Source organism: Toxorhynchites rutilus, chromosome 1 (genome assembly GCF_029784135.1).
Source record: "Toxorhynchites rutilus septentrionalis strain SRP chromosome 1, ASM2978413v1, whole genome shotgun sequence".
NCBI classification, from domain to species: domain Eukaryota; kingdom Metazoa; phylum Arthropoda; class Insecta; order Diptera; family Culicidae; genus Toxorhynchites; species Toxorhynchites rutilus.
The window spans coordinates 101,485,668-101,557,756 of NC_073744.1; the positions used below are offsets into that span (position 1 = coordinate 101,485,668).

The window sequence follows — 72,089 nt, forward strand, 5'->3', positions numbered from 1 at the left end:
CAAAACCAAATGTATTTGGTCACAGTGTTACATGGATAGAAAACATTCAATTAAACTCTTTCACATGAATATATTTTGAAAATTCCCAGAGGAACTGGCAGATTATTTTCAGTAACGATTAGTTATTTCCACATTTTCCTCGATACTGGAAGCCCACCAGTGGTTAATGCCAACTCGATAACCACCTGTTAATAGCACTTGATTGAAACATATTTGGTCACAGTGTTACATGGATAGAAAACATTCAATTAAACTCTTTCACATGAATATATTTTGAAAATTCCCAAAGGAACTGGCAGATTATTTTCAGTAATGATTAGTTATTTCCACATTTTCCTCGATACTGGAAGCCCACCAGTGGTTAATGCCAACTCGATAACCACCTGTTAATAGCACTTGATTGAAACATATTTGGTCACAGTGTTACATGGATAGAAAACATTCAATTAAACTCTTTCACATGAATATATTTTGAAAATTCCCAAAGGAACTGGCAGATTATTTTCCAGCAATGATTAGATCTTTCCGGAACTTTCTCGATGCTGAATGGCATCCTAACGAAAAAAGTTCTGCGCGTGTATGTGTCGATCCTTCGCCGTCCACCTCCTCCAGCACGTTAGGCAACGATGTTGTCTTGTCGATGTCCTCACGAAAAATGAATGTGTCTCACCACCAGAATATCGCTTAAGTATGCTTTTTGTGTGTGATTGAATCGAGAGAAGGTGTGGTTTACGATGGCAATTTGGAAGGCAAACTAGAGGGGAATGAACTCTCTGAGCTCGGAACTTTCGGCGACTGAGCAATAATCGATTGCGGGCGCATACAATATTGGATACGGAAATATCCTACTGATGGGGAAGAATAATCTTCTGAAGCTATCCTGTTAATTGCGATTGATTGAAAAACCCACAAAACCAAATGTATTTGGTCACAGTGTTACATGGATAGAAAACATTCAATTAAACTCTTTCACATGAATATATTTTGAAAATTCCCAGAGGAACTGGCAGATTATTTTCAGTAACGATTAGTTATTTCCACATTTTCCTCGATACTGGAAGCCCACCAGTGGTTAATGCCAACTCGATAACCACCTGTTAATAGCACTTGATTGAAACATATTTGGTCACAGTGTTACATGGATAGAAAACATTCAATTAAACTCTTTCACATGAATATATTTTGAAAATTCCCAAAGGAACTGGCAGATTATTTTCCAGCATTGATTAGATCTTTCCGGAACTTTCTCGATGCTGAATGGCATCCTAACGGAAAGAGTTCTGCGCGTGTATGTGTCGATCCTTCGCCGTCCACCTCCTCCAGCACGTTAGGCAACGATGTTGTCTTGTCGATGTCCTCACGAAAAATGAATGTGTCTCACCACCAGAATATCGCTTAAGTATGCTTTTTGTGTGTGATTGAATCGAGAGAAGGTGTGGTTTACGATGGCAATTTGGAAGGCAAACTAGAGGGGAATGAACTCTCTGAGCTCGGAACTTTCGGCGACTGAGCAATAATCGATTGCGGGCGCATACAATATTGGATACGGAAATATCCTACTGATGGGGAAGAATAATCTTCTGAAGCTATCCTGTTAATTGCGATTGATTGAAAAACCACAAAACCAAATGTATTTGGTCACAGTGTTACATGGATAGAAAACATTCAATTAAACTCTTTCACATGAATATATTTTGAAAATTCCCAGAGGAACTGGCAGATTATTTTCAGTAACGATTAGTTATTTCCACATTTTCCTCGATACTGGAAGCCCACCAGTGGTTAATGCCAACTCGATAACCACCTGTTAATAGCACTTGATTGAAACATATTTGGTCACAGTGTTACATGGATAGAAAACATTCAATTAAACTCTTTCACATGAATATATTTTGAAAATTCCCAAAGGAACTGGCAGATTATTTTCCAGCATTGATTAGATCTTTCCGGAACTTTCTCGATGCTGAATGGCATCCTAACGGAAAGAGTTCTGCGCGTGTATGTGTCGATCCTTCGCCGTCCACCTCCTCCAGCACGTTAGGCAACGATGTTGTCTTGTCGATGTCCTCACGAAAAATGAATGTGTCTCACCACCAGAATATCGCTTAAGTATGCTTTTTGTGTGTGATTGAATCGAGAGAAGGTGTGGTTTACGATGGCAATTTGGAAGGCAAACTAGAGGGGAATGAACTCTCTGAGCTCGGAACTTTCGGCGACTGAGTAATAATCGATTGCGGGCGCATACAATATTGGATACGGAAATATCCTACTGATGGGGAAGAATAATCTTCTGAAGCTATCCTGTTAATTGCGATTGATTGAAAAACCACAAAACCAAATGTATTTGGTCACAGTGTTACATGGATAGAAAACATTCAATTAAACTCTTTCACATGAATATATTTTGAAAATTCCCAGAGGAACTGGCAGATTATTTTCAGTAACAATTAGATATTTCCACATTTTCCTCGATACTGGAAGCCCACCAGTGGTTAATGCCAACTCGATAACCACCTGTTAATAGCCGCGCGTGTATGTGTGTGTAGCGATGTCTTCCCAGGGAACCGTTTGTGGCATCACTCTCCTCCTGATAGATTCCCTTCTGGCCTAGGGTGCACAAACAGGCTCTTGGTGACACCGTTCATCCGCGCTTTCATGATAAATAAAGAGCTTCACCGCAACAGCGACAACATGCTCCAATCGCTGTTCAATTAGAACTGAGTGGATTTCCGAGCGCCGCTCGCTTATATACCGATTGGTGATTTCAATAGCCTGTTTTGAAAGCAATTTTAAGACTATTGAAACAAGTTTTTGGATCAAAAAGTAACAAGTATATAACGCGTAGACATTTTATCTTTCGAATGAAGTGTTTATCATACCATTTCGTTCAGTTGTTTAGGAGCTATTAACGCTCAAAATCTCGGTCTCCGGCGTAACGCTTTCGTTTTCGAAACTTTGATTTTACACCCCGGTATAGAAATGAAAGACGTAGTCCTACGTCAAAATCCCCGCTCCGCTGCCGTAACGATCATTCTTTGTGTGGACACCGACTGGACAACATCGTTGCTGGACGAGCTGGACGGCGAGGGATCGAGTGCCTTTCTCAAGGCAAGAGGGCGGAGGTGGTAGCGCTGAAGTAGAGTAGAGTTTTCAAAGGGCCTTTCTCAAGGCTAGAGACGAATGAACTGCAAAAGTTTAAAGTCTCTATAATACAATACCTTCCTTCCTTCCTTCCGTAACGATAATTCTCATTCAAACCGTACACCACATCGTTTCGCATCACATCACATCATCAAACTAACACAAGCAGCCATGTCTGGACATGGCAAAGAAGGAAAAGTGAAAGGAAAGGCAAAATCCCGCTCGAACCGTGTTGGACTGCAGTTTCCCGTAGGTGTATTCGCCAATTGCTCCGCAAGGGTAGCTAGGCCGAGCGCGTTAGTATCAGTGCACCAGTTCACCTAGCAGCCGTTATAGAGTTTCGGCTGCCGAAGTGATCGAGTTGGCTGGCAAAACTGCTCGCGCTTTGGTTCGGTGGACATCAAGACCTCAACAGGCAGACGCAGAAGAAAAAAAGTTTGTTGTTTATACAAACTGCTTTGGTGGCAAATCCAGAACAAGGCGGCATCGAGGGTGTTCGAAATGGCTTTTTTTTTCAAAACCACGAGTACTAAGTTTTCTAAATTGGAACCATTCCATAAAACACGGCGCTTATCAGGGCCATTAAACCTTTCAAAAAAGAGTTTACGAAATACAGTTCAATGCTTTCTAAAACAATATCCACAATAATAATAAAACACAAATTGATTTTTTCATAATCCTGTTTTTCAGGATATGATGAGTATGAGAATTTGGCAGTTGTTCTGAGCTTATTGATGGTTGGGGACTTTTCCGATTATTCAATTTTCACCAATTCTTGAATTGTTTCCAGATTGAAAACTTATTCGACATTTAGCTAATTGGACGGTCATGTAATGCGACATATTTAGTTGGACATTTTTGTAAACATAGAGTGCAGGGTCCAAATTATGACCCCACATTGAAAGTCGACACTGTACCACTGTCATCGCAAATGCAAAATTCAATTACAGGTTAAAATCGCCTCCAATGCGACACTGAGCGGTGCTTCGGCACGTCGCATTAAATGTAATTTACTGTACAACATGTCACAAGCTGGATGGGAAGAAATTTTCCAACTGTGAAATATGTGGCGAGTGGTAAACGCAATCGCAAACAGGAAGGTTTAGTCGAACAAGATGGGGATATCGAATAATAACAGAACAATAAACTCTTTAGATTAAAGTACAAAACGCGCGGATCCGCTGAAAAATATATCATTCTTTTTCAAAACGTAAATCAGTGTGGTTGTATGGCATCGTTTCACATCACAATATACCTAATAGCGGTTATAGAATTTCGGCCGCCGGAGTGCTCGAGTTGGGTTGCAAACTTTTGGCGATGAAGCTCCATCAAAAACCACTGTGTATCGCTGGTATAGTGAATTCAATCGTGGTCGTAGTTCGCTGTCCGACGAGTTTCGTGAAGGTCGTCCAAAATCGACTGTACTGCCAGAAAACATCGATGCTGTGCACGAAATGATTAAGCAAGATCGTCATGTAACCTATTGTGAGATTGAGGCATCCCTAAGCATTAGTTCCACCAGCATATATGCGATTTTACATGAACACTTAGTTGTGCGAAAATTATGTTCACGTTGGATCCCACATAATTTGACAATCGCTAAAAAAAAACAGGAAGTGGGTTATATCTATGGTATAACCGCAAGGGTGACGTAGGACTATCGTTGATTTAGAGATCATTTGTTTGAAGTTGAATCTAAATCCATCCTGAATGAATGAATAAATAAATATTTGGGTGACTTCAAAAACGAAAGTGTTACTTTGAAGACTCAAGGTTTTATGCATCCAATATTGGATACAAAAAACCTTGTTCTGAAGAATAATCTTCAGAAGCTTTCCTGTTAACTGCACTTGATTGACAAATCACAAAACCAAATGTATGTGGTCGCAGTATTATATGGATAGAAAACATTAAAATAAACTCGCTTGAATGTAATTTTCAATTCCAAGGGGAACTGACAGATTATTTTTCAGCAACGATCATTTCTTTCCAGGTTTCCTCTCGATAACCAGCAAACGAAAAGAGTTGCGCGCGTGTATGTGTGTGTGTGTGACGGCTGCTTCTATGTCTTCCCGAGGAACCGTATTTCGATGCTGATACTCTCTTGGTCACCTTCTCTTCTCCTTCTGATCGATCGGCTTTTCTGCGCTCCCTCACAGTTAAAACAAACTGATTGCATTTCAGGTCAGGTCAAGCCAGGTAATGAATACCTCGATCCCTCGCCGTTCAGCTCGTTCAGTAACGATGTTGTCTTGTCGATGTCCTCAGGCGTCGTGCACAAATTACGTAACGCAAAAATCCGGATTTTCGTAACGCAATTTCCTATCTCTAATAAACAGAAAGTAACGCAACATCTAACCCCTCCCCCCTTATCGCGTTACGTAATTTGTGCACGACGCCTCACGAAAAATGAATGGGTTTCACCACCAGAATATCATTTCAGTATGCTTTTCGTGCGTGATTGAATCGAGAGAAGGTGTGGTTTACGATGGCAATTTGGAAGGCAAACTAGAGGAGAATGAACTCTCTGAGTATGAAAATTTCGGCGACTGAGCAATAATCGATTGAAAGTTATATAATTTTGGCGATACGAAACATTTTTCGTTTTTCATGTTATGCATCCATTATTGGATTCGAAAATATCCTACTGATGGGAAAGAATAATCTTCAGAAGCTTTCCAGCTAATTACACTTGATTGAAAAATTACGAAATCAAATGTATTTGGTCGCTGTGTTCGCCATATAATTAGAAAACATTAAAATAAACTCTTTCGCATGGATGTATTCTTCAATTCCCAGGGAACTGGCAGATTATTTTTCAGCAACGATTAGATCTTTCCGGAATTTTCTCGATGCTGTATGGCATCCAAACGAAAATTCTCATTTCAGTTTGGCCTGCAAAAAACTTTTCTGAACTCTAATCCATCAAATTTGGAGCCCTGAAAAGGGCCGTTGATTATATGCTAAGCTAATATAGCACCCTCTCCTTGGATTCGACGGGCCAGCTGAATGTCCTTGGGCATGATGTGACGCGTTTTACGTGGATAGCACACAAATTTGTATCTTCGAATAAGCCTCCTGCAGCGTCATAACCGCGGAACTTTGGAAGCGCAAGTCGGTTTTGAAGTCCTGAGCAATTCCACGAACCAAAAGCTGCAAAGGTAGCTTGCGGATCAGCAATTCGGCCGACTTCCGATAGCGATGAATTTCACGCAAAGTTCCCGGTCGATAGCGATGTGGCTTCTTCACCTATCCTGCTACTGGTGCGCTTATCCGAGCTGCTTTCGTGGTGCCTTACCACCGAATGACTAACGAGCTGTCTGCTTAGTCCCGATGAAACGAGTCCTCACGGTGCGAGAGTAGAGTAAGAAATGAACGAAAGCAAGGGAAGTGTCATTTTATAAAACATAAAAGAATCGAATGTAAACCCCATCCTCTTTATTGTATAAGCTTACTTTATACTCACGAATATAATAAGGGTGGGATTTAGATTCTATACTTTTATGGTTTATAAAATGACGCTTCCTTTGCTTTCGTTCATTTCTTACTCTACTCTCGCACCGTGAGGACTCGAGCTCGTTAGTCTTTCGCAGACAGCTCGTTAGTCATTCGGTGGTAAGGCACACGAAGTCAGCTCGAATAAGCGCACCAGTAGCAGGATAGGTGGAGAAGCCACATCGCTATCGACCGGGAACTTTGCGTGAAATTTATCGCTATCAGAAGTCGACCGAATTGCTGAACCGCAGCTACCTTTGCAGCATTTGGATCGTGGAATTGCTCAGGACTTCAAAACCGACTTGCGCTTCCAAAGTTCCGCGGCTATGACGCTGCAGGAGGCTTATTCGAAGATACCAATTTGTGTGCTATCCATGCAAAACGCGTCACATCATGCCCAAGGACATCCAGCTGGCCCGTCGAATCCAAGGAGAGGGTGCTATATTAGCTTAGCATATAATCAACGGCCCTTTTCAGGGCTCCAAATTTGATGGATTAGAGTTCAGAAAAGTTTTTTGCAGGCCAAACTGAAATGAGAATTTTCGTTTGGATGCCATACAGCATCGAGAAAATTCCGGAAAGATCTAATCGTTGCTGAAAAATAATCTGCCAGTTCCCTGGGAATTGAAGAATACATCCATGCGAAAGAGTTTATTTTAATGTTTTCTAATTATATGGCGAACACAGCGACCAAATACATTTGATTTCGTAATTTTTCAATCAAGTGTAATTAGCTGGAAAGCTTCTGAAGATTATTCTTTCCCATCAGTAGGATATTTTCGAATCCAATAATGGATGCATAACATGAAAAACGAAAAATGTTTCGTATCGCCAAAATTATATAACTTTCAATCGATTATTGCTCAGTCGCCGAAATTTTCATACTCAGAGAGTTCATTCTCCTCTAGTTTGCCTTCCAAATTGCCATCGTAAACCACACCTTCTCTCGATTCAATCACGCACATTAAAAACATTAAAATAAACTCTTTCGCATGAATGTATTTTTCAATTCCCAGGGGAACTGGCAGATTATTTTTCAGCAACGATGATAGCAACGAGAATTCTGCGCGTGTATGTGTGTGTGTGTGTGGCGGCTGCTCCGATGTTTCAAGCGGAACCGTGGCATCACTCTCCTCCTGATGGATTCCCTTTTGGCCTTAGGTGCACAAACAGGCTCTTGGTGACACCGTTCATCAGCGTTTTCATGATAAACGAAATTAGCTTCACAACAACAGCGACAACATGCTCCAATCGCTGTTCAATCATAACTGAGTGGGTTTAGGAGCGGCGCTCGCTTATATACCGATTGGTGATTTCAATAGCCTGTTTTGAAAGCAATTTTAAGACTATTGAAACAAGTTTTTGGATCAAAAAGTAACAAGTATATGACGCGTAGACATTTTATCTTTCAAATGAAGTGTTTATCATACCATTTCGTTCAGTTGTTTAAGAGCTATTAACGCTCAAAATCTCGGTCTCCAGCGTAACGCTTTCGTTCTCGAAACATTGGTTTTACACCCCGGTATAGAAATGAAAGACGTAGTCCTACGTCAAAAAAGGCTCGTGTCGATTGGAATAAATGCTTTGAAAATTGGTTTAATCTTAGAGGCGAATGAACTGCAAAGTTTAAAGCCTCTTAAAAACAAAGAAGATAAGATTGGTTTAAGCGCATGCAAAAGTGTATCGATCATCGTGGAGAGTACTTTGAAAAACAATAAAAATATATTCGCAGCTTAACTATTTGTTTTTGTTCCTATTCCCGAAATATAAATAGTGACCCTCGTATTTACTTTGTTTGCGGAGATTCAAATCTTACAATTCATTCGTCTACGAAACCACAGTTTAAGGTACGGTAATGTGCTGAATAGTGAAATATATGATAGTGAATGAGCTGATGACAACCTATGCATTCCCTATCACAGCCATCATTTTGATTGTACGATATGTGCATACGCCAAAAGAAGTCCGGCGTTGAACATTTAATAAGTACAAAGCCTTCAGAAAAAAATCAAGAATCAACTATGAGATAGTGAGAAAAAAATTGAGAAAGTTGGTAAAAAAAAGCAAAAACACAACACAAAAGGTTCTTTTCAGAACCGCCAACATGTTCATAAAGAGTAAACAGTAAACTAATCCATTTTTCAGGTAGATAGGTCGGTATTCACGTAGGAGAAGGAAATAAAACAATATATTTTAAATATATATTTAGCAAAAGCTGTCCCCTTTGTATCGCCATTCTTTGTGTGGACACCGACTGGACAACATCGTTGCTGGACGGGCTGGACGGCGAGGGATCGAGTGCCTTTCTCAAGGCAAGAGGGCGGAGGTGGTAGCGCTGGAGTAAAGTAGAGTAGAGTTTTCAAAGGGCCTTTCTCAAGGCTAGAGACGAATGAACTGCAAAAGTTTAAAGTCTCTATAATACAATACCTTCCTTCCCTTTGTATAGTCCTACGTCACTCCGGTTATGTCCCCGACATTACCCACCCGTCTTTTTTTTACAAAAAATCAAAATCTGTTTATTTTGTTATGAGTGTGTGTCTAAGTGTGTGTGTGGGTGTGTTTGGTTTGTGATATCTAACTACATATCTAACTAATTTTTTTTTTTGTTTTTTGTTTTTTTTATATATATATATATTAATTTTTTTTTATAAATAAAATGTGTGTGACCTAACATATGTAATACGTTGGTAACACATATATTAGCTCACAAGCATTAGGTGTTAGTATGAATGATGTGGTTAAGTCTGTAACATATAGTAAATAATTGTATAATGGTTAAATAAGCTCCAAAAGATCCGTCTCCTTCAGGAAATGCAGTAATTTGTCCTCCTCCAAGTTATCTCTTGCTAGGGCTGTCCTTGGGTTGTCAGCTATCTGAAACTTAGTTCTCATAAGGTTGTAACGTGGGCAGACAAGTAGAAAATGTTCTACGGTCAGCCTGACGTTACAGGTATTACAAATGGGTGGTTCGGTTTTTTCAACCAAGAACCTGTGCGTTAATTTGGTATGTCCAATACGAAGACGTGTTAGACATACTTGAAAAGATCTTTGGTTTCTATCCATCCAAGGATGGGTAGTGTTTTTAATTTTTCTCAAAAAAGTATCTCTGCAGATGTTTCATTCGTTCTCCCAGCACGTCATCAGAGATGAGTTAACCCATCTGATTATATCATCAGATGGGACGCTTGTGCTCCATAGTTTGGATGTTCTCCCTTCTTTGGCTAGGCGATCAGCCTCTTCGTTACCGCGGATTCCACAGTGACCTGGGATCCAGCAGAAGGTGATATCATTTTGGGCAGTTTTCTCTTCAATTGCGAGTACCCATGGATGTTTGCTACTTCCGCTCTCAAGAGCAAGAAGCGCGCTAGCAGAATCGGTGAAAATAACCGTCTTTCTGTTGTGTTCGCACTTTGATGTAGCGATAAGAAGTGCCGCTAATTCAGCTGAAAATACCGAACAGATACTTGGGAGTTGGAACTTATCTTGCAGGTTATTAGCAAAAATGCCGATACCTACTTGTAAACCATCAAAGGATCCATCTGTAAAGATCTTGTGGTGAAAAAGGTATTTACTGTGGATGTGGTTGTTGAAAATGGCCAAAACTATGCTGCTGTTTTCACCAGCTCGCACAGAATTTTTAATTGACCAATCAATCTGAGGTTCCCGTTTATACCATGGTCGAAGGTTAATAATGGGAATTGGTGCAATCATTGGAAGAGTGGTTCGGCATGTATCCTGCAACCAGTTATTCACTCTCACAAGAGAGGATTCAAATGTTGGATGTTTCTCGAGCGTTCGTATCGCGCGCGTGCTGTAGAATCTCGTGAGGAACAATTTGAAGGGTAAATTGCCTGACTCAGCGAGTAACGCTTTACTTGGGCTAGTTCTAAAGGCCCCTGATGCTAGTCTTATTATCTTTTGATAGCTAGGCCTCAGTTCTTCAAGCGTTTTCCAGGTGGCACGGCTGAAGAGTTCAATACCGTAAGTAAGTTTGGAATAGACTAAGCTTCTTCCAATATTGAAGATAGTTTTGCGGGATCCTGTTCGGCTTCGACCGCTTATAACGCTAACTAAGTTAAGGCGGTTTTTAATGTCCGATATTGTACTCTTTATATGTTTATTGAACGTGAGTTTTTTGTCCACCATTACACCGAGAATTCGTGCAGAATTGACTCGTTTAATGGAACTACCGTTCAGAAGATAAGAACGTAGTTTTTTCCTGTGACGCTTATTGTTGCAGCAATGAAGAACTTGAGATTTTTCAGCTGAGATCCTAAATCCCACGGAATTCGCCCAGTTATTAACAGACGAGATTCCTTCCTGAAGTCTTCTTCTTGCTAGTACTGGGAATGAGTTTTTTGAAATTAGCAGAATATCATCTGCGTATAGCAAAGCGTCAATATTTTGGGGTATGGCATCAAATAATGATTGCATCGCTATCAGGAAAAGAGCAACCGATAGCACAGAACCCTGTGGCACTCCATTTTCTTGCAGTTTACTGGTGGAGGTGACTCCTCCGAGAAGAACTTTGAAGCTACGATTTTGTAGAAAACTGCGAATTATCTCGAACAAATTACCTTCGATACCCCATTGATGGAGTTGGTCCAAGATATTATATCTCCAGGTTGTATCGTAGGCTTTGGATATGTCCAACAGAGCGAGTTCCCCGTGGAGGTGGTCTCGCGTGATCACGTGAAGGTGTTTTTTTTTTTTTTTTATCTTCGCTTATTTTTCGTCGGCCTATTTCCGCCACTTTAGTGCCAATCACCGACATCAGGGAGGCGACTCCACCTGTTCCTACCTATCAGACTCAACAACTCATGAGCCGGGCCAACTTCTTTTACTTCCGCTCCGAAGGAAGACGTAACCAGAGATTTTTCGCCTCAGAAAATCCCAACGACGCCAGCTGGGATTGAACCCAGGCCGATCGGATTGTGAGGCTGTTACGCTAACCATACAACCACTGGCGCCGTCCCACGTGAAGGTGTTGATCAAGTTGGCTGAAATACGTGTTGGTACCATTGCCTTGACGAAAAGCATGTTGTCGAGGATCCAGGAGATGACGTTCTTCAAGGTTCGTCATCAATCTCCGTTTGATCATTCTCTCGAAGACCTTACCTAGGCAATTGAGAAGGGTGATGGGACGAAAACTAGTGGCTAGTGGTTTTTTCTCCATCGGTTTAGGGATGGGGATGACTAGCCCTTCCTTCCATGAGTCGGGGAAACATTTGCTAGCCCAAAGGTTATTATAAATTTGGAGCAGCGACGTTTTGACGTGGAAAGGTAAATGTTTTAACATGCTGTATTCTATTTCGTCTGGTCCGGCTGATTTGCCTTTGGACTTACTAATGGACCACAACATTTCTTTCATAGAGAACCTGATATTGTAAATATGAGGTTCCCCTGAGTCCGAGGGAAACTCTGTAGTCTCCGCGGCAGTTTTACGAGCTTTGAAGTCGCTTTTGTAGTTGGAGGTGGCAGAAGTACTAGCAAAATGGTCAGCTAAATGTTCAGCAATGGTTCCGGGATCATCGGTAGTGGTACCATTGATCATAATGGAATAGCCTCGCGATCTTTTTTTGCCACTGATTGCATTAACCTTGCTCCACAGTTCACTAGAAGTTGTCTGAGGGCAAAAGCTATCAAGAAATTTAAGCCAGCTATTTTTTTTAGCTTCCGCTATAATTTTCCTTGCTCTAGCTCTAGCAGATTGAAAATCAGCTAGAGCAAGTACTTTTGTCTCACTACCGTCCAGTTGTCTTCTAAGCTTCCTTAGCGCTTTTCTTCTGGATTTAATGGCCTGTTTGACATCATTATTCCACCATGGGACTGCCTTCCGTCCGGAGATACCACTAGTGCGGGGTATATTAGCTTTCGCAGCTGCGAAAACGGCTTGGGAAAACTCCTCTACTGAATAGTTACCCTGTGCAGGTAACAAATGCGAAATGGTTGATTCGAAACCATCCCAGTCGGCAAATTGGTACAACCATCTCCTTCGCAGGAGGATTTTTGGATTACTGGTCAGTGTTCGGATGTGAATGGGAAAATGATCACTTCCTCTTAGATCATCATCGACACACCATCTGACTCTGGGCGCAAGGTCCCATGAGGTAATCGTTAAATCAATTGAAGAAGTAGAGCCAGAGTGTTCATCCATACGAGTATGTTGGAAGTCGTTCAGGATGATGAGGTTAAGTTGTTCAACGATTTTTAAAATAATTTTACCTCTTAAATTGCATCTTTGGCCACCCCATACAGTATGGTAGGCGTTAAAATCACCCATGATTATGAAAGGGTGTGGTAGTTGTTGAAAGGCATTGTTCATTTCTGCTTCCAAATTACTGTTACTATGCGTTGGGGAAATGTATATAGAAGCGAGGGTTAACCGTAACGGTCCCTTGAGTTGGATTGCGCATATCTGTAACTGTGATGAAATTTGGATGAGGGTATGTGGGAGATGGCTCAAAACAGCGAGGCATACTCCACCTTGTCGTGAGGTAAGTCCCTCATGGAAGTACCACTTGTATTTACCTTGTAGTGAAAGGTTAAAATCGGGTGTAATCTTAGTCACTCTGGCTTCTTGGAATGCAAGTGTTAGTGGGAGATGTTTCTCCTCAGCTAACATTAATTTAATTTCATCCATTGACCTACTAAGCCCACGCAAATTCTATTGAATGGCAAGTTTTCGGTTGGATGTTGAATTTTGGACAACAGGTGTACTGTTTTTGTGTGGAGTGTTGAATTTTAAGAAATGTTATGGAGGCTCTTGAAGGGTTTAATTAATTTGGAAGGAGGTATATCAGAAATTATTTTGACTGTTTGTTACCTTTGGAAGTCTTGGTCTTCAGTCTAGGGTCAAATTTTAAATAATTTGGTATTGTTCGATTCGTATTGGGTACTGTTTTGTATGAAGTGGATGGTTGAGGGTCGGCCTGTTGTGGGGCGGCCGGTTGAGAGATTTCTGGTTGTTGGTTTTTATATCTTTTCCTTGTTTTATCATTAACGCGGAAATTTTCATCTTCAGATGATTTCAAATCATCTGAAGTTGAAGTTTTTGAATTTTTGATTTTACGTTTATTTAATTTTGCTGATTCAGTTTCCATGGGAATTTCTGGATCAGTTTCTGGAATCGGAAGTGGAGATGGTATATTCAGTGTCTGGCTGGTTAACTATCGGTGTGGAAACCGTTTGGATGATTGGGGTAGGGTTGGGCTGCGTGCAGTTGCACTTACAGCGATTGCATCCCGTGCTTTTGATAAAGTTAAGTCTCTCTTGGACTTTGCTTGCGAACGAGGATCCATTTACTTTGGTCTGGTAGCTTTGTTTGGCTTCCTTGTACGATATTCCTTGGTCTACCCTCACTTTGGTAATATTGTTCTCTGCAACCCATGCGGGGCATTTTCTATTCGTAGAAGGGTGGTTGCCACTGCAATTTACACAGAAGGCAGGAGCGTTGCAAATGAAGTTCTTGGCTGTTTCTTCATTGCCTAGTTCTGGGTGTGGTTGTCCACAGTTTCGGCATAATTGGATCTTGGTTCTACATTTTTTTGAAGTATGTCCGAATTTGTAGCAGCCGAAGCACTGCATAGGATTCGGATAAAAATTTCGCGTGGGGGCGCGGATAAAGCCAAAGTTAATATATTCCGGGATTACAGTACCTCTGATGGTCAAAATCAGGGTTGGAGTTGGAATTAATTCCTTCTTAGTTGGGTCCATACGGGAAATTCTTTTGATCGCAATAACTCTTTGGTCAGCAAGCTCTTTTAAAAGTACAGCTTCTGCCATATCAATCACATCCCTACAGGATACCACGCATTTGCGCTGGTTCAAGGTAGGGTGATAAGTTATCTCCACAGGGGTTTTGTCAATTAATGACTTAATACCCAGGAGCGCATCTACATATTCCTTGTTACGAATATGGATCACGTATTGCAAATTATTGTTCTCATCGCGCTGTGGTCTCGCGTCCTTGAAATCGCGATCCGTAACAGCTTGGATGGTTTTGGAAACAACGAAAGGGTTTGATGGTAGAGTATTCTTGCCAGTTGCTTTGAGCAATAAAATTTGGAGCTCCCCACATAAGGGGTCGGCCCAGAGAGGAGAGGTGCGTGTGGTGGGCACGCCATTATAAAGGTTTGTTGACTTACCGGCACTGCTGGAAGCCATGGTAGAGGCTGGCTATACCCGGGAGGTACAGCCAGGGCGGTAGATTTTGAGATACACACTAAAAATGGCACTAATGCAGAATAAAAAAAAAGAAAAGGCTCAACAGTTTCGGAGCTTGTTTCAAAAAAGTTTTTAAATTTCACTAGAAACACTACTTTTAATACAATGAAACACTACTATAATGTCTATGAGGTTTAAAGAAAAACTGTTATAAATATCACTAACACTATGTACTGCTGCTGGGGGGGTGCGCCCCCGCACCGGAGAAACGGTAGTGTGGGTACACCACCACTCTGCAATCCAGGATCAAACACCAGCTGAAAATAAAAACCACCACCAGAGATAAGTAACCAGTAATAATAATGTGGGGTATATATAAGTGAGCTGCAAAAACGCGCCAAAAACAGGGACCGACGCTAGGGGCAGTGAAAACTGCCGGTATCGAAAGCCACCAACCGTCTAGGCTATTCGGTGGCCTCCTCCTTGTCCTCGTCTTGTACACCTGTGAGAAAAAACTTTATTTAGGACTGATTAGAGCCTCAAGGAATTTCCTTTAGCATAGAACCAGTTGTGTGAGGAGAAAACTTCTATTTTCGCTACTCTTTCCAAAGGGGCGCTACAAACATGACCGTTTCGGTTGAATGTCAGAAGCACCGTGATGAACGAAAGCAAGGGAAGTGTCATTTTATAAAACATAAAAGAATCGAATGTAAACCCCACCCTCTTTATTGTATAAGCTTACTGTATACTCACGAATATAATAAGGGTGGGATTCAGATTCTATACTTTTATGGTTTATAAAATGACGCTTCCTTTGCTTTCGTTCATTTCTTACTCTACTCTCGCACCGTGAGGACTCGAGCTCGTTAGTCTTTCGCAGACAGCTCGTTAGTCATTCGGTGGTAAGACACACGAAGTCAGCTCGGATAAGCGCACCAGTAGCAGGATAGGTGGAGAAGCCACATCGCTATCGACCGGGAACTTCGCATGAAATTCGTCGCTATCAGAAGTCGACCGAATTGCTGATCCGCAAGCTACCTTTGCAGCATTTGTTTCGTGGAATTGCTCAGGACTTCAAAACCGACTTGCGCTCCGCGGTTATGACGCTGCAGGAGGCTTATTCGAAGATACCAATTTGTGTGCTATCCATGCAAAACGCGTCACATCATGCCCAAGGACATCCAGCTGGCCCATCGTATCCGAGGAGAGCGTGCTATATTAGCTTAGCATATAATCAACGGCCCTTTTCAGGGCTCCAAATTTGATGGATTAGAGTACAGAAAAGTTTTTTACAGGCCGAACTGAAAGGAGCATTTAGCGAAAATCGTGGTTTCGATAATAATTCGTTACCGATAGGTGCCATGGATATGGATTTCCTAATGAAGAATATGAAATACATGACATGATGTAGTGAATATATCCGAAGAAATCACTTTGGTGAAACTGCATTATGAAATTATTTGTGTACGAATGCCGCAATCGATAGTCGACTCTAATTTGCGCTGGGTAATTTCCTCGGAGGACTCGATTCCTCCTTTGAGCATTAATAATCTCTTTCTGGCAAAACGATGTGGTATGAATCACATTATTTGAATGATAGAATGAAGAAGTTTTCTGCCAATTTCCTTCAACCTCCAAATATCTTTCTCCCGTTTGTCGTTTCCGCGTTCGCTAATCCTTTCTCACAACACCCATTTCTAGTTTGAGAAATTGTTGAGTAAACATTGTTTGCCAGTGCGCGTAGAGCGGGAATTCCTAAAGATTCATTGCACCTCTAATAAATTGCCGAAAGACGTGGTCTTACGTTGATCGCACTTGATTGAAAAAATCCAAAACGAAATGTATTTGGTCGAAGCATTATATGAGTAGAAAGCAAATAATCGCTCGAAAATGACTTGATTTTCGCGATGTGAAACATTTTCCGTTTTTCATGTTATGCATCCAATATTGGATACGAAAATTTCCACTGATGGGGAAAAAAATATTCAGAAGCTTTCCTGTTAATTGCGATTGATTGAAAAATAACAAAACCAAATGTATTTGGTTGCAGTGTTATATGGATAGAAAACATTAAAATAAACTATTTCGCATGAATGTATTTTTCAATTCCCAGGGGAACTGGCAGATTATTTTTCAGCAACGATGATAGCAACGAGAATTCCGCGCGTGTATGTGTGTGTGTGTGTGGCGGCTGCTCCGATGTTTCAAGCGGAACCGTGGCATCACTCTCCTCCTGATGGATTCCCTTTTGGCCTTAGGTGCACAAACAGGCTCTTGGTGACACCGTTCATCAGCGCTTTCATGATAAACGAAATTATTTAGCTTCACAACAACAGCGACAACATGCTCCAATCGCTGTTCAATCATAACTGAGTGGGTTTGGTGGTAATGGTAATGAATTAGAGAGACTTTAAACTCTGAGAGTTCATTCGTCTCTTGCCCTTGAGGGCGGGAAATTTAACTGAAGGAAAACTAAGAAAACTATTGCAAAAATCGTTATTCTCGCTCGACTCAGTCCTAGTAACCGCTATGGATGTATGTCGTATCGCCGCACCCTACACGGCTCTGGGGCCAAAAACACAACCAAACAAATGGAGCAGGGAAAAAGCCCCTTTTAGTGTGCTTGACGAGCTCGCTTCTAAATAGGGCGTAAAAAACCTGCTCATCTTTTGCTGAAATTAGAAGAGAAAACAAACGTAGTTTTATCAGTATAGGTAGATTTAGTAATTTGACATTAGATCTGATCGAATAAACCTGTATCCTTTAGGAACTCGATGGTCCTTTTTTGCTCGACGGCGTCGTCCGATAGTGCTGTCCTTATGGTGTCTGCAACCTGAAACTTTATTCTTGAAGCATTAAATTTAGAGCATGTGATTAATATGTGTTCCACCGTGAGTCTTCGCCATCAATCCCACTGAGTGAAATGGAGGACAACTCCCGGCCTTTAGAGAAAATATAATATTAGACTAGGAACCGCCGCTCACCCTACCATCTCCAAAATAAGGTGAGAGTCGGTTTCCGGTACTACGATTATGAAAGTTATTTAAAGAAATAATCCGATTAAATATAATATGAATAAGTGAAAGCCTGAAGACCGCCCTCCGTCCCATCCCTCCTTGAATTAGGCGGAAGGTGGCTCCAGGTCTTTCGATTTATGAATTATTTTATGAAAAGTATGGTAAATAGTATCAAGAGATCGAGGGCTGGAGCCGCCGTCCATCCTACCTCCCTCAAAAATAAGGTGGACGGCAACTCCGGGCCGTTCGGTTTAACTAAAATAATATTGATTGATATAAAAATGCTGCAGATCAAAGGTTAAAATTATGTAATAGAAGGAATAATTTATTTGTTTTTATTATTACCCTTTGGAGGGCTGGAAACTTTCCTGGTGTGTGTGTTATTTGTGTTAGTGTTATTTTTATTTGGAGTGGAGTGGTATAGAGTGTTAGCATGTGATTGTTGATTGTTGTTATGTGGGTGTTTATTGTTGGTGTGTGTGTGTTGTTTCTTTCATTCATTTGATTTGTTTGTTCGTTCCTTGTCCGTTTCCGTTGGACTTCTTTGGTTTGCTTGTTTTCCTCATCAGAAGACTTATGTTCTTCAGAAGATATTCCTTTGTTCGAGATTTTCCTTTTATTTTTATTCCTAATTTCAATGTATTCCATTGGATTATCTGATTCCTCTTCGGTTTGCATGTCCTGTCTATCCTCTTCAGATTCTATATTCTTTGGTTCCTCCATTTCTTCTTCTTCTGATTCTTCGGAATCTTCTTCAGATTCATCTATCGAGCTTTCCGTTTCATTGCCTGAGGTAATGGATTGGCTATTATCCTGATTGGGTCTAGCGGAATTACATTGGCATTTGCATTGAGTGCAGCCATCTACTGTTGTTTGAATGGTATTAAGTCTGTCCTGCAGCACACTGGAATAGGTTATTCCATTGTTCTGGAGGTCATACTTTTTCCTAGCTTCGTTGTGAGATATTCCCTCATCTACTCTTATTCTGGTTATGTTGTTTTCTCTTACACATATTGGGCACGTCCTGTTGGATGAGGTATGATCACCCTTACAGTTGACGCAAAATTCAGGGGATTTACAAATTTTGTTTCCGGAAATATTTATTTTGTGGTCTTTTCCACAGTTTTTGCAGAGTGGAGTATTTCGTCTGCACCGTTTTGTTGTGTGCCCAAAGCGGTAACACTTAAAACATTGCATGGGGTTTGGATAATAATTCCTAGTCCCTGCTCGAAGAAATCCAAAATTTATATATTCAGGAACAACAGTTCCACGAATGGTCAGAATTAATGTTGGTGTGGCTATAATTGAATCATTTTCTTTCCTGGTGATACGCTTTACCTCGATCACTTTTTGATCGGCTAGTTCTTTTAACAATTCGTCTTCCTTTAAATCTAGAACTTCACGACAGGTGACAACGCATTTGCGTTGATTTAGAGTCGGATGGTGAATAATTTCTATTGGGGTGTCATCAATTAGCTTGTTAATTGAAAGTAAATTATCGATAACATCCTTTTCTCTTACTGAGAGTACATATTGAATTCGGTTTTTATCGTCTCGTTGTGGTCTTGCACTTTCTAAGGATCCTGCCTTGGCAACTGTCTTGCTTACAAGAAAGGGGTTCGAGGGGAGGGTATCTTCCCCTGTGGCCCGTAATAGAAGAATTTCAAGATCACCACTCAGTGGGTCAGCCCAAAATGGAGTGGTCCGTTGGGTTGGTCTTCCACGGTAACGGTTTGTAGCCCGGCCTCCTGGAGGTCCGGAACTACTGGAAGCCATTTTTGTTGCCTAGCTACACCCCAGGTGTAGCCGGCGAAAAAGTCGTAAAATATTCACTAACCAAAGTAGACTATACGACGTGCGACGGGGGACGAAAACGGCGGAGGACAGTAACGGCGGGGGACAATGCCAACGCAGTTACAAGAACAAACACCGAAATCACTTGGCGGAAAAACACTGTTTTTAAAAACACTTGGAAAAAATCACTTTTAAATGTCTGTTAAATTAAAATAATTTGGGATATGTAGTAAAGAAAATTTTTTTAACCTATACCCTTTGGGCGTCCTATCTCTCACTAACTCCTGGTATCAAGAAAGGTTTGGTCACTCACCGATCGTGTTGAAGAACCACTCCTAATACACCACCAAATGGTAGTGGGGTAGCGGGGAAGGGACCGGATACCGCCGACGGCAGGGCAATCGCCGCAGCGGTTCGAAGCGACGAAGCGAAGAAAACCTCTTTTCACACCTCCTGAGTTGCTGGTGGTTGAAGTAGAAATTGCGCCAAAATCGCGCGTCACTGGCAGGAAAAACGTTGCTGATGAGACGGGCGCAAACAGCGGGACACGCAAGGGGCAGTGAAAACTGCCGGTCAAAGTGGCCAATCCGACCGAACCAACTTCCTGAATGGCCGTTGGGGGCTTCTCGGCTGCTTCCTCCTTTCCTGGTATCCGGACAACTGTTGCTGAAAAAAACGCTGTATTTAGGACCGAAATCAGCTTTGAAAAAAGCTATGCATTCGGTTGTAGGAGAAAACTTCTATAGTTATTATTCTCTTTTAGAATGGCGCTAAAAACATAACCGTTGCGGTCGAGTGTCAGTAGCACCATTGTGAGTGGGTTTACGAGCGGCGCTCGCTTATATACCGATTTTTGATTTCAATAGCCTGTTTTGAAAGCAATTTTAAGACTATTGAAACGAGTTTTTGGATGAAAAAGTAACAAGTATGTGACGCGTAGACATTTTATCTTTCAAATGAAGTGTTTATCATACCATTTCGTTCAGTTGTTTAAGAGCTATTAACGCTCAAAATCTCGGTCTCCAGCGTAACGCTTTCGTTCTCGAAACTTTGGTTTTACACCCCGGTATAGAAATGAAAGACGTAGTCCTACGTCAAAACAGGAAGTGGGTTATATCTATGGTATAACCGCAAGGGTGACGTAGGACTATCGTTGATTTAGAGATCATTTGTTTGAAGTTGAATCTAAATCCATTCTGAATGAATGAATAAATGAATATTTGGGAGACTTCGAAAACGAGAGCGTTACGTTGGAGGCACAAGGTTTTATGTATCCAATATAGGATACGAAAAACCTTGTTCTGAAGAATAATCTTCAGAAGCTAACCTGCTAACTGTACTTGATTGACAAATCACAAACCCAAATGTATTATATGGATATTTTATGGATAGAAAACATTAAAATAAACTCTTTCACATGAATGTAATTTTAAATTCCCAGGGGAACTGGCAGATTATTTTCAGTAACGATTAGATATTTCCACATTTTCCTCGATACTGGAAGCCCACCAGTGGTTAATACTAACTCGATAACCACCTGTTAATAGTACTTGATTGAAAAATATTTGGTCACAGTGTTACATGAATAGAAAACATTCAAATAAACTCTTTCACATGAATGTATTTTTAAATTCCCAGAGGAACTGGCTGATTATTTCCCAGCAATGATTAGATGTTTCCGGAACTTTCTCGATGCTGAATGGCATCCAAACGGAAAGAATTCTGTGCGTGTATGTGTCGATCCTTCGCCGTCCACCTCCTCCAGCACGTTAGGCAACGATGTTGTCTTGTCGATGTCCTCACGAAAAATTAATGTGTCTCACCACCAGAATATCGCTTAAGTATGCTTTTTGTGTGTGATTGAATCGAGAGAAGGTGTGGTTTATGATGGCAATTTGGAAGGCAAACTAGAGGGGAAAGAACTTTCTGAGCTCGGAACTTTCGGCGACTGAGCAATAATCGATTGCGGGCGCATACAATATTGGATACGAAAATATCCTACTGATGGGGAAGAATAATCTTCAGAAGCTATCCTGTTAATTGCGATTGATTGAAAAACCACAAAACCAAATGTATTTGGTCACAGTGTTACATGGATAGAAAACATTCAAATAAACTCTTTCACATGAATGTATTTTTAAATTCCCAGAGGAACTGGCAGATTATTTTCAGTAACGATTAGATATTTCCACATTTTCCTCGATACTGGAAGCCCACCTGTGGTTAATGCTAATTCGATAACCATCTGTTAATAGCACTTGCTTGAAACATATTTGGTCACAGTGTTACATGGATAGAAAACATTAAAATAAACTCTTTCACATGAATGTAATTTTTAATTCCCAGAGGAACTGGCAGATTATTTTCAGTAACGATTAGATATTTCCACATTTTCCTCGATACTGGAAGCCCACCTGTGGTTAATGCTAATTCGATAACCATCTGTTAATAGCACTTGCTTGAAACATATTTGGTCACAGTGTTACATGGATAGAAAACATTCAAATAAACTTTTTCACATGAATGTAGTTTTGAATTCCCAGAGGAACTGGCAGATTATTTTCAGTAACGATTAGATATTTCCACATTTTCCTCGATACTGGAAGCCCACCAGTGGTTAATGCTAACTCGATAAACATCTGTTAATAGCACTTGATTGAAACATATTTCGTCACAGTGTTACATGGATAGAAAACATTCAAATAAACTCTTTCACATGAATGTATTTTTAAATTCCCAGAGGAACTGGCTGATTTTTTCCCAGCAATGATTAGATCTTTCCGGAACTTTCTCGATGCTGAATGGCATCCAAACGGAAAGAATTCTGTGCGTGTATATGTCGATCCTTCGCCGTCCACCTCCTCCAGCACCTTAGGCAACGATGTTGTCTTGTCGATGTTCTCACGAAAAATGAATGTGTCTCACCACCAGAATATCGCTTAAGTATGCTTTTTGTGTGTGATTGAATCGAGAGAAGTGGTTTATGATGGCAATTTGGAAGGCAAACTAGAGGGGAAAGAACTTTCTGAGCTCGGAACTTTCGGCGACTGAGCAATAATCGATTGCGGGCGCATACAATATTGGATACGGAAATATCCTACTGATGGGGAAGAATAATCTTCAGAAGCTATCCTGTTAATTGCGATTGATTGAAAAACCACAAAACCAAATGTATTTGGTCACAGTGTTACATGGATAGAAAACATTCAAATAAACTCTTTCACATGAATGTATTTTTAAATTCCCAGAGGAACTGGCAGATTATTTTCAGTAACGATTAGATATTTCCACATTTTCCTCGATACTGGAAGCCCACCTGTGGTTAATGCTAATTCGATAACCATCTGTTAATAGCACTTGCTTGAAACATATTTGGTCACAGTGTTACATGGATAGAAAACATTCAAATAAACTTTTTCACATGAATGTATTTTTGAATTCCCAGAGGAACTGGCAGATTATTTTCAGTAACGATTAGATATTTCCACATTTTCCTCGATACTGGAAGCACACCAGTGGTTAATACTAACTCGATAACCACCTGTTAATAGTACTTGCTTGAAACATATTTGGCACAGTGTTACGTGGATAGAAAACATTCAAATAAACTTTTTCACATGAATGTATTTTTAAATTCCCAGAGGAACTGGCAGATTATTTTCCAGAAATGATTAGATCTTTCCGGAACTTTCTCGATGCTGAATGGCATCCAAACGGAAAGAATTCCGCGCGTGTATGTTTGTGTAGCGATGTCTTCCCGGGGAACCGTTTGTGGCATCACTCTCCTCCTGATGGATTCCCTTCTGGCCTAAGGTGCACAAACAGGCTCTTGGTGACACCGTTCATCCGCGCTTTCATGATAAATGAAGAGCTTCACCACAACAGCGACAACATGCTCCAATCGCTGTTCAATTAGAACTGAGTGGATTTCCGAGCGGCGCTCGCTTATATACCGATTGGTGATTTCAATAGTCTGTTTTGAAAGCAATTTTAGGACTATTGAAACAAGTTTTTGGATCAAAAAGTAACAAGTACAGAACGCGTAAACATTTTGTCTTTCGAATGAAGTGTTTATCATACCATTTCGTTCAGTTGTTTAGGAGCTATTAACGCTCAAAATCTCGGTCTCCGGCGTGACGCTTTCGTTTTCGAAACTTTGATTTTACACCCCGGTATAGAAATGAAAGACGTAGTCCTACGTCAAAACTGAGAAACTGGTACCAGATGACACTGTAAAGACTTTGATGGAGGGCATCAAGCGAAAATGCGTTCAATTTTACACTCAAGGCTCCATCGATCAACTTTTCTTTTGATTTTTGAAGTAAATATATGTATAAAACTACCCTAAATTTTGGTTTGATTCTAAACATTATAAGAGAATTGGCATGACATTTTCGGTGTCGCAATAATTTCGTATTCGCCCTTCATTCAGATTATGAGTTGTATTGATATAATTGTTGTTTATATTGCACTTTTTTATTATTATATGGGTATTGTAATTATTGAAGGATATGGTGATGAATACAATAGGTGATACCTGAATACACACATACACCCACTTATTTGTAATAATAAATTAATTGAATCGATTGAAAAGAAATTATGTTTATTGGATTTGACAATATTGTTATGGTGTTTTATTTATTCTGTTCATCATGCTTATATTGTTTTCAGATGGATTCGTCAAGGGTCATTCCGTCATTTAGATGCAATGAAATTGAAAAAACAAAATTGCATAAAGAATGGCAAATCTGGAAGCGATCATTGGATTATTACTTTGAAGCCGAGGACATAACTGACCAAAAACGAAAGCGTGCTAAACTTCTTCACCTTGGAGGTTCACAGCTGCAAGCGATATTCCAATCGTTACCTGACGGCGAAAAATTTGCGGTGGTATCTTTAGAGAAGGCTTATTATGATGTGGCGATCAAGCATTGGACGATTTTTTTCAACCGGGTCGGCAAGATGTACTCGAGCGCCATAACTTACGAAGAATGAAGCAACAAGAAGGCGAGAGGTTTGCGGAATTTGTTATCCGGATTAGACAACAAATTAGTGAATGTGGCGTCGATAAATATGAACAGAGCGTTTGTAAGATTCTTACAGACATCATGCTGACAGATACTATAATAGAAGGCTGTATATCAGATGAACTACGGAAGCAGATTCTGCAGAAAATCGATCAGTAGAAGAATAGAAGAAATCGGAAAATCGCTGGAAGGAGTTCAAAAACAAATGAAAGATTTTCATCAAACCGCGAGGAGTTTAGGCAACATAAGCGCGTTTATGGTATTCAAACCAAAAGATGGTATCAGTCATTGAAGCAGAAAAAAGACTTTCCACAGAAGTTCAAAAATCCGGAGATAAACTGTTTCAAATGCGGACTTTTCGGACACATTTCGAGTGACACAAGATGTCCGGCCAGAGGAAAATGGTGTAAGCGATGCAAGAAAATAGGACATTTTGAAACCCGATGTCGAATGCAAGTCAGACCTTTCTCACACTGGAAGGTAGAAACAGTAGGAGCCAAGAAGATTCGAGCTGTAGAATGTACTGCTGCACAGGACCAGGAAGTCCAAGAATTAAATGTAATTGAGGCTAGAGAACCGTCGTCGAATAATTCATCGAAAACATATTACGCTTTCTATTCTGGAACGGAGTCAAATACGGTGACATGTGTGATTGGAGGTGTTTCTCACCCGATGTTGGTTGACTCAGGAGCAGAGGCAAATTTGATTACTAGTGATGCTTGGAAGGAATTCAAATCTGCGGGAATCGAAGTAATCAGCTGTCATTAGCCTGGAGATCGATCGTATTTCAAAAAATATAGAGCAACTTTCAAAGATTGCTGGCGTTAGTGTTCATATCCATTTGGATCCAAATGCAAAACCGATTTTTCAACCTTCAATAGATGCAATGGTGTACCTTACATCAAAGGGAATGTACCGGTTTAAGCGCATGCCCTTCGGACTAGTGTCGGATCCTGAAATTTCTCAAAAAAACCATAGACGCAATATTAGCAGGTACTGAGGGCACTTGGTGGTATGATGCGTATATAGAAGAAAATAACAAGGAGGAACATGATCAACGTGTAACGAAGGTAGTAAAGATTATGTAATTCTATAATGTTTTTTTCTTCTTTTTTCTATGCTTGGTTGCTTGAGATCATCTTATACACAAATAAAATTGAGTAAAGCTTGTTTTCATCGATTTATCGTTGTTTTACCTTTTTTTTCTTTTATATCTGATTTAATCCAGGTGCTAGCTAAATTGAAAGCCAGGAATGTGCAGCTCAACTGGGATAAATGTATTTTTGGGACCACGGAGCTCGAGTTCCTAGGTCTTAAAATAACTAGAACTGGAATAATACCATCGGATGCCAAAGTGGAAGCTCTAGTCTCTTTCCGACGACCTGAAAATGCTAATGATGTGCGGATTTTACTTGGGCTGGCCAGCTACTTGAATCGGTTCATACCAAATTTGGCAACAGTAGATGCGCCACTAAGAGACATGATGAAGAAAGTAGTCTCTTTCAGTTGGCTGGTCGAACATGAAAAAGCCTTCAGCGAGATCAAGACAAAATTGGCTGATTCATCTACGTTGGGTTTTTATCAGAAGAGAGATAGAACATTGGTAATGGCCGATGCCAGTCCAATAGAACTAGGAGGCTTACTGATTCAAGTAGATAAGTATGGAAAACATCAAATTATAAGCTATGCTTCCAAATCATTAACTGAAACGGAAGCACGATATTGCCATACTGAAAAAGAGGCACTTGTGTGGTGTGTCGAAAAGTTCTACATTTATTTATTTTGACGTAGGACTACGTCTAACCGGAAGATATAGGGGGTGAAATGGAAATCTAGGCACTGAACAAGTAGGAAATCAATTGATAGGAAATATATCTACGCATCTATCATAACGAATAACATTTAATTTTTCTTGAGATAAATAATTGAATAATTGTGAAATATCAAGCATTGTCAAAATGCACTATGTGCCCATTTTTTATTGGTCCATTTTGTGCTCCTTAAATCGTACCGACCAAAACGGGCAACCAGAGCAGCAGCGAAATAGAATGAAGCACGATTGGAAAGGAAAAAGAAAAAAAGACGGGTGGGTAATGTCGGGGACATAACCGGAGTGACGTAGGACTATACAAAGGGGACAGCTTTTGCTAAATATATATTTTAATTATATTGTTTTATTTTCTTCTACCTACCTATCTACCTGAAAAATGAATTACTTTACTGTTTACTTTTTATGAACATGTTGGGGGTTCTGAAAAGAACCTTTGGTGTTGTGTTTTTGCGTTTTTTTTACAAACTTGATTCTTGATTTTTTTCTAAAGGCTTTGTACTTATTAAATGCTCAACGCCGGGCATCTTTCGGCGTATGCATATATCGTACAATCAAAATGATGGCTGTGATAGGGAATGCATAGGTAGTCATCAACTCATTCACTATCATATATTTCATTATTGAGCACATTACCGTACCTTAAACTGTGGTTTCGGAGACGAATTAATTGTAAGATTTGTAGTATCCGTATACAAAGTAAATAAAAATAAAAAAGAACTGAGGTTTTGGAGACGATCTGTTGAAAAATAAACGAACTATAAGAACTTAAAATAAGAACAGAGCAGCAGGAAATACATAGCTCATCATGTTGCTCCTTAGTTATTCTCCTATACAATGCAGATGTAACGTCAGTCAGTCAACCAAAGAAAGCAGTTCTTGCTACCGAGAAAATTCGTTAATGCCATCCTGCATACAATGTGTTGTAATTTGAAGCCACTTTTAATTCGGAAACTATACATGGGTTTGTGAAAACTGAATGATCAATTTAAAAAAGACGGGTGGGTAATGTCGGTGACATAACCGGAGTGACGTAGGACTATACAAAGGGGACAGCTTTTGCTAAATATATTTTTTAAATATATTGTTTTATTTTCTTCTCCTACGTGAATACCTACCTATCTATCTGAAAAATGGATTAGTTTACTGTTTACTCTTTATGAACATGTTGGGGGTTTTTTTTACAAACTTGATTCTTGATTTTTTTTCTGAAGGCTTTGTACTTATTAAATGTTCAACAGCGGGCATCTTTCGGCGTATTCACATATCGTACAATCAAAATGATGGCTGTGATAGGGAATGCATAGGTAGTCATCAGCTCGTTCATTATCATATATTCCACTATTGAGCACATTACCGTACCTTAAGCTGTGGTTTCGGAGACGAATGAATTGTAAGATTTGTAGTCTCCGCAAACAAAGTAAATAAAAATGAAAAAGAACTTAGGTTTTGGAGACGAACTCTACGATCTGTCGAGAAATAAACGAGCGCGTTCTGAAAAACAGGAAGTAGGTTATATCTATGGTATAACCGCAAGGGTGACGTAGGACTATCGTTGATTTAGAGATCATTTGTATGAAGTTGAATCTGAATTCATTCTGAATGAATGAATATTTGGAGAACTTCGAAAACGAGAGCGTTACGTTGGAGGCACAAGGTTTTATGCATGCAATATTGGATACGGAAATATCCTACTGATGGGGAAGAATAATCTTCAGAAGCTATCCTGTTGATTGCGATTGATTGAAAAACCACAAAACCAAATGTATTTGGTCACAGTGTTACATGGATAGAAAACATTCAATTAAACTCTTTCACATGAATATATTTTGAAAATTCCCAAAGGAACTGGCAGATTATTTTCAGTAACGATTAGATATTTCCACATTTTCCTCGATACTGGAAGCCCACCAGTGGTTAATGCCAACTCGATAACCACCTGTTAATAGCACTTGATTGAAACATATTTGGTCACAGTGTTACATGGATAGAAAACATTCAATTAAACTCTTTCACATGAATATATTTTGAAAATTCCCAGAGGAACTGGCAGATTATTTTCAGTAACGATTAGTTATTTCCACATTTTCCTCGATACTGGAAGCCCACCAGTGGTTAATGCCAACTCGATAACCACCTGTTAATAGCACTTGATTGAAACATATTTGGTCACAGTGTTACATGGATAGAAAACATTCAATTAAATTCATTCACATGAATATATTTTGAAAATTCCCAGAGGAACTGGCAGATTATTTTCCAGCAATGATTAGATCTTTCCGGAACTTTCTCGATGCTGAATGGCATCCTAAGGGAAAGAGTTCTGCGCGTGTATGTGTCGATCCTTCGCCGTCCACCTCCTCCAGCACGTTAGGCAACGATGTTGTCTTGTCGATGTCCTCACGAAAAATGAATGTGTCTCACCACCAGAATATCGCTTAAGTATGCTTTTTGTGTGTGATTGAATCGAGAGAAGGTGTGGTTTACGATGGCAATTTGGAAGGCATACTAGAGGGGAATGAACTCTCTGAGCTCGAAACTTTCGGCGACTGAGCAATAATCGATTGCTTACGCATACAATATTGGATACGGAAATATCCTACTGATGGGGAAGAATAATCTTCAGAAGCTTTCCTGCTAATTACACTTGGTTGAAAAATTACAAAATCAAATGTATTTGATCGCTGTGTTATATGGTTAGAAAACATTCAAATAAACTCTTTCACATGAATGTATTTTTAAATTCCCAGAGGAACTGGCAGATTATTTTCAGTAACGATTAGATATTTCCACATTTTCCTCGATACTGGAAGCCCACCAGTGGTTAATGCCAACTCGATAACCACCTGTTAATAGCACTTGGTTGAAACATATTTGGTCACAGTGTAACATGGATAGAAAACATTCAATTAAACTCTTTCACATGAATATATTTAGAAAATTCCCAGAGGAACTGGCAGATTATTTTCAGTAACGATTAGTTATTTCCACATTTTCCTCGATACTGGAAGCCCACCAGTGGTTAATGCCAACTCGATCACCACCTGTTAATAGCACTTGATTGAAACATATTTGGTCACAGTGTAACATGGATAGAAAACATTCAATTAAACTCTTTCACATGAATATATTTTGAAAATTCCCAAAGGAACTGGCAGATTATTTTCCAGCAATGATTAGATCTTTCCGGAACTTTCTCGATGCTGAATGGCATCCTAACGGAAAGAGTTCTGCGCGTGTATGTGTCGATCCTTCGCCGTCCACCTCCTCCAGCACGTTAGGCAACGATGTTGTCTTGTCGATGTCCTCACGAAAAATGAATGTGTCTCATTCTTCTTTTTCTTTCTTTGTTTTTAAGAGGCTTTAAACTTTGCAGTTCATTCGCCTCTAGCCCAGTGAAGAGCCACAATAAAACCAGCCCAGAGGGGACTGGCGAAAGGGAAACCAAACAAAATCACTCATCAGATCTGTCCACTCGACTCTCGGTTAAAGAAGAAGGTAGGAAGGGATCCTATGCTTCATAAGATATTTAATATATGCTGTAAAGAAAAGTAAAAATTTACTGATCCGAGGACCAAAGCAGTAACGAAGCACAAGTGACCTAGTGAAAGGCGTGTTCCAAAGCCAAAAAACAAAACGGCCCTCCTCAGGAGGATAGGAAGGAAAGGAGTGGAAAGGATTTGGGTGGGATTAGTGGAGTGGGAGGGGGTGGGAGTGGTATGGGAAGGAAAGAGGGGAGGAGTGGGTGTGGGGTGGGGTGAAATGAAATGAAATACAGTTTGAATAGATAATAAAATATAGTGGTTTTGAATTTAATGGCATAAGTATAGCTGAAAAATGGAGAGGTTTATTTAATGAATTTATCCTCCTTGGTGAGTGTGGCTGTAGGAATAGGAAGTTGATTAAAGTATAATGTAATGGATAGAAGATAGATGTGGGTATGAAAGTATATATTATATTATTTGTTATTTAATATTATTGAATGCGTGTATATACATGTATGAATACCTTCCTTCCGACCCGTACATACATGTGTATACACACATAAACACGCATACATGACTGTGAAGTGGCGAACTTTAATAAGCACTTTCCAAGGTATTTAGTATTTCGGTTTAGATTTTACCAAAGAAGTCGGTTTCTTTCAGAAACGCAATTAAATTGGTTTCTTGGGTCTCGTCTCTACTGAGGATATCTCGGAGACTCTGACCTATGTTGTGTCGGACTCGAGCATCTTTGGTATGTTGACATTCAAGTAAAAGATGGCTAACGGAAACCGGAGCTTCGTTGCAAGCACATTGGGGTTTTTCGGCTCTGCAGAACAAGTGTGAGTGGGTGAAGTTAGTGTGCCCAATTCGAAGACGGGTAAGGACTTGCCTTTCCCTACTATTGAGGCGGTCATCCCAAGGGAGAGTGGAATTTTTAATTTTATGAAGATGAGTGGGACGGCTGTTTATCCAGCCTATGTCCCAGCTTTCACGGACTTGCTGTTTTACCCAGCGGACAATGTCAGATGGAGGACAGGGCATGTCTGGGGGATCTATTTTGCTGCCCTTGCCGGCCAGTATGTCGGCGGCTGTGTTTCCACGGATTCCTGAGTGACCAGGAACCCAGCAGAAGGAGATGTTTTTATTTGAAGCAGCCTCTTCTGTTTGCTTAATCCATGGGTGTTTGCTGTTTCCACTCAGAAGATCGTGGAGACAGCTAGCTGAGTCTGAGAATATTGTGGTAGGAAGAAACTCATGGGTGCATTCTTGGGTAGCTATTAAAAGGGCGAAAGCTTCCGCACTGAAGATGGAGCATTGCGGTGGAAGAGAAAAGCTACCAGTGTATCTACTCTCAAAGATTCCACATCCAACTCCATCGGCACTGACTGAACCATCTGTGTATACCTGGTGGTTGATTTGAAAATTGGATGCAACGAGGTTATTGAAGCAGGCTTTGACTTTTGGAGAAGGGTCTCCCGCTCGAACTGTCTTGAGAAGTTCAAGGTTAATGTTCGGCGGTTTGACGTTCCAATTTCTTCCCGTCGCAGATGAACGTTCACATATATCGGGAAGATCTTTGTTCGTGAGATTTTTGAACCATGTTTTAGCTCTATGTATTAATGGGACATTGTGGTCGCTTTCGGGGAGTGACAAGTGACGGATGGCTTTATTGGTGATGGCTTTTGTTACCAGGTGGGTGAAGGGAAGTTGCCCACTTTCTGCCATTACAGCAAGAGTGGGACTGGTGGGAAAAGCGCCAATTGCGAGCCTAATTGCTTTATTGTAAATTGGTTGAATGGTGTTTAACACCCTGTCCCCTCCACGGCTGAAGGTGCCTATTCCGTAAAGGATTTGTGGGACCAACCAAACATTTACAACATTTAGCAACGTCTTTCTACGACCAGAGGCTAGGTTGCCTGCGATAGACTTGATGATGTTCAATTTCTTTCTGGTGGCTATTTTGGTCTTTTGGGAATGTGATAGGAAGTTGAGTTTCTTGTCGAAAGTAACCCCTAGTATTTTCAATGTCCTCATTGTAGGGATCGGGATTTTGTTGAGCTGAAGATAGGTTCTCCTTCTGAGAGCTTTTCCAATATGTATGTGTTTGGATTTCTCCGGGGAAAGTTTGAAACCTGTTTTTAGAGCCCAGTTTTGAATGGAGTCTAAGGTTTTTTGAAGCCTCTTTCTTTGAATTAAGCCGAAGCAGCTCGTAGAGATAAGAGTGATGTCATCTGCATAGACTATGATCTTTATATGGTCCGGGATAATCTCGAATAGAGATTGCATGGCAATGTTGAATGGTTCCAATTTAGAAAACTTTGTACTCGTGGTTTTGAAAAAAACCATTTCGAACGCCCTCGATGCCGCCTTGTTCTGGATTTGCCACCAAAGCAGATTGTATAAAGAACAAACTATTTTCTTCTGCTACCAGCTGCCGTTTTGCGATAGCGTTTGCCATTCACCACTCGTTGCAACTGCCTGTTGACTTGATGTCCACCGAACCGAATGTGTTCTGTTCCGAATGCGGGTTTTGTTTTCGGCGCGAGCAGCTTTGGCAGCTAACTCGATCACTTCGGCGGCCGAAACTATATAACGCCGGCTTGGTGGACTGGTGCACTGGTACTAATGCGCTCGGCCTAGCTACCCTTGCGGGGAACTCCAGACCGACACGATTCGAGCGGGTTTTGCCTTTCCCTTAATTTTTCCTCCTTTGCCATGTCCAGATTTGGCTGCTTGGTTTGGTTTGTTGATGTGTTGTGATGCGAACTGATGTGGTGTACGGTTTGAATGAGAATGATCGTTACGGCAGCGGTGCGGGGATTTTTAAGCTGACTGGCTGGCTCGAGAATTACGCATGTGTGAGACTGCGACCAATGTTTCGTTCATTTTTTTCTTTTTCCTTTCCAATCGTGCTTCATTCTATTTCGCTGCTGCTCTGGTTGCCCGTTTTGGTCGGTACGATTTGAGGAGCACAAAATGGACAAATGAAAAATGGGTACATAGTGCATTTTGACAATGCTTGATAATTCACAATTATTCAATTATTTATCTCAAGAAAAATGAAATGTTATTCGTTATGATAGATGCGTAGATATATTTCCTATCAATTGATGCAAAAACCTTTGAGATCTATTGAGAAATGCTCGAGTTATAAGCGTTCCAAATCTTGCATTTTTCCTACTTGTTCAGTGCCTAGATTTCCATTTCACCCCCTATATCTTCCGGTTAGACGTAGTCCTACGTCAAAAGGCCCTTCTCAGGAGGATGGGAAGGGAAGGAGTGGAAAGGATTTGGGTGGGATTAGAGGAGTGGAAGGGGGTGGGAGATTTTACCAAAGATTTTACCAAAGATGTCGGTTTCTTTCAGAAACGCAATTAAATTGGTTTCTTGGGTCTCGTCTCTACTGAGGATATCTCGAAGACTCTGACCTATATTGTGTCGGGCTCGAGCATCTTTGGTATGTTGGCATTCTAATAGAAGATGGCTAACGGAAACGGGTGCTTCATTGCAAGCACATTGGGGTTTTTCGGCTCTGTAGAACAAGTGTGAGTGAGTGAAGTTAGTGTGCCCAATTCGAAGACGGGTAAGGACTTGCCTTTCCCTACTATTGAGACGGTCCTCCCAAGGGAGAGTGGAATTTTTGATTTTATGAAGATGAGTGGGACTATGTCCCAGCTTTCACGGACTTGCTGTTTTACCCAGCGGACAATGTCAGATGGAGGACAGGGCATGTCTGGGGGTTCTATTTTACTGCCCTTGCCGGCCAGTATGTCGGCGGCTGTGTTTCCGCGGATTCCTGAGTGACCAGGAACCCAGCAGAAGGAGATGTTTTTATCTGAAGCAGCCTCTTCTGTTTGTATTATCCATGGGTGTTTGCTGTTTCCACTTAGAAGGTCATGGAGACAGCTAGCTGAGTCGGAAAATATTGTGGTAGGAAGGAAATCATGGGTGCATTCTGGGGTAGCTATTAAAAGAGCGAAAGCTTCCGCACTGAAGATGGAGCATTGCGGTGGAAGAGAAAAGCTACCTATGTATCTACTCTCAAAAATTCCACATCCAACTCCATCGGCATTGACTGAACCATCTGTGTATACCTGGTGATTAATTTGAAAATTGGATGCAACGAGGTTATTGAAGCAGGCTTTGACTTTTGGAGAAGGGTCTCCCGCCCGAACTGCCTTGAGAAGTTCAAGGTTAATGTTCGGCGGTTTGACGTTCCAATTTCTTCCCGTCGCAGATGAACGTTCACATATATCGGGAAGATCTTTGTTCGTGAGATTTTTGAACCATGTTTTAGCCCTATGTATTAATGGGACATTGTGGTCGCTTTCGGGGAGTGACAAGTGACGGATGGCTTTATTAGTGATGGCTTTTGTTACCAGGTGGGTGAAGGGAAGTTGCCCACTTTCTGCCATTACAGCAAGAGTAGGACTGGTGGGAAAAGCGCCAATTGCGAGCCTAATTGCTTTATTGTAATTTGGTTGAATGGTGTTTAACACCTTGTCCCCTCCACGGCTGAAGGTGCCTATTCCGTAAAGGATTTGTGGGACCAACCAAACATTTACAACATTTAGCAGCGTCTTTCTATGACCAGAGGCTAGGTTGCCTGCGATAGCCTTGATGATGTTCAATTTCTTTCTGGTGGCTATTTTGGTCTTTTGGGAATGTGATAGGAAGTTGAGTTTCTTGTCGAAAGTAACCCCTAGTATTTTCAATGTCCTCATTGTAGGGATCGGGATTTTGTTGAGCTGAAGATAGGTTCTCCTTCTGAGAGCTTTTCCGATATGTATGTGTTTGGATTTCTCCGGGGATATTTTGAAACCTGTTTTTAGAGCCCAGTTTTGGATGGAGTCTAAGGTTCTTTGAAACCTCTTTCTCTGAATTAAGCCGAAACAGCTCGTAGAGATAAGAGTGATGTCATCTGCATAGATTATGATTTTTATATGGTCGGGGATAACCTCGAATAGAGATTGCATGGTAATGTTGAAGAGGGTTGATGAAAGTGCTGAGCCTTGGGGGAAGCCGTTTTCTGGGATTTTTAGAGAAGATTGGTGGTTGTTAATATCGGGTTTGAAAGACCGGTTTTCTAGAAAGCTTTTAATGAAGAGACCTAATCTCCCACGAATCCCCCAGTCGAAAAGGCTTTTCAGCACTGGGTACCTCCATGCCCGATCGAAGGCCTTGGATAAATCCAGGGAAACAATATCAATGTGGTGTAATTTTTCAGTTGCGTCGTCTAGGATTTTTTCGATTGCTACAAGTCTTCTGTAACTTTTCCCGCACGGAAGGCGAATTGTCTGGGATCAATCAGCTTATTTGACTCTAGAAAAGTCGTTAAGCGTCGATTGATCATTTTTTCCAAGACTTTCCCAACAAAACTTAGGAGATTGATGGGGCGGAAATTGTCAAGAAGATGGTTGTTCATGTCTGGTTTCGGGATACAGATCATTAAACCCTCTTTCCAGCAACTGGGGAGGGTTCCACTGTCCCAGACTTTGTTGAGGAGCTTCAGAAGTGCTTTTTTCCCGAGATGGGGTAGATTCTTAAGCATAGGGTAGCTGATGTCATCAGGTCCTGTGGATCCTTGTTTGACTTTGTTCAGTACCCAATCGAGCTCTTTGAGGGAGAGGTTTTTTTTTTTTATCCAAAATATATATTTTTATTAAGGCTCATATGGCGTCAGCCTAACGGGGCCGGGAGGCTCGAGGTTAGTATTACAAGTGTTCTCATAATTGGTATGTTGCAGTCTTCGATGCTCTGTACGTGTGCCCGACACGGGATACCTGCTATTGGGATGCAGCTGACCATTAATCAGCAACGCCCCCTAGGTTTTTGTTGAAGTCAAATTCCACATCGGTATGAAAATCGATGGGAATTCTTTCGCATTTGGTCGTAGTTTTGATTGGAGGAGGCGGATGCAAAGAAATCTCCAAACGCCTCGGCGATGGTTTTCCGGTCATTGGTGTATTGACCGTTAATTAGAAGATTATATTCTTTGCTCCTTTTCTTGCCATGAAGCCTGCCAATCTTACTCCATAACTCCTTTGTTGACGCGTTGGGATTAATTTCGCTGACGAATTTAACCCAACTGTTGTGCTTGGCTGTGTTGATAGCAGTCTTAGCTTCTTTGCGAGCCCTTTGGAACTCTGTAAGCAGAGTGGGTCTCAGTGGGCTGTCCGGGTGGGCCTTTCTTAATTTGCGTAGGGCCTTACGTCGACCTTTGATCGCTGCCTTCAGCTCAGGCGACCACCATGGGACACATTTCCTGCCAGGGATGCCACTGGTTCTGGGGATGTGCACCATTGCAACTTCTAGGACAACTTCGGAGAATTCCTCGGCTGTCCAATCTCGTTTAGCGGAGAAGCGGTTTTCAATGTCAAACTGATAACCAGCCCAGTCAGCGTATTCAAATTTCCATCTTGGCCTTGTTGAAAACTCTGGAGAAGTTTGGCCGAAGGAAGTGAAGATTGGAAAATGATCGCTTCCGCAAGTATCATCGTGGATGTTCCAAGAAAGTTTTGAAGAGAGCTTGTCTGATGCTATAGTGAGATCGATGGCTGAAGTAGTACCAGAATAATGGATTCTGGTGTGTTGGCCGTTGTTAGAAGGAGAAGAGAATGGTCGGATATGAAATCCTCAATGATGGATCCTTTTCGATCGAGGTATGCACCTCCCCAGGCGTATGAGTGGGCGTTGAAATCACCCATAAGCATGATTGGGGCGGGAAGTTGGGCGAACAGATGGTCCAGTTGGCCGCGTAGAGTGTTCGGATCGGAATAATTAGTGATGTAGATGCTAACGACGGTGATTGGAAAGGGGTGTTTAATGCGCACTACCACTGCCTGAAGGTCAGTGGTAATGGGAAGAAGATCATGTGGAGTGTCATCCTTGATTGCGATTGCAACTCCGTGTTTTGAGGGGTTGGGACCCTCTTTGAAGTATGTGATGAACTTTGGAATGAAATTTTTATCGAAGTTGTTTGGTGTCATAGTTTCCTGAAGGGCTATGACTGTAGGATTGGAGCTCGAGATAAGCATTTTCAATTCTAAAATATTTTGTCGGATACTTCTGATATTCCATTGTATCCCGAATTTCTGTATTGGAGTGAATGTGTTAGAGTGATTTAACTCTAATTCCTAAGTCTTAGTTGTGTTGTGTTTGGACTATCCAAAGAGGATTAGTTCGATTGTCCTCTACCCTTGGAAAGAGAAGCTTTCTTCGGGGTGTTGTTGTTCTTGTTTGGTGTGGAGGTCTTTGGGGTGTTTGTTGTGTGTGTTGTTGGTGTTTTTTGATGTATGTACGTTGTTGTTGTTGTTTTTTGTTTGATGTGCGTTGTTGTTGTTGTTGCTGTTTTTTGTTATGGTTGTGTTGTTGTTATTCGTTGGTGTTGTGGTTCTTTGTTCGTTTTTTGACGTAGGACTACGTCTAACCGGAAGATATAGGGGGTGAAATGGAAATCTAGGCACTGAACAAGTAGGAAAAAATGCAAGATTTGGAACGCTTATAACTCGAGCATTTCTCAATAGATCGCAAAGGTTTTTTCATCAATTGATAGGAAATATATCTACACATCTATCATAACGAACAACATTTCATTTTTCTTGAGATAAATAATTGAATAATTGTGAAATATCAAGCATTGTCCAAATGCACTATGTGCCCATTTTTGATTGGTCCATTTTGTGCTCCTCAAATCGTACCGACCAAAACGGGCAACCAAAGCAGCAGCGAAATACAATGAAGCACGATTGGAAAGGAAAAAGAAAAAAATGAACGAAACATTGGTCGCAGTCTCACACATGCGTAATTCTCGAGCCAGCCAGTCAGCTTAAAAATCCCCGCTCCGCTGCCGTAACGATCATTCTTTGTGTGGACACCGACTGGACAACATCGTTGCTGGACGAGCTGGACGGCGAGGGATCGAGTGCCTTTCTCAAGGCAAGAGGGCGGAGGTGGTAGCGCTGGAGTAGAGTAATAGAGTAGAGTAGAGTTTTCAAAGGGCCTTTCTCAAGGCTAGAGACGAATGAACTGCAAAAGTTTAAAGTCTCTATAATACAATACCTTCCTTCCTTCCTTCCGTAACGATAATTCTCATTCAAACCGTACACCACATCGTTTCGCATCACATCACATCATCAAACTAACACAAGCAGCCATGTCTGGACATGGCAAAGAAGGAAAAGTGAAAGGAAAGGCAAAATCCCGCTCGAACCGTGTTGGACTGCAGTTTCCCGTAGGTGTATTCGCCAATTGCTCCGCAAGGGTAGCTAGGCCGAGCGCGTTAGTATCAGTGCACCAGTTCACCTAGCAGCCGTTATAGAGTTTCGGCTGCCGAAGTGATCGAGTTGGCTGGCAAAACTGCTCGCGCTTTGGTTCGGTGGACATCAAGACCTCAACAGGCAGACGCAGAAGAAAAAAAGTTTGTTGTTTATACAAACTGCTTTGGTGGCAAATCCAGAACAAGGCGGCATCGAGGGTGTTCGAAATGGCTTTTTTTTCAAAACCACGAGTACTAAGTTTTCTAAATTGGAACCATTCCATAAAACACGGCGCTTATCAGGGCCATTAAACCTTTCAAAAAAGAGTTTACGAAATACAGTTCAATGCTTTCTAAAACAATATCCACAATAATAATAAAACACAAATTGATTTTTTCATAATCCTGTTTTTCAGGATATGATGAGTATGAGAATTTGGCAGTTGTTCTGAGCTTATTGATGGTTGGGGACTTTTCCGATTATTCAATTTTCACCAATTCTTAAATTGTTTCCAGATTGAAAACTTATTCGACATTTAGCTAATTGGACGGTCATGTAATGCGACATATTTAGTTGGACATTTTTGTAAACATAGAGTGCAGGGTCCAAATTATGACCCCACATTGAAAGTCGACACTGTACCACTGTCATCGCAAATGCAAAATTCAATTACAGGTTAAAATCGCCTCCAATGCGACACTGAGCGGTGCTTCGGCACGTCGCATTAAATGTAATTTACTGTACAACATGTCACAAGCTGGATGGGAAGAAATTTTCCAACTGTGAAATATGTGGCGAGTGGTAAACGCAATCGCAAACAGGAAGGTTTAGTCGAACAAGATGGGGATATCGAATAATAACAGAACAATAAACTCTTTAGATTAAAGTACAAAACGCGCGGATCCGCTGAAAAATATATCATTCTTTTTCAAAACGTAAATCAGTGTGGTTGTATGGCATCGTTTCACATCACAATATACCTAATAGCGGTTATAGAATTTCGGCCGCCGGAGTGCTCGAGTTGGGTTGCAAACTTTTGGCGATGAAGCTCCATCAAAAACCACTGTGTATCGCTGGTATAGTGAATTCAATCGTGGTCGTAGTTCGCTGTCCGACGAGTTTCGTGAAGGTCGTCCAAAATCGACTGTACTGCCAGAAAACATCGATGCTGTGCACGAAATGATTAAGCAAGATCGTCATGTAACCTATTGTGAGATTGAGGCATCCCTAAGCATTAGTTCCACCAGCATATATGCGATTTTACATGAACACATAGTTGTGCGAAAATTATGTTCACGTTGGATCCCACATAATTTGACAATCGCTAAAAAAAACAGGAAGTGGGTTATATCTATGGTATAACCGCAAGGGTGACGTAGGACTATCGTTGATTTAGAGATCATTTGTTTGAAGTTGAATCTAAATCCATCCTGAATGAATGAATAAATAAATATTTGGGTGACTTCAAAAACGAAAGTGTTACTTTGAAGACTCAAGGTTTTATGCATCCAATATTGGATACAAAAAACCTTGTTCTGAAGAATAATCTTCAGAAGCTTTCCTGTTAACTGCACTTGATTGACAAATCACAAAACCAAATGTATGTGGTCGCAGTATTATATGGATAGAAAACATTAAAATAAACTCGCTTGAATGTAATTTTCAATTCCAAGGGGAACTGGCAGATTATTTTTCAGCAACGATCATTTCTTTCCAGGTTTCCTCTCGATAACCAGCAAACGAAAAGAGTTGCGCGCGTGTATGTGTGTGTGTGTGGCGGCTGCTTCTATGTCTTCCCGAGGAACCGTATTTCGATGCTGATACTCTCTTGGTCACCTTCTCTTCTCCTTCTGATCGATCGGCTTTTCTGCGCTCCCTCACAGTTAAAACAAACTGATTGCATTTCAGGTCAGGTCAAGCCAGGTAATGAATACCTCGATCCCTCGCCGTTCAGCTCGTTCAGTAACGATGTTGTCTTGTCGATGTCCTCAGGCGTCGTGCACAAATTACGTAACGCAAAAATCCGGATTTTCGTAACGCAATTTCCTATCTCTAATAAACAGAAAGTAACGCAACATCTAACCCCTCCCCCCTTATCGCGTTACGTAATTTGTGCACGACGCCTCACGAAAAATGAATGGGTTTCACCACCAGAATATCATTTCAGTATGCTTTTCGTGCGTGATTGAATCGAGAGAAGGTGTGGTTTACGATGGCAATTTGGAAGGCAAACTAGAGGAGAATGAACTCTCTGAGTATGAAAATTTCGGCGACTGAGCAATAATCGATTGAAAATTATATAATTTTGGCGATACGAAACATTTTCCGTTTTTCATGTTATGCATCCATTATTGGATTCGAAAATATCCTACTGATGGGAAAGAATAATCTTCAGAAGCTTTCCAGCTAATTACACTTGATTGAAAAATTACGAAATCAAATGTATTTGGTCGCTGTGTTCGCCATATAATTAGAAAACATTAAAATAAACTCTTTCGCATGGATGTATTCTTCAATTCCCAGGGAACTGGCAGATTATTTTTCAGCAACGATTAGATCTTTCCGGAATTTTCTCGATGCTGTATGGCATCCAAACGAAAATTCTCATTTCAGTTTGGCCTGCAAAAAACTTTTCTGAACTCTAATCCATCAAATTTGGATCCCTGAAAAGGGCCGTTGATTATATGCTAAGCTAATATAGCACCCTCTCCTTGGATTCGACGGGCCAGCTGAATGTCCTTGGGCATGATGTGACGCGTTTTACGTGGATAGCACACAAATTTGTATCTTCGAATAAGCCTCCTGCAGCGTCATAACCGCGGAACTTTGGAAGCGCAAGTCGGTTTTGAAGTCCTGAGCAATTCCACGAACCAAAAGCTGCAAAGGTAGCTTGCGGATCAGCAATTCGGCCGACTTCCGATAGCGATGAATTTCACGCAAAGTTCCCGGTCGATAGCGATGTGGCTTCTTCACCTATTCTGCGGCTGGTGCGCTTCGTGTGCCTTACCACTGAAAGACTAACCTGCTATCTGCTTGGTCCCAAACAAACGAGTCGTCACGGTGCGAGAGTAGAGTAAGAAATGAACGAAAGCAAAGGAAGCGTCATTTTATAACCTGTTTTCGAAGCTATCATTAAGCTATTGAAACAATTTTCCGACTCAATAAATAGCAATCATATAACTCTTGGACATTTTATCTTTTGTATGAAATGATTATCACTGTTCCGTTGATCCGAAGCAGAATGAATCACGCTTAAAGAAGGAATGGATTTTTTCTTGGAATTTACTCAGCAAAAATAATGCCCTTTCCCAACACTTAAAAACGACAAACGGTAAACAGTTTTATCAAAGTGATTTCTTCGATATGGGGATATATTCACTACATCATGTCATGTATTTCATATTCTTCATTATGAAATCCATATCCATGGCACCTATCGGTATCGAATTATCATCGACACCGCGATTTTCGCTAAATGCTCCTTTCAGTTCGGCCTGTAAAAAACTTTTCTGAACTCTAATCCATCAAATTTGGAGCCCTGAAAAGGGCTGTTGATTATATGCTAAGCTAATATAGCACGCTCTCCTCGGATACGATGGGCCAGCTGGATGTCCTTGGGCATGATGTGACGCGTTTTGCATGGATAGCACACAAATTGGTATCTTCGAATAAGCCTCCTGCAGCGTCATAACCGCGGAACTTTGGAAGCGCAAGTCGGTTTTGAAGTCCTGAGCAATTCCACGAACCAAATGCTGCAAAGGTAGCTTGCGGATCAGCAATTCGGTCGACTTCTGATAGCGACGAATTTCATGCGAAGTTCCCGGTCGATAGCGATGTGGCTTCTCCACCTATCCTGCTACTGGTGCGCTTATCCGAGCTGCTTTCGTGGTGCCTTACCACCGAAAGACTAACGAGCTGTCTGCTTAGTCCCGATGAAACGAGTCCTCACGGTGCGAGAGTAGAGTAAGAAATGAACGAAATGGTAATGGTAATGGTAATGACTTAGAGAGACTTTAAACTCTGAGAGTTCATTCGTCTCTTGCCCTTGAGGGCGGGAAATTTAACTGAAGGAAAACTAAGAAAAACTATTGCAAAATTCGTTATTCTCGCTCGACTCAGTCCTAGTAACCGCTATGGATGTATGTCGTATCGCCGCACCCTACACGGCTCTGGGGCCATAAACACAACCAAACAAATGGAGCAGGGAAAAAGCCCCTTTTAGTGTGCTTGACGAGCTCGCTTCTAAAAAGGGCGTAAAAAACCTGCTCATCTTTTGCTGAAATTAGAAGAGAAAACAAACGTAGTTTTATCAGTATAGGTAGATTTAGTAATTTGACATTAGATCTGATCGAATAAACCTGTATCCTTTAGGAACTCGATGGTCCTTTTTTGCTCGACGGCGTCGTCCGATAGTGCTGTCCTTATGGTGTCTGCAACCTGAAACTTTATTCTTGAAGCATTAAATTTAGGGCATGTGATTAATATGTGTTCCACCGTGAGTCTTACATGGCACGACTCACATAGTGTTGGTTCCAATCTACGCATGATAAATTTGTGTGTTAAAGATGTATGCCCGATACGTAAACGTGTCAGACATACTTGAGTAGATCGGAGAAAACTATCCTTCCAGGGAAGGGTAGTATTCTTGATCCTTCTTAAGAAGAGGTCACGGGAAAAAAACCAACTGTTCTCCCAGCTCAATCTGAGGGATTGCATGACCCATTTGATGGTGTCATTTGCTGGGTGGGAGGTGGTCCATAGTTCGGAGAGCCTACCCTCCTTGGCGAGACGATCAGCCTGTTCATTACCCTGGATTCCGCAGTGCCCTGGGACCCAGCAGAAAGTGATGTCCTTCCCTGTAATTTTTTCCTCAATGCTTTGAATCCAAGGGTGTTTACTATCGTCGCTTTGTAGCGCCCGTAATGCACTATAGGAATCCGAGAAGATCACCACTTTACTGTCGTTATCACAGAGTGATGTCGCGACAAGGAGAGCGGCAATTTCCGCGGAGTATACCGAACATATGGAAGGCAGTTGGAATTTTAGCTCCGTGTTATTGGCAAAAACTCCAAACCCTGTTAGGTTTCCATCAAAAGACCCATCTGTGAAGATTTTGTGGTGGGTGTGATACTTGTTGTGCAGGTGGTTATTAAAACAGGCCGTAACAATGCTGCTGGCTTCCCCAGCCCTGACAGCATTTTTGATTGACCAGTCGATCTTTGGCGGATGTGCATGCCATGGGCGTTGACCGACTCTGCTTAATGGGGCAATAGTCGGGAGGGTGACTTGGCTAATATTTTGCAGCCAAATGTTGGCTCTGGAGTAAATGGATAGAAGATCCGGGTCTTTCTCGGACGTCCGGATGGCTTTAGTGGCTAGGATATTTGTGAGGAAGTGTTCGAAAGGAACTACGCCGGCCTCCACAAGCAGAGCGTTTATTGGGCTGGTCTGAAGGGCTCCTGATGCATATCTAATCACATTATGGTAGACAGGCTTTAAGTAATTCAAGTGATCCCAAGAGGCACGGCTGAAAAGTTCGATGCCGTAACGAATTTTAGAGAAGATAATGCTTTTGCCTATGTTGTAGATGGTTTTACGAGAACTCAAGCGGCATCGGCCACCTAGAGCATTCACCAGCCGCAGGCGGCACTTCATACTAGCTTTAGTATTTCTGAGGTGTTGTCCGAAAGATAGTTTACTGTCAACTAGCACTCCGAGAATTCGGACAGAGCTGACTCTCTTAATAGGCCTGCCATTGATTAGACATGTTCTAAACCTTTTCCTATGACCTTTACGTTTGCAGCAGTGCATTATATTAGACTTCTCTGCCGAAAACTTAAACCCGATGGAATTTGCCCAGTTACTAACCGCCGAGATTCCTTCCTGCAGTCTTCTGCGGGCCATTTCTGGGAAAGAATTTCTTGCCATCAGCAGTAGATCGTCTGCATAGGCCAGTACCTCGGTGTTTTTAGGGATAACCTCTAGAACCGACTGCATAGCAACGAGGAAGAGGGAAACTGATAGAACCGAACCTTGTGGTACTCCGTTTTCTAGGCAACGGTGATCCGAAAGTACTCCTTCCGAAGTAAACTTGAAAACCTCGATTGGTGAGGAAACAGCGAAGAATGTTGAAGAGGGAGCCTTCAAAACCCCATCGGTGGAGTTGATCGATAATGTTATGACGCCATGTGGTATCGTAGGCTTTGGCTAGATCGAGTGAAGCGATTTCGCTATGTTGGCCCTTTTCGATAGTTTCTTGAAGGAAATGATCGAGTTGACTGAAGTAGGTGCCCGTACCTTTACCTCGGCGGAAGCCATGCTGTCTTGGGTCTAATAGTTGGCATTCTTCAAGGGCCGTCCTAAGTCTTCGATTGATCATTCTTTCGAAGACTTTCCCTAAGCAGTTGAGGAGGGTTATGGGACGGAAGTTGTTCGCGGTCCGTTTACTCTCCTTCACCTTTGGGATAGGTATTACCAAGCCCGTTTTCCATGTATCTGGGAAATAGCTGTTAGCCCAACATTCGTTGTATATCTGGAGGAGTAGAATTTTTGCATGAAGAGGTAGATGCTTGATCATCGGATATTCGATTCCGTCTGGGCCAGCTGATTTGCTTTTGGATATTTTTATTGCCCATAACAACTCGTCCAAAGAGAACTTATCGTTGTATTTGTGGACCTGTTCCGAAGCAGGAGGAAAAACTTTAAGTTCCGCCTTCGCCTTAATAGCCTTGAATTCGTTGGTGTAGTTGGAGGTGGCTGAAATAGTGGCAAAGTGTTCGGCTAGGTGGTCGGCTATGATGCCTGGATCTTCGGTGAAGGTGCCATTAATCACGAATGAATAGCAATTTGAAGCTTTCTTGCCACTAAGTAAGTTGACCTTGTTCCAAAGTTCAGATGTCGAAGTATTAGGGTTGATGCAATCAAGAAATTCCATCCAACTGTTTTGCTTGGCTTCGGTTATTACCTTCCTGGCTAGAGCTCTAGCCGTTTGGAAGTTGGTTAGGGCAATCATTTTGCAAGCGCTTCCATCAGGAAGGCGTCGTAGGATACGGAGGGATTTTCTTCTCCTTTTGATGGCCTGTGCAACTGCATCATTCCACCATGGGACAGCCTTTCGGCCGGGTTTTCCACTGGTACGGTGGATATTTTGTTCAGCCGCCAAAAAGATGGCGTGGGTAAATTCTTCCACGGAGCAGCTTTCATGTTCAGAAAGTAAGCTGTTGATTGTGGATTCGAAGCCTTCCCAGTCGGCCGACTGGTATATCCACTTCCTGCGCAAACGAATGTTTGGGTTTCTTGACAGGGTTCGGATGTGGATGGGGAAATGATCACTACCTCTGAGGTCACTATCAACTGTCCAGCTCAACCTGGGGGCGAGGTCCCAGGAAGCAATCGTGATGTCAATGGCCGATGATGATCCGTGATGGATATCTATCCTGGTATGACGGTGATCGTTAAGTATGATGAGGTTTAGTTTTTGGACGATTCCCAAAATTGTTTTACCTCTTTTGTCACATTTGTTTCCTCCCCATGAAGAGTGGGAGGCGTTAAAGTCACCCATCAGGACGAATGGGTGCGGTAACTGTTTGATGGCATCCGTAAGTTGAGTTTCAATGTCATTACTGTGCAATGGGGGAATATAAATGGAAGCAAGGGTTACCTGTAGAGGTCCCTTCAGTTGTATAGCACATATTTGTAATGATGATGTTATGGGGATGACGGTATGAGGAAGGTCACTCAGGACAGCGAGGCAGGCTCCAAAAAGCCCCGAGGATGGCCCTTCCTTAAAATACCAAGAAAATTTGCCGCTAAATGACCGCTCTAAGAGCGATACATTGATTTTTTTAGCTTCTTGAAAAGCCAGTGTTAGTGGGAGATGTTGTTCCTCAGCTAACATTAGCTTAATTTCATTCATGGAAGTGGATAGCCCACGCAAGTTCCATTGAATAGCAAGTTTTCGGTTGGGTGTTTGGTTACGGGACGAAGGGTTGCTGTTAATAGCTATAGGAGTGAATTTTAAAAAAGAGAAAAAGGTAAGTGGGCTGAGGTAAGTAAATAGGGGTTCGAAGATGGGAGAAGGGTATGAGATTAGGAATGGGTAGATTTGCTGGATATGTTCTTCAGTCTAGGATCATTTTTGGAAACGTTGGCAATTGATTTGTTGCCAGGTGGGGTGGGTTTGTTTGAATGGTTGGATTGGTTGGAGGTTTTAGTTTTGGATGCGGTGGTTGGTTGGAATGAAGTGGATGGTTGGGGGGAAGTGGATGGTTGGAGGGAAGTGGATGGTTTGGATTCGTTGGCTGGTTGGGTTGAGTTGAATTTTTGGTTTTTGGATTTCTTCCTATTGGATTCTTTTCCTCTAAAAATTTCCTCTTCTGATGATTTGAATTCATCTGAGGTTGACCTTTTGTTAGTATTCTTCCTCTTGTTGGAGGGGGTTGTTTCAATTTCCATTGAAATGTCAGGGTCGGATTCTGAATCTGACGAGGAGGTGCTGAGTTCCGATTCATGTGGATTACTGGACGGGATTGGAACTGCTTTTTCTGAAGAAGTTTGCTTAGCCTGATTGCAGTTGCATTTGCATTGAGAACAACCTATATTTTGAATTTTGACTAGTCTTTCTTGCAGCTTACTTGCAAAGGAAGGACCATTTTTGTTCTCAAAAATGGATTTAGCTTCCTTATAAGACACACCTTGGTCAATTCGGACTCTGGTGATGTTATCCTCTGCGATCCACGCTGGGCACTTCCTACTGGTAGAGGCGTGATTTCCCTTGCAGTTCACACAAGAGGCAGGTGCATTGCAGATAAAATTTTTAATTTTGTCCTTATCATTACTATTTGTGTTAAGTTCAGGGTGGGCTACACCGCAGTTACGACAAAGTTGGATTTTTTTGGCGCATTTTTTGGAAGTGTGGCCGAAAGCGAAGCATCCGAAGCATTGCATCGGGTTTGGATAAAAATTCCTGGTTGAAGCACGGAGGAATCCGAAGTTAATTGCTTCAGGGATAACTGTTCCGTTAATGGTAAGGATCATTGTTGAAGTAGGAACTCTTTCCTTCAAGACTGGGTCAAATCGTAGGATTTTTTTAACGCCGATCACATTTTGGTCGGCTAGTTCAGTTAGGAGGACGTCTTCGTTTAAGAACATTACGTCACGACAGGACACAACGCATTTGCGTTGGTTCAAGGTGGGATGGTATAAAATTTCAATGGGTGTTTCGTCGATCAGCGACTTTGTACCCAGAAGCAATTGAACGAGTTTTTCATCTCGTAGATGTAGCGCATATTGCAGGCGATTTTTATCGTCGCGTTGAGGTTTCGCGTCTTTAAATTCCGTACCGATCACTCCTTGGATCGATTTGGAAACGGTGAAAGGATTCGGTGGAAGAATGTTACCTTCAGTGGCTCTCAACAGTAATATTTGCAAGTTGCCACCAAAAGGATCAGCCCATCTGGGCAAGGTACGAGTGGTGGTAACACCTCTGTAAATATTGGTTGGCCTTCCGGCGCCGGAGCTGCTGGAAGCCATGATCGGGGCCTGGCTATATCGAAATACAGCCAGGCGCGGAAAAATATTCACGAACCAAAGTAGACTATACGACGTGCGACGGGGGACGAAAACGGCGGAGGACAGTAACGGCGGGGGACAATGCCAACGCAGTTACAAGAACAAACACCGAAATCACTTGGCGGAAAAACACTTGGAAAAAATCACTTTTTAAATGTCAGTTAAATTAAAATCAATTTGGGATATGTAGTAAAAAATTTTTCTAACCTATACCCTATGGGCGTCCTATTTCTCACTAGCTCCTGGTATTAATAAAGGTTTGGTCACTCACCGATCGTGTTGAAGAACCACTCCTAATACACCACCAAATGGTAGTGGGGTAGCGGGGAAGGGACCGGATACCGCCGACGGCAGGGCAATCGCCGCAGCGGTTCGAAGCGACGAAGCGAAGAAAACCTCTTTTCACACCTCCTGAGTTGCTGGTGGTTGAAGCAGAAATTGCGCCAAAATCGCGCGTCACTGGCAGGAAAAACGTTGCTGATGAGACGGGCGCAAACAGCGGGACACGCAAGGGGCAGTGAAAACTGCCGGTCAAAGTGGCCAATCCGACCGAACCAACTTCCTGAATGGCCGTTGGGGGCTTCTCGGCTGCTTCCTCCTTTCCTGATGTCCGGACAACTGTTGCTAAAAGAAACGCTATATTTAGGACCGAAGACAGCTTTGAAAAAAGCTTTGCATCCGGTTGTAGGAGAAAACTTTTATTTCTATGATTCTCTTTTAGAATGGCGCTAAAAACATAACCGTTGCGGTCGAGTGTCAGTAGCACCATGATGAACGAAAGCAAGGGATGTGTCATTTTATAAAACATAAAAGAATCGAATGTAAACCCCACCCTCTTTATTGTATAAGCTTACTGTATACTCACGAATATAATAAGGGTGGGATTTAGAGTCTATACTTTTATGGTTTATAAAATGACGCTTCCTTTGCTTTCGTTCATTTCTTACTCTACTCTCGCACCGTGAGGACTCGAGCTCGTTAGTCTTTCGCAGACAGCTCGTTAGTCATTCGGTGGTAAGGCACACGAAGTCAGCTCGAATAAGCGCACCAGTAGCAGGATAGGTGGAGAAGCCACATCGCTATCGACCGGGAACTTTGCGTGAAATTCATCGCTATCAGAAGTCGACCGAATTGCTGAACCGCAGCTACCTTTGCAGCATTTGGATCGTGGAATTGCTCAGGACTTCAAAACCGACTTGCGCTTCCAAAGTTCCGCGGCTATGACGCTGCAGGAGGCTTATTCGAAGATACCAATTTGTGTGCTATCCATGCAAAACGCGTCACATCATGCCCAAGGACATCCAGCTGGCCCATCGTATCCGAGGAGAGCGTGCTATATAAGCTTAGCATATAATCAACAGCCCTTTTCAGGGCTCCAAATTTGATGGATTAGAGTTCAGAAAAGTTTTTTACAGGCCGAACTGAAAGGAGCATTTAGCGAAAATCGCGGTGTCGATGATAATTCGATACCGATAGGTGCCATGGATATGGATTTCATAATGAAGAATATGAAATACATGACATGATGTAGTGAATATATCCGAAGAAATCACTTTGGTGAAACTGCATTATGAAATTATTTGTGTACGAATGCCGCAATCGATAGTCGACTCTAATTTGCGCTGGGTAATTTCCTCGGATGACTCGATTCCTCCTTTGAACATTAATAATCTCTTTCTGGCAAAACGATGTGGTATGAATCACATTATTTGAATGATAGAATGAAGAAGTTTTCTGCCAATTTCCTTCAACCTCCGAACGTATCTTTCTCACGTTTGTCGTTTTCGCGTTCGCTAATCCTTTCTCACAACACCCATTTCTCGTTTGAGAAATTGTTGAGTAAACATTGTTTGCCAGTGCGCGTAGAGCGGGAATTCCTAAAGATTCATTGCACCTCTAATAAATTGCCGAAAGACATTCGCATTCTTACGTTCATTACATTCTTACATTCTTACGTTGATCGCACTTGATTGAAAAAATCCAAAACGAAATGTATTTGGTCGCAGCATTATATGAGTAGAAAGCAAATAATCGCTTGAAAATGACTTGATTTTCGCGATGTGAAACATTTTCCGTTTTGCATGTTATGCATCCAATATTGGATACGAAAATTTCCACTGATGGGGAAAAAAATATTCAGAAGCTTTCCTGTTAATTGCGATTGATTGAAAAATAACAAAACCAAATGTATTTGGTTGCAGTGTTATATGGATAGAAAACATTAAAATAAACTCTTTCGCATGAATGTATTTTTCAATTCCCAGGGGAACTGGCAGATTATTTTTCAGCAACGATGATAGCAACGAGAATTCTGCGCGTGTATGTGTGTATGTGTGTGTGTGTGTGTGGCGGCTGCTCCGATGTTTCAAGCGGAACCGTGGCATCACTCTCCTCCTGATGGATTCCCTTTTGGCCTTAGGTGCACAAACAGGCTCTTGGTGACACCGTTCATCAGCGTTTTCATGATAAACGAAATTAGCTTCACAACAACAGCGACAACATGCTCCAATCGCTGTTCAATCATAACTGAGTGGGTTTAGGAGCGGCGCTCGCTTATATACCGATTGGTGATTTCAATAGCCTGTTTTGAAAGCAATTTTAAGACTATTGAAACAAGTTTTTGGATCAAAAAGTAACAAGTATATGACGCGTAGACATTTTATCTTTCAAATGAAGTGTTTATCATACCATTTCGTTCAGTTGTTTAAGAGCTATTAACGCTCAAAATCTCGGTCTCCAGCGTAACGCTTTCGTTCTCGAAACATTGGTTTTACACCCCGGTATAGAAATGAAAGACGTAGTCCTACGTCAAAAAAGGCTCGTGTCGATTGGAATAAATGCTTTGAAAATTGGTTTAATCTTAGAGGCGAATGAACTGCAAAGTTTAAAGCCTCTTAAAAACAAAGAAGATAAGATTGGTTTAAGCGCATGCAAAAGTGTATCGATCATCGTGGAGAGTACTTTGAAAAACAATAAAAATATATTCGCAGCTTAACTATTTGTTTTTGTTCCTATTCCCGAAATATAAATAGTGACCCTCGTATTTACTTTGTTTGCGGAGATTCAAATCTTACAATTCATTCGTCTACGAAACCACAGTTTAAGGTACGGTAATGTGCTGAATAGTGAAATATATGATAGTGAATGAGCTGATGACAACCTATGCATTCCCTATCACAGCCATCATTTTGATTGTACGATATGTGCATACGCCAAAAGAAGTCCGGCGTTGAACATTTAATAAGTACAAAGCCTTCAGAAAAAAAATCAAGAATCAACTATGAGATAGTGAGAAAAAAATTGAGAAAGTTGGTAAAAAAAAGCAAAAACACAACACAAAAGGTTCTTTTCAGAACCGCCAACATGTTCATAAAGAGTAAACAGTAAACTAATCCATTTTTCAGGTAGATAGGTCGGTATTCACGTAGGAGAAGGAAATAAAACAATATATTTTAAATATATATTTAGCAAAAGCTGTCCCCTTTGTATCGCCATTCTTTGTGTGGACACCGACTGGACAACATCGTTGCTGGACGGGCTGGACGGCGAGGGATCGAATGCCTTTCTCAAGGCAAGAGGGCGGAGGTGGTAGCGCTGGAGTAAAGTAGAGTAGAGTTTTCAAAGGGCCTTTCTCAAGGCTAGAGACGAATGAACTGCAAAAGTTTAAAGTCTCTATAATACAATACCTTCCTTCCCTTTGTATAGTCCTACGTCACTCCGGTTATGTCCCCGACATTACCCACCCGTCTTTTTTGTTACCTTTTTTTCTATACCTAAATCTATCTTATAAGATACCCTCCCCAAATTATTTACATTGTCCCAACTTAAACTACTTATCTAACTGGAAATAAATATATCTACCCTAATCCCAAAACCGTTACCTTGAAAGGTAACGACTAGAAAGTCAGGTAGCATAACCATACAGATTTTGTATTATTCCGTGTATTGAGAGAGCGCAACTCTGTTCAAATTTCATACAATTACTATTGATAATTTCATCCAAGGTTTTAATCCCGGCCAGCTGATGTATCTCCGAATTTCGCGTTCTGGGTGGAGAGTTCAGAATCATACGAAGAATTTTATTTTGTATGTGTTGAAGTTTTAATTTGTGTGCACAGCACAGCACTCCCAAACGGGCATCGCATATGCGATAACTGGAAATATTATTTGTTTGTATACTGCAAGTTTATTCCTTAGAGATAATCGAGAGTATCTATTGATCAGGGGATACAATGACCTGATTAAAATGTTGCATCTTGTGTCTGTTTTGTCAATGTGTGCTCTGAAGGTAAGCTTTCGATCGACAGTTAGACCCAGATACACTACTTCTGAAGACCATTCAATGCTATTGCCATTAAGACTGACTGTCATATTTTGAGGAGGAACAAGCTTTGGAGTGTTCTTGTGGGGAAACAATATTACTTGTGTCTTTGCTGCATTTATGCATATTTTCCAATTATTGAAATATCTAGACAAAGAGTCTAACCCTCATTGAAGTGCATTTGGACAATGCTTGATATTTCACAATTATTCAATTATCTCAAGAAAAATGAAATGTTATTCGTTATGATAGATGCGTAGATATATTTCCTATCAATTGATGAAAAAACCTTTGCGATCTATTGAGAAATGCTCGAGTTATAAGCGTTCCAAATCTTGCATTTTTTCCTACTTGTTCAGTGCCTAGATTTCCATTTCACCCCCTATATCTTCCGGTTAGACGTAGTCCTACGTCAAAAGGTGTGGAGTTCCCCGCAAGGGTAGCTAGGCCGAGCGCGTTAGTACCAGTGCACCAGTCCACCTAGCCGGCATTATATAGTTTCGGCCGCCGAAGTAATCGAGTTAGCTGGCAAAGCTGCTCGCGACGATAAGAAAACCCGCATTCAGAACAGAACACATTCGGTTCGGTGGACATCAAGACAATGACAGGCAGTTGCAGCGAGTGTCAAACGCAATCGCAAAACGGCAGCAGGTAGCAGAAGAAAAAAGTGTGTTCTTTATACAAACTGCTTTGCAAATCCAGAACAAGGCGGCATGGAGGGCGTTCGAAATTTCAAAAAAGTACTAAGTTTTCTAAATTGGAACCATTCCATAAAACAAGGCGCTTTTCAGGGCCATTAAACCTTCCAAAAAAATTGTAAGGAGTTGTATCTAGGACACGACCGCATATTTTCGACGTAGAACTACGCAATTATATTATGCAATCCACTTGTTTACCACTTCGAATATTATTTTAGTATGCATGGAAATTTTTGTAATAGATTATGTTCTTCGTTACAAATAAATTTGATGAACTCCTTTTACGTTTGACATGATGCCCGGGACACCAAAATATGTGAACGGAAGAATTGTCAAACAATCAAACGGTTCTCAAACCGCGAAAGTTCATTCACCTCTAGTATCTGAAATGACGGTTTTCCCTGGCTTCTCAGTTTAAAAGTACGTTTTAGGGAAATATATTCCGGTCTGCACAACGACAAGCGAGTGCAAAAGTACTCAACACTAGAGACGTCGGTTAATCGTTCGATTAATTCAAATAATCGAATATCTGCAATTTGATCCGAGTAATTTTGTATCGAATAATGAAAAATCAAAATATGAATACATCGAATAATTATCACAGTAATCGCGATTAATGAAAAAGGAAACAATTTTTTTCAAAAAATACAGTGCAAAATTTAAACTTTGTTTGTCGAAATTCATCGATTATGCTAAACCACTTGAAGCATAAAAATAATTCCCTGATGGTGGAGGAGACTGGGGAGAAGAATTCAGCGTCTGCAGGAGTAAATAGCGGAATAGAAGGATGTGATCTAATCTCCCGTACTAAAGTGGTAGTATTCAAATTCAGAGTGCCAAGGAAAATACTAGTGGTCAATGATTCTACAAAAATACTTCTTTTGAACTAGTAGTTATAGGGACCAAGTAGAAATTTTCAAATAAATCTGCTATTTCAACAACATTCGAAGAACAGGTAGTTTTGAACACAAAAAATTGTATGTTGGTGCAATTAAAATATTTTGCATCATTTGCATGATGTGCTCTTTTTTCAATCGCCCGCAAAAAAATCACGAAATGGTAAATTTATCAATCTACTGAATTACCATTCAAAAACTACTATTCTGCATATTCTGCATATATATTTTTTTATTATAAATGTCTGTTCATCTCGATTACAAGAAATAAATATTCGCTCGATTAATCGAATTCTGAAAGACAATTCGGATTCGAATGAATCGATTATTTGGCCCCACGATTAATCGATAATCGAATAAACGAAAAATTTAGACATCTCTACTTAACACCAAAAAATACCCCCGACTTGCATGTATATTTTCAGGTACATTAATTTAGAAGTTCGTGTTAGGGAAACACAATTCAGTGGGCAAAAAAGACGAGTGGGTAATGCCGGGGACATAACCGGAGTGACGTAGGACTATACAAAGGGGACAGCTTTTGCTAAATATATATTTTGAATATATTTTTTTATTTTCTTCTCCTACGTGAATACCTACCTATCTAACTGAAAAATGAATTAGTTTACTGTTTACTCTTTATAAACATGTTGGAGGTTCTGAAAAGAACCTTTGATGTTGTGTTTTTGCGTACATAGCAGGAAGTACATAGCTCATCATGTTGCTCCTTAGTTATGTTTCTATACAATGCAGATGTAACCCCAGTCAATTTTCAACATCAGTTATCAACCAAAGAAAGTAGTTCTCGCTACCGAGAGAATTCGTGAATGCCATCATGTATACAATGTGTTGTAATTTGAAGCCACTTTCAATTCGGGAACCATGCATGGGTTTGTGAAAACTGAATGATCAAATTAAAAGACCCCAACCACCAATAAGTTCAAAAACAAGCATACACAAAATAAATCAGTTCATATTATATGTCATATTATATCACTTTAGAATGCATTGGTATTTTGAATAACTTTTAATAACTCTTCTTTAAAAGGTTTAATGGCCCTGAAAAGCCAAAGCAGTCTGGATAAACAAACTTTTTCCTTCTTCTACCTGCTGCCGTTTTGCGATTGCGTTTGCCACTCGCTGAAACTAGTTGTTGCCACCGAACCGAATGTGGTATGTTCTGTAGGCGGGTTTTTATTGTCGCGAGTAGCTTTGCAAGCCAACTCGAGCACTCCGGCGACCGAAATTCTATAACCGCTATTAGGTATACTGGTGCTCCGGCACCAATCAGTTGATGCGATGTGATGTGAAACGATGCCATACAACCACACTGATTTACGGTTTGAAAGAGAATGATATATTTTTCAGCGGATCCGCGCGTTTTGTAATTTAGCGGTACACGCTCACAGGATAGAGACAGATCGGCAGACTCAGCCAAAGGGGCGAGTCCAACGAGACGAACGAATGAGCGTTAAAAGGCAGCGATGGCAAAAAAATACATTCATTACGATTTGTTCGCTCGTTGGATTCACATGCAGGCTAAAAAGGATCCTTTTCACAAAATTATCTTTAATCTAAAGAGTTTATTGTTTTGTTATCACTCAATATCCCCCTCTTGTTCGGCTAAAGCTTCCTGTTTAGCGATTGCCACTCGCCACAGCTTTCACAGTTGAAAAATTTCTTCCCATCCAGCTTGTGACATATTGTACAGTAAAGTACATTTAATGGCATGTCGCATTACCACCACTCTTGTGCTCCCTTGGCCGAGTGGTTAGCGTCATAACTAACATGCCGGGTATTCGGGTTCGATTCCCGTTCTGGTCGGGGGAATTATTCGCCAAAGAAATTTCCTCCGACTTGCACTGTGATCACGCGTATTCTAAGGCTTGCCACTCAGAATGCATTCAAGGCGTATTATTTGGCATAGAAATCTCAACTAAGTACTAATAAAAATGACGCAAGTAATACTACGTTGAGACGGCGAAGTTCCTCTAGGAACGTTAGTGCCATTGAAGAAGAAGAAGATTACCACCACTCAGTGTCGAATTGGAAGTAATTTTAACCTGTAATTGAACATTTGCGATGACAGTGATACAGTGTCGACTTTCATAATATATTTCATATTTCATAAGACGGACCCCGAACTCTATGTTTACAAAAATTTCCAACTAAATATGTCGCATTACTGGTCCGTCCAATTAGCTAAATGTCGAGCTAAATGAAAATTACTGTACTTTCGATCTAGATTTCAATTTAACAACAATTCAATTTAAGAATTGGTGAAAATTAAATAATCGCGAAAGTCCCCAACCATACGATAAGCTCAGAACAACTGCCAAATTCACATACTCATCATATCCTGGCAAACAAATTATGAAAAAATCAATTTGTGTTTTATTATTATTTTGGATATTGTTTTGGAAAGCATTGAACTGTATTTCCTAAACTCTTTTTTGGAAGGTTGAATGGCCCTGAAAAGCGCCTGTTTTATGGAATGGTTCCAATTTAGAAAACTTAGTACTCGTGGTTTTGAAAAAAAACCATTTCGAACGCCCTCGATGCCGCCTTGTTCTGGATTTGCCACCAGAGCAGATTGTATAAAGAACAAACTTTTTTCTTATGCTACCTGCTGCCGTTTTGCGATTGCGTTTGCCACTCGCCACTCGCCGCAACTGCCTGTTGTTGTCTTGATGTCCACCGAACCGAATGTGTTCTGTTCTGAATGCGGGTTTTCTTATCGTCGCGAGCAGCTTTGCCAGCCAACTCGATCACTTCGGCGGCCGAAACTATATAACGGCGGCTAGGTGGACTGGTACACTGGTACTAACGCGCTCGGCCTAGCTATCATTGTGGAGTACTCCAATCCAACACGGTTCGAGCGGGATTTTGCCTTTCCCTTCCCTTTTCCTCCCTTGCCATATCCAACCATGGCTGCATGTGTTGGTTTGTTGATGTGATGTGATGCGAAACGATGTGGTGAACGGTTTGGATGAGAATGATCGTTACGGAAGGAAGGAAGGTCTTGTATTATAGAGACTTAAAACTTTTGCAGTTCATTCGTCTCTAGCCTTGAGAAAGGCCCTTTGAAAACTCTACTCTACTCTACTCCAGCGCTACCACCTCCGCCCTCTTGCCTTGAGAAAGGCACTCGATCCCTCGCCGTCCAGCTCGTCCAGCAACGATGTTGTCCAGTCGGTGTCCACACAAAGAATGATCGTTACGGCAGCGGAGCGGGGATTTTTAAGCTGACTGGCTGGCTCGAGAATTACGCATGTGTGAGACTGCGACCAATGTTTCGTTCATTTTTTTTCATTTTCCTTTCCATTCTATTTCGCTGCTGCTCTGGTTGCCCGTTTTGGTCGGTACGATTTGAGGAGCACAAAATGGACCAATAAAAAATGGGCACATAGTGCATTTGGACAATGCTTGCTATTTCACAATTATTCAATTATTTATCTCAAGAAAAATGAAATGTTATTCGTTATGATAGATGCGTAGATATATTTCCTATCAATTGATGCAAACACCTTTGCGATCTATTGAGAAATACTCGAGTTATAAGCGTTCCAAATCTTGCATTTTTTCCTACTTGTTCAGTGCCTAGATTTTCATTTCACCCCCTATATCTTCCGGTTAGACGTAGTCCTACGTCAAAATACCCCCGACTTACATCTTTTTACAAAGCGGATTCCCCCAGGCACATTGATTTAGAAGTCTGTGTTAGGGAAACACAGCTTGGTGGAAACAAAAATACCCCCGACGTGCATGTATATTCGCAGAGCGTATTTCCTCAGGTACATCGATTTTGAAGTCTGTGTTGGGGAAACCGTAAATCGGGCCAATCAAAACTTGACAGTTAAGGCGTTTAAATAACGCTTGACATTTTACAGTTATTCAATTGTTTATCTCATGGAAAATAATATTTTATTAATTGCGATAGACGCGTATTTCCTATCAATTGATGCAAACATCTTTCCGATCGGTTAAGAAATGTTAGAGTTATAAGCATTCGAAATATGGGTAGGATTGGCACACCAATCCGCAGAATAAATGTATGGGAAAAAGGTTCTTTCAGTTTTTCTGAATTGAAACCGTTTAGAGATTAGCAAATTGTAATGTATAGCATATCAAACAAATCTTAGAGAATTTCCGATGGTATGCAAATCATGAGAATTCGTTCACAGTGAAAGTAGTTATTAACGTTAACTTTATTTCATAAAAACGTCACCTGTATTCTGATTTGGCACCCTTCCTGAAAGACGTAGTTCTACGTCAAAAGAGTTTAGGAAATACAGTTCAATGCTTTCTAAAACAATATCCGAAATAATAATAAAACACAAATTAATTTTTTCATAATTTGTTTGCCAGGATATGATGAGTATGTGAATTTGGCAGTTGTTCTGAGCTTATTGATTTTCACCAATTCTTAAATTGCTTCTAGATTGAAAGTACAGTAATTTACACTTATCTCGACATTTAGCTAATTGGTCGGACCAGTAATGCGACATATTTAGTTGGACATTTTTGTAAACATAGAGTTCGGGGTCCAAATTATGACCCCACATTGAAGGTCGACACTGTACCACTGTCATCGCAAATGTTCAATTACAGGTTAAAATTACCTCCAATCCGATACTGAGTGGTGGTAATGCGACGTGCCATTGAATGTAATTTACTGTAAAATATGTCACAAGGTGGATGGGAAGAAATTTTCCAACTGTGAAAGCTGTAGCGAGTGGCAAATGCAATCGCTAAACAGAAAGGTTTAGATGGGGATATCGAGTGATAACAAAACAATAAGCTCTTTAGATTTAAGATAATTTTGTGATTCTGAAAAGGACCCTTTTTAGCCTGCATGTGAATCCAACGAGCGAACAAATCGTAATGAATGTATTTTTTTGCCATCGCTGCCTTTTAACGCTCTCTCGTTCGTCTCGTTGGACTCGCCCCTCTGGCTGAGTCTGCCGATTTGTCTCTATCCTGTGAGTGTGTACCGCTAGAGTATAAAACACGCGGACCCCAAAAAAATATCTTATTTTCTTTCAAACCGTAAACCCGTGTGGTTGTACGGCATCGGCATCGTGGACGTAACAAAGGAGGACAAGTTAAGGGAAAGGCAAAGTCTCACTCGAACCGTGCAGGTCTCCAGTTCCCTGTTGGTCGCATTCACTGATTGCTCCGCAAGGGTAACTAGGCCGAAAGGATTGGTGCCGGAGCACCAGTATACCTAACAGCGATTATAGAGTTTCGGCCGTCGGAGTGCTCGAGTTGGCTTGCAAAGCTGCTCACGACAATCAGAAAACCCGCATCAAGAACAGAGCAGCTTCGGTTCGGCGCTCATCAAAGCAACAATTAGTTTCAGTGAGTGGCAAAGTGTTTCTCCGGCACGTCGCATCAAATGTAATTTACTGAACAACATGTCACAAGCTGGATGGGAAGAAATTTTCCAACTGTGAAAGCTGTGGCGAGTGGCAAACGCAATAGCTGAACAGGAAGGTTTAACCGAACAAGATGGGAATATCGAGTGATAACAAAAACACAACACCAAAGGTTCTTTTCAGAACCATCAACATATTCATAAAGAGTAAACAGTAAACTAATCCATTTTTTCAGGTAGATAGGTAGGTATTCACGTAGGAGAAGAAAATAAAATAATATATTTAAAATATATATTTAACAAAAGCTGTCCCCTTTGTATAGTCCTACGTCACTCCGGTTATGTCCCCGACATGACCCACCCGTCTTTTTTTCTTTTGGGCAGTGTTGGCAGTTTATGTGTAGCGATTAGTGATTTTAAATATAAAATATAATTTAAAAAGAAGACGTGCGCTTACGGACAGTGAAGTGACTGGTGAAAACAATTTCAAAAGCTTATACGCGATATTGGTGGTTTTACAAGTGCTCTGGTTATAAAAGTGTGAATTTCTGGGCACATATCCCTAAGTGTAAAGCCCCCATAAATATTATATAGTGTTTTAACCCGAAGAAAACCCCAGTCATCGGCTATACCTAGGGTGTAGCCAGACAACAGCATGGCTTCAAGTAGCTCCGGGCCTCCGGGAGGCCGAGCTACAAACATGTACGAGGGTAAACCTACCCAACGTACCGCTCCAAGGTGGGCCGACCCACTAAACGGAAATCTTCAAATCCTGCTACTTCGTTCAACAGGAGAGAACATAATCCCGACTAATCCGTTCGTAGTAAGCAAGACGATCGCTGACGCTGTAGGAAAAAAATATTACACAGCGCGACCGCAACGAGACGACAAGAAGAGGACTCAATATATCCTTACGGCCAAGGATGAGGATATCATCGGTAAGCTCCTTTTAATTAATCAACTGATTGATGAAACCCCTATCGAAGTAATTTACCACCCTACTCTAAATCAACGTAAATGCGTTGTTACTTGCCGTGATGTAATGGACATTAAGGAATCCGAACTGGTTACAGAGCTTTCCGATCAAGGTGTGATCGATGTCAAGCGCATAACCAGGAAGGAGAATAATATTGTTGTGCCAACTGCCACTCTCATTTTAACTATTCGTGGAACTGTTGTTCCAGACTTTATTAATTTCGGATTTATTCGGGCTGGGACTAGAAATTTCTATCCCAACCCAATGCAATGCTTTAAATGCTACAAATTTGGGCATACAAGCAAACGATGCAAACGCGATAACCCGCTTTGCAGAAATTGCGGTCAAGAACATCCAGAACAAAAGGATGGAACTAAAACCTGCAACGCTTCAGCATTTTGCGTGAATTGCCAAGGTGACCATTCCTCTTCGAACAGGAAATGCCCTGTATGGCAATGCGAAAATAATATTACCAAAATCCGAGTCGACTATGGTATCTCCTATAAAGAGGCAAAGGACAAATACAATGGACAAATTAATGGACCAACATATGCAAGTGTCTTGCAAGACAAACTCCCCAACTTGCAAAAATCAGTAACCAGCTGCAACTGTAAATGCAACTGCGCTGCAACTGCCTCGGCCGTTTCGGCCTCTTCCAGCCGCGAAAGCACCCCTTCACCCTTCACCCCTTCAGATTCGACAACTGATAGTTCAACAGCTGAATCTGAGAGCGAATCAGTCATCTCCATGGATACTTCCGATGTTCCAAACAAAAATAAAAATAAAAGAAAGATTGCGAAAGGCTCATCTTCAGATTCAGATCAAAAATCCGAAGATGAAACCCTAACTAATAAAGACAAGAAAAGAACAAGAAATGAACAAAAACAGACACCAACAACAAATAACAATACAACACCAACAGAAAACAACAACAACAACAACAACAACAACAACACTCATCAAACAAAAAACAACAATAACAACAACAGCAACGCACATTCAACAAAAAACAACACAAACACAACAAACACTCCAAAGACTTCTACACCAAACAAAAACAACACCAATACCTCAAAGAAAGCTTCTCTTTCCAAGGGTAAAGGACCATCGAACTAATTCTCTTTGAATAGTTCAAACATACACACAATCAAGACTTAGGAATAAGAGTTAAAAACACCAACACATAAATTCGGGATACAATGGAACATCAGAAGTATCCGACAAAATATTTTAGAACTAAAAATTCTTATTTCGAGCTCTAATCCCACAGTCATAGCCCTTCAAGAAACTATGACACCAAACAATTTCAACAAACACTTCATCCCAAAGTACATCACATACTTCAAAGAGGGTCCCAACCCCTCAAAGCACGGAGTTGCAATCGCAATCAAGGATGGCACTCCACATGATCTTCTTGCAATTACCACCGACCTTCAGGCAGTCGCCCCTTTCCAATCACTGTCGTCAGCATCTACATCACTAATAATTCTAATCCGGCCACTCTACGAGGCCAACTGGACCATCTGTTCTCCCAACTTCCCACCCCAATCATACTTATGGGTGATTTCAACGCCCACTCATACGCCTGGGGAGGCGCATACCTCGATCAAAAAGGATCTATAATCGAAGATTTTATCTCCGACCATTCCCTACTCCTTCTAAACAACGGCCAACACACCAGAATTCATCATACTGGTACTACTTCGGCCATTGATCTTACTATGGTATCACACAAACTCTCTTCAAAACTTTCATGGAACATTCACGATGATACCTGCGGCAGCGATCATTTTCCAATTCTCATCTCCTTCGGCCAATCTTCTCCAGAGTTTCCAACAAGGCCAAGATGGAAATTTGAATATGCTGACTGGGCTGGCTATCAATTTGATATTGAAAACCGCCTTTCCGCTAAACAAGACTGGACAGCCGAGGAATTCTCCAAAGTTGTCCTTGAGGTTGCAATGTTGCACATCCCTAGAACCAGTGGCATCCCTGGCAGGAAATGCGTCCCATGGTGGTCGCCTGAGGTGAAGGCAGCGATCAAAGGTCGACGTAAGGCCTTACGCAAACTCAGAAAGGCCCATCCGGATAACCCCCATAAGCCCACTCTGCTCACAGAGTTCCAAAGGGCTCGCAACGAAGCTCGAACTGCCATTAATTGAGCCAAACACAATAGTTGGGCTAAATTCGTCAGCGAAATTAACCCTAACACGTCGACAAAGGAGTTATGGAGTAAGATTGGTAGGCTTCATGGCAAGAAAAAAAGCAAAGAGTATAATCTTCTTATTAACGGTCAATACACCAATGACCGGAAAATCATCGCCGAGGCGTTCGGAGATTTCTTTGCATCTGCCTCCTCCAATCAAAATTACGACCAAACCTTTCAAACCCACAAAACGGAATGCGGAAAAGTTCCCATCGATTTTCATACCGATGTGGAATTTGACTTCAACAAAAACCTCTCCCCCAAAGAGCTCGATTGGGTACTGAACAAAGTCAAACAAGGATCCACCGGACCCGATGACATCAGCTACCCGATGCTAAAGAAACTACCTCATCTCGGGAAAAAAGCACTTCTGAAGCTCCTCAACAAAGTCTGGGACAGTGGAACCCTCCCCAGTTGCTGGAAAGAGTGTTTAATTATCTGTATCCCGAAACCAGACATGAACAATCATCTTCTCGACAATTTCCGCCCCATCACTCTTCTAAGTTGTGTTGGGAAAGTCATGGAAAAAATAATAAATCGACGCTTAACGACCTTTCTCGAGTCAAATAAGCTGATTGATTCCAAACAATTCGCATTCCGCCCGGGAAAAGGTACAGAAGATTGCCTCGTAGCAATCGAAAAAATCCTAGACGACGCAACTGAAAAATTACAGAACATAGATATCGTTTCACTTGACCTATCCAAGGCCTTCGATCGGGCATGGAGATACCCAGTGCTGAAAAGCCTTTTCAACTGGGGGATTCGTTAGGCCTCTTCATAAAAAGTTTCCTTGAAAACCGGTCTTTCAAAACCATCATCAACAACCATAGGTCTTCTTTAAAAATCCCTGAAAACGGTTTCCCCCAAGGCTCAGCACTTTCACCTACCCTTTTCAACATTGCTATGCAATCCATCTTCGAACTAATTCCCGATCACATAAAGATCATAGTCTATGCAGATGACATAACTCTTATCTCTACGAGCTGCTTCGGCTTAAATCAGAGAAAGAGGCTTCAAAAAACCTTAGACTCCATCCAAAACTGGGCTCTAAAAACAGGTTTTAAAATTTCCCCGGAGAAATCCAAGCACATGTACATTGGAAAACATCTCAGTAGGAGAACCTATCTTCAACTTAACAAAATCCCGATCCCCACAACGAGGACATTGAAAATACTAGGAGTTACTTTTGATAAGAAACTCAACTTCTTACCACATTCCCAAAAGACCAAAATATCCACCAGAATGAAGCTGAACATTCTTCTTCTTCAATGGCACTAACGTTCCTAGAGGAACTTCGCCGTCTCAACGTAGTATTACTTGCGTCATTTTTATTAGTACTTAGTTGAGATTTCTATGCCAAATAACACGCCTTGAATGCATTCTGAGTGGCAAGCTCTAGAATACGCGTGATCACAGTGCAAGTCGGAGGAAATTTCTTTGACGAAAAATTCCCCCGACCAGAACGGGAATTGAACCCGAACCCCCGGCATGTTAGTTATGACGCTAACCACTCGGCCACGGGAGCACCACGGGAAGCTGAACATCATCAAGGCTATTGCAGGCAACCTAGCCTCTGGTCACAGAAAAACACTGCTGAATATTGTAAATGTTTGGTTGGTCCCAAAAATCCTATACGGAATAGGCACCTTCAGCCGCGGAGGGGACGGTGTGTTAAACACTATTCAACCAGTTTACAATGAAGCAGTCAGGATTGCAATCGGAGCTTTTCCCACTAGCCCCACTCTTGCCGTAATGGCTGAAAGTGGTCAACTTCCCTTCAAACACCTGGCAACAAAAGCCATCACAAATAAAGCCATCCGTCACCTGTCACTTCCCGACAGTGACCACAATGTCCCACTAATACGCAGGGCCAAAACATCATTCAACAACCTCACAAACAAAGACCTCCCCAATATTTGTGAACGGCCATCTGCTACGGGAAGAAATTGGAACATCAAACCGCCGAACATTAACCTTGATCTTCTTAAGGCTGTCCGAGCGGGAGACCCTTCTCCAAAAATCAAAGCTTGCTTCAATAACCTCATTGCATCCAATTTTCAAATTAATCACCAGGTATATACAGATGGTTCAGTCAATGCCGATGGAGTTGGATGTGGAATTTTTGAGAGTAGATACATAGGTAGCTTTTCTCTTCCACCGCAATGCTCCATCTTCAGTGCGGAAGCTTTCGCTCTTTTAATAGCTACCCAAGAATGCACCCATGATTTCCTTCCTACCACAATATTTTCCGACTCAGCTAGCTGTCTCCATGATCTTCTAAGTGGAAACAGCAAACACCCATGGATAATACAAACAGAAGAGGCTGCTTCAGATAAAAACATCTCCTTCTGCTGGGTTCCTGGTCACTCAGGAATCCGCGGAAACACAGCCGCTGACATATTGGCCGGCAAGGGCAGCAAAATGGAACCCCCAGACATGCCCTGTCCTCCATCTGACATTGTCCGCTGGGTAAAACAGCAAGTCCGTGAAAGTTGGGACATAGACTAGATAAACAGCCGTCCCACTCATCTTCATCAAATCAAAAATTCCACTCTCCCTTGGGAGGACCAATAGGTCAATAGTAGGGAAAGGCAAGTCCTTACCCGTCTTCGAATTGGGCACACTAACTTCAGCCACTCACACTTGTTCTACAGAGCCGAAAAACCCCAATGTGCTTGCAACGTAGCACCCGTTTCCGTTAGCCATCTTCTATTAGAATGCCAACATACCAAAGATGCTCGAGCCCGACACAATATAGGTCAGAGTCTCCGAGATATCCTCAATAGAGACGAGACCCAAGAAACCAATCTTATTGCGTTTCTGAAAGAAACCGACTTCTTTGGTAAAATCTAAATCGAAATACTAAGTACTTTTGAAATTGTTTATTTATTACAGTTCGCCACTTCACGGTCATGTATGCGTGTTCATGTGTGTATATACATGTATGTAACTACATACATATATATACACGCATCTATTAATACATATTCTCACATATATATTCCATTTATTACATTACTTAACTGATTTCCTAACTTTACAGCTACACTCACCAAGGAGGATAAATTCATTAAATAAACCTCTCCATTTTTCAGCTCTACTATATACCATTAAATTCAAAACCACTATATTTTATTATCTATTCAAACTGTATTTCATTTCATTTCACCCCACCCCACACCTACTCCTCCCCTCTTTCCTTCCCATACCACTCCCACTCCACTAATCCCACCCAAATCCTTTCCACTCCTTTCCTTCCTATCCTCCTGAGAAGGGCCTTTTTGTTTTTTGGCTTTGGAACACGCCTTTCGCTGGGTCACTTGTGCTTCGTTACTGCTTTGGTCCTCGGATCAGTAAATTTTTACTTTTCTTTACAGCATTAAATATCTTATGAAGCATAGGATCCCTTCCTACCTTCTTCTTTAACCGAGAGTCGAGCGGACAGATCTGATGAGTGATTTTGTTGGTTTCCCTTTCGCCAGTCCCCTCTGGACTGGTTTTATTGTGGCTCTTCACTGGGCTAGAGGCGAATGAACTGCAAAAGTTTAAAGCCTCTTAAAAACAAAGAAAGAAAGAAGAAAGAAAAAATACATTCATAGAGGCGAATGAACTGAAAAGTTTAAACCCTCTTAAAGCCAAAAAGAAGAAGAAGAAGAAAATACATTCATTACGATTTATTCGCTCGTTGGATTCAGATGCAGGCTAAAAAGGTCCTTTTCAGGATCACAAAATTATCTTTAATCTAAAGAGTTTATTGTTTTGTTATCACTCGATATCCCCATCTTGTTCGGCTAAACCTTCCTGTTTAGCGATTGCGTTTGCCACTCGCCACAGCTTTCACAGTTAGAAAATTTCTTCCCATCCAGCTTGTGACTGTGACTGTGAGTTACTGTACAACATAAATTATATTTAATGCGACGTGCCGAAACACCACCCAGTGTCGCATTGGAGGCGATTTTAACCTGTAATTGAACATTTGCGATGACAGTGGTACAGTGTCCACTTTTAATGTGGGGTCAAAATTTGGACCCCGAACTCTATATTTACAAAAATGTCCAAATAAATATGTCGCATTACAGGTCCGTCCAATTAGCTAAATGTCGAGCTAAATGTAAATGACTGTACTTTCAATCTAAAATCAATTTAAGAATTGGTGAAAATTGAATAATCGGGAAAGTCCCCAACCATCAATAAGCTCAGAACTGCCAAATTCTCATACTCAAACAAATTATCTCCTGGCAAACAAATTATGAAATGTTCGAAATGGCTTTTTTTTCAAAACCACGAGTACTAAGTTTTCTAAATTGGAACCATTCCATAAAACACGGCGCTTATCAGGGCCATTAAACCTTTCAAAAAAGAGTTTACGAAATACAGTTCAATGCTTTCTAAAACAATATCCACAATAATAATAAAACACAAATTGATTTTTTCATAATCCTGTTTTTCAGGATATGATGAGTATGAGAATTTGGCAGTTGTTCTGAGCTTATTGATAGTTGGGGACTTTTCCGATTATTCAATTTTCACCAATTCTTAAATTGTTTCCAGATTGAAAACTTATTCGACATTTAGCTAATTGGACGGTCATGTAATGCGACATATTTAGTTGGACATTTTTGTAAACATAGAGTGCAGGGTCCAAATTATGACCCCACATTGAAAGTCGACACTGTACCACTGTCATCGCAAATGCAAAATTCAATTACAGGTTAAAATCGCCTCCAATGCGACACTGAGCGGTGCTTCGGCACGTCGCATTAAATGTAATTTACTGTACAACATGTCACAAGCTGGATGGGAAGAAATTTTCCAACTGTGAAATATGTGGCGAGTGGTAAACGCAATCGCAAACAGGAAGGTTTAGTCGAACATGATGGGGATATCGAATAATAACAGAACAATAAACTCTTTAGATTAAAGTACAAAACGCGCGGATCCGCTGAAAAATATATCATTCTTTTTCAAAACGTAAATCAGTGTGGTTGTATGGCATCGTTTCACATCACAATATAATAATGAGTCTAGTTAATTCATTTTAAAAAACTAACTTTATTTGTTCACAATCTTTGTTCTTAACGCTACAAAGGATCGGATGAGACTAACTATAAAAACTAAACTCTTGTTCCCTGCTTTGGTGCTGGAGGAAGCCACGCTGCTAGAGGTCTGTTACCTGGTATTTGCTTACCCTCTTTTGTGGGTATGTGATCCATTATCTGCCTGCTCGATGTTTACCTGCTCGATGTTTGTCTTCTCTTGTTTGTATTAGTGTCCACGTTATCTGGTACAGTCATGCAGTTATAACTCCTCCGGGGGGTGAAGAAGTGTCGTCCTCGGCACTTGGTTTTTGACGTAGGACTACGTCTAACCGGAAGATATAGGGGGTGAAATGGAAATCTAGGCACTGAACAAGTAGGAAAAAATGCAAGATTTGGAACGCTTATAACTCGAGCATTTCTCAATAGATCGCAAAGATTTTTGCATCAATTGATAGGAAATATATCTACGCATCTATCATAACGAATAACATTTCATTTTTCTTGAGATAAATAATTGAATAATTGTGAAATATCAAGCATTGTCAAAATGCACTATGTGCCCATTTTTGATTGGTCCATTTTGTGCTCCTCAAATCGTACCGACCAAAACGGGCAACCAGAGCAGCAGCGAAATAGAATTGGAAAGGAAAAAGAAAAAAATTAACGAAACATTGGTCGCAGTCTCACACATGCGTAATTCTCGAGCCAGCTAGTCAGCTTAAAAATCCCCGCTCCGCTGCCGTAACGATCATTCTCATTCAAACCGTACACCACATCGTTTCGCATCACAACACATCAACAAACCAACCCAAGCAGCCATGTCTGGACCAAGGCGCTTGTATAAATGTATAACAGGTGAAGCAACATCATCACTTTAAAGAGAAGGGGATTACGGTTTGTGGAGCGGGGGTTGTTTGTTTTGTTATTGCTAGGATACGCCATTTTTGCATTTTCACATGCGAGAGTAGTGGATGAACTGGATGGGAAGGAAATTCTACAAAATCATCCCTTCTTTTTCACATACATTCGCGAAAGCCGAACATAGTAGGCATCGTTCGAATAAGCGTCGTAGCAGTTTGTAGAGAGCCGCCGGCAGCGTTCTGATGCTGTTTGTAAACAATACCGACAGCAATTCCAATATGGCTGAAAGTGCATTCCATATGATTGTTTCACCTGGTATATATAGAGGCGCCTTGGTCTGGACATGGTAAAGGAGGAAAAGTAAAGGGAAAGGCAAAATCACGCTCGAACCGTGTTGATCTGGAGTTCCCCGCAAGGGTAGCTAGGCCGAGCGCGTTAGTACCAGTGCACCAGTCCACCTAGCCGGCGTTATATAGTTTCGGCCGCCGAAGTGATCGAGTTGGCTGGTAAAGCTGCCCGCGACAATAAGAAAACCCGCATTCGGAACAGAACAAATTCGGTTCGGTGGACATCGAGACAACAGGCAGTTGCAGCGAGTGGCGAGTGGCAAACGCAATCGCAAAACGGCAGCAGGTATCAGAAGAAAAAAGTTTGTTCTTTATACAAACTGCTTTGGTGGCAAATCAAGAACAAGGCGGCATCGAGGGCGTTCGAAATGATTTTTTTCAAAACCACGAATACTAAGTCTTCTAAATTGGAACCATAAAACAAGGCGCTTTTCAGGGCCATTCAACCTTCCAAAAAAGAGTTTAGGAAATACAGTTCAATGCTTTCTAAAACAATATCCAAAATTATAATGAAACACAAATTGATTTTTTCATAATTTTTTGCCAGGATATGATGAGTATGTGAATTTGGCAGTTGTTCTGAGCTTATTGATTTTCACCAATTCTTAAATTGCTTCTAGATTGAAAGTACAGTAATTTACAATTAGTTCGACATTTAGCTAATTGGACGGACCTGTAATGCGACATATTTAGTTGGACATTTTTGTAAACATAGAGTTCGGGGTCCAAATTATGACCCCACATTGAAAGTCGACACTGTACCACTGTCATCGCAAATGTTCAATTACAGGTTAAAATTACCTCCAATCCGATACTGAGTGGTGGTAATGCGACGTGCCATTGAATGTAATTTACTGTAAAATATGTCACAAGCTGGAGGGGAAGAAATTTTCCAACTGTGAAAGCTGTGGCGAGTGGCAAATGCAATCGCTAAACAGAAAGGTTTAGCCGAACAAGATGGGGATATCGAGTGATAACAAAACAATAAACTCTTTAGATTGAAGATAATTTTGTGATCCTGAAAAGGATCCTTTTTAGCCTGCATGTGAATCCAACTAGCGAACAAATCGTAATGAATGTATTTTGTTGCTATCGCTCCCTTTTAACGCTCATTCGTTCGTCTCGTTGGACTCGCCCCTCTGGCTGAGTCTGCCGATTTGTCTCTATCCTGTGAGTGTGTACCGCTAGAGTATAAAACACGCGGACCCCAAAAAAATATCTTATTTTCTTTCAAACCGTAAACCCGTGTGGTTGTACGGCATCGGCATCGTGGACGTAACAAGGGAGGACAAGTTAAGGGAAAGGCAAAGTCTCACTCGAACCGTGCAGGTCTCTAGTTCCCTGTTGGTCGCATTCACTGATTGCTTCGCAAGGGTAACTAGGCCGAACGGATTGGTGCCGGAGCACCTAACAGCGATTATAGAGTTTTGGCCGTCGGAGTGCAAAGCTGCTCACGACAATCAGAAAACCCGCATCAAGAACAGAGCAGCTTCGTTTCGGCGCTCATCAAGGCAACAATTAGTTTCAGTGAGTGGCAAAGTGTTTCTCCGGCACGTCGCATTAAATGTAATTTACTGAACAACATGTCACAAGCTGGATGGGAAGAAATTTTCCAACTGTGAAAGCTGTGGCGAGTGGCAAACGCAATAGCTAAACAGGAAGGTTTAACCGATCAAGATGAGAATATCGAGTGATAACAAAAACACAATACCAAAGGTTCTTTTCAGAACCATCAATATATTCATAAAGAGTAAACAGTAAACTAATCCATTTTTCAGGTAGATAGGTAGGTATTCACGTAGGTGAAGAAAATAAAACAATATATTTAAAATATATATTTAACAAAAGCTGTCCCCTTTGTATAGTCCTACGTCACTCCGGTTATGTCCCCGACATTACCCACCCGTCTTTTTCATCTTTGAATTTTCGTTTCTGTCTGTATGACCAGAATCTGTGGTTTTGCTGCGAAAATTACGGTGATCGTAATATTGTTGGTTGATGTTCCTCCGGAAAATTCAGTTTCATATCCAGTTGTTTTAAATAGACATGTTGCAAGCGGTGTCGATTCTCTCGCGTTTGGTTTTATATTTTAGCAATGTCACGTGTCTTTTTTTTTTCTTTATAAGCGAGTTATGAAGTATTTCTTGAATATACTTTTTGAAGAGCTCTATTGTCTGGGCAACGATTAGATTTCAGTTTGGTGCGTAATACGGTTTTCTATTATTTGTTTGAATTTTGGACTGTATTTTTATCCATTATTGTCTGCGGTTGCTTTAGGCACTGATGGTATGCTAATCGGAGATGCGGTAGCAGCGCAGTACGTCATTTTGTGGGTTTTCATTAACTTCTTTATAGTTGAAGATAAATCGAATAACATCGATTTTCTCGTGTTTCGGGAGGAGTAGAATGAGCAATAACGATTCGTTGCTGACTGCTTTTTTTTTGCGTAAAATTTTCCATAATGTTGAGAAACATCGATCCACCCGTCTTTGTTTTATGATGTTATTAAACTTTGCAGTTCATTCACTTCTATTGAGAAACCTGATACGATTTCTGTGAGATGCTTGGGCTAAACTAATAACTCATTTTGTAGATGATTTTCGACAACCGCTTATTAAATGTCCTGTTCGTAATCCTCAGCTACTGTGTGTTGTGGTTTCCAGCTTTCCACATCTAATCTGTGTTTAAAATGTTTTTCCTGCTTCTACAACTATCTCACTTAAGCTAATGTGTATTTCAGCATAGTTTGAATTTGCAACCGTGGATTGGTCAAAGGGTTACAATAATTTGAAATGAATAAAGTAATAATGTATAGATAATTTCTTATATTCTACAATGTATTCTCATAAGAGTTAGAAGATGATAATTATGCTGGTCAGATGTTCCTAATTCCTAGTTATCGATTTTTTTTTAAAAAAACGGTTCCTATCTCTATTTATATTATTTAGTAGATTTCCTTTTTTTATTGTTGTCTACAATCGTCGTTATATTATGTCCTTTCTTGTTTTAGTAATTTCTCCAAGAAAGGGGAATATTCATTTTGATTTTTTGATTTTTTTTTTTTGGGTTTTAGAATAGGTGTTTCCTTTGTTCTGGGCCAATGGTTGTGAGTGAACCTGTAATAAGTTAAGAATGTATTAGTTATATTGCGATAATGTTGAAAGTCCGAAGCTCTTGGTCCTAGATGGCTGGTCTGTACTTCCTGTAATTATAGAGAATATTATTAGTGTTTGAATTCAATTTCTTAAACGTTTAATTTTATTTTCGTGTCGTTTCACGTTTCTGGGTATTTTGAATGTTTTGCTGTGGTTCTCTATGCACTTTGATAATGTGAATCGGGGATCTACTTTTTTTCTGGTAGCTTTCTTTATAAAAACGTCTTGATCGGTTTCTATGGTTGGAGGGTTTTCCTTTTCGTCGTTGTGTTTTTCCATGTTTTTCTTTGACTTTAACAGATTAACCATGACTTCGTCGAATACCTTTTGGGCAGCTTCGGAAATTTCCGCTGGATTAAAGAGGTTCCTCTGATTGAATATGACCTCATTTGGTTTGAAGGAAGTGGACGAATGTACTGTTTCGTT

General features: G+C 41.0%; 1 protein-coding gene across 1 annotated transcript; it reads right to left on the reverse strand.

Moving 5' to 3' along the window:
* Positions 1-13,752: 13,752 nt before the first annotated feature.
* On the reverse strand, positions 13,753-14,802 carry LOC129761244 (uncharacterized). Its single transcript, XM_055758959.1, has one exon. The coding sequence runs from the start codon at positions 14,800-14,802 to the stop codon at positions 13,753-13,755; it is 1,050 nt and encodes a 349-aa protein (XP_055614934.1).
* Positions 14,803-72,089: the final 57,287 nt, after the last annotated feature.

Bases quoted from the DNA above. Each gene is read 5' to 3' on its own strand.
- LOC129761244 (XM_055758959.1), bottom strand. From the start codon at position 14,802: ATGGCTTCCAGCAGTGCCGGTAAGTCAACAAACCTTTATAATGGCGTG.